Below are 71,441 nucleotides of genomic sequence, written 5' to 3'. Positions count from 1 at the left end.
CCAATTTTATTCATGGGGTCAAACTAATGCTGCGATTATAGGGTTTCCAGTAAACGGGGTTGATGACAGGAGTTATCTCCACTCCTACTCAAAATTCCACTAGAACAATGGAGTGAGAATTTGAAAAAGGTATAAACACATAAAGACGGAGAGAAGAGGAAGAGAAAGGAACAATGGTGGCTGCAGACAGACCTATAGCACAAGGATTTCACAGGGGAGTCGCCGGGTGAGCTAGAGCTGGGGCAGCCAGAGAGGCTGGGCTGCAGGCAGAGGAGGGCGGAGGGAGGGCGGCCAAGGACAGTTCCCAGGGTCGGGGGTCCTCACACCAGCCGGCCATTGGAGGGGCCCGTGTCTCCCACGGACTATCTTGCCTTAGCTGCCCTCTCCCGCTCAGCCCCGGGGCGGGGAGCAGCCCCTGGGAGGCCCAGCTGCACAAGTGTGGTCGTGGATCTCAGAGCAGAGTAGCTGGGACCCGGGTCAGCTGCGCTCCCTGTGGATGAGGCATGGGGGGTGATGGGAGGTGTGAGGGCGGGTGGAGGCGGGGGGTTGGAGGCCGGGGGGACAGGTGAGGGTGCATTCCCGTGACCCCACGATTCTCAACAACAAAGATGAAGGCGAAACTCAGCGGGAAAAGCCTTAGGAAGCCAGAGGGAAAATGACTTCCCACCTGGAGCCCCGGTCAAATCATCAGTTGGATATGAGGGTGGAGTAAAGGTATTTTTAGTTTTACGTGGTCTCAAAAAGGGTCTCCACGGCACGCTCTCTCGGGAGCTACTGGGGCTTGTGTTACGTGTAAAGTAGGACGTCGACAAGGAAGGGAGCCCCGAGTCCAGGACCCCACGGACAGGTTCCCTGGCGGTGGTGTGACCGTGTCGGGGAGTGAAGTTCCGTCGGGGACTCTGGGTGTGAGTTCCAGATGGGTATAGAAAACGGAGTGAATGGAAAGCAAGTCAGCCGTCGACAAGGTAGGAGAACCGTGCAGGAAGGGAACGTGATGTCACAAGCTGGGGCTCGGCCGCGAGGAGGGTCTCCGCAGTCACAACATGAGCACTGAACACAGACTTAACGAAAATGCCATCAACCTGCCATCACCGCGCCAGGAGGGCGCGTGCAGCCGTAGGGTCCCCATCTTCCAGAACAGCCGGTCCGGAGAGCCTCACACTGACACTTCAAGCGATAGTGGTACCAGCTGTTATTTAGAAGCGTGGCATCAATTTAAACTCTCTACATGGGCTGCTTTGATCAGCATTAAAAGAACATGTAATATCCAACCCCACGCTCACACACACAGAATAATGCAATATGAGCTCACACACCTGGGTGCAGTCTGAAAAATCAAAGACTGAACCAGGGAAGGTGGTCCCTGCAGCGGATGTTGTGGGTCCCGGGGAAAGAGGACGCAGGCTGCTCCCCTCCCTGCTGGCGCGTGGTGGCGAATCTCAGCGATGCTCCTATTAACACCACCCCTGTTTTTCCACATGTGCTCCAGTGACACTGTGTTTCTGGAAAGGACCATCCCAAGGCATGCAGCTTTGATTGTTTCCAGAGGAAACAGGGAAAACATGCAAAATGCAAATACAACGTTGTGTACGATGGGTTCGCACATTATTTCCCTAGTGTGAGCCGGTTGCACACGCCCTCGGTGCCTCAGGCCACGAGCCGCATATGGTTCCCGACTCCTGTTACAGCTGAGACCAGAACTGAGGTCTGAGGGTCACGGCCTGCTGCAGGGGTGGGGTGGTGATGGTGGGTGAGATGCCTAGTGGGTCGCTGGTGCGGTCGGCCTTGCCTTCCCCGGGTCACGGATCCTGCGGTCCCGTGGCACACAGGATGGTGATGAATGCTGAAAGCGGCCAGCAGTCCGTGGAAAGGGGACCTTTTATGCCAAGCTTTGTTTTCGTGGCTCTTAGTTCAAGGGCAATTGATGGAATGTGAGAGCTGGAAATGCTCTCGGAGTCCCTTTAATAATATCCCCTCCTCTTATGGTGGGGAAGTCGGGTCCCTCAGACTTGTGAACTGCTCCGGACATCGGTTACTTCTCTGTTCAAAAACTCTCTTTCCTGCGCAAGTGCTCGGTGCCGGCGTTCAGTCCTGGGACACGCAGCGCGGGGCTGGCCTGACCCTGGGGGCTCCACTGTCATAGTGCGAGGAGGGAGGGGTGCCGCCCTGGGGGCACCAAAGCTGGGCTCAGACTCAGACCAGAGGGCATGCGTATGCTCAGGGAAGACTTCCTGGGGGAGGTGACGCTTGAATCAAGTCCTGAAGGACCAGGAGCAGCTGGGAAGGACGATCAGCCTCTCTGACCGAGGGGCAGAGGTGCATAGGTCTGAAGAAACACGAAGCATCTGGGAGACTCGAGGTAAGGCACCTGGATGAAATGGCACAGAGAGAGGCAGGTGGGTCCTGTCCTGTAGGAGATTGGGTTTTATCCTCAAGGAAATTCAGGCGTCACTGGTGCTATTGGGGTATTTGGTCCTTGAGTCACCATTAGTTTAGTGTTGTTGACTGCAAAAAAAACCCCATACAATGTGAGAGCCATGAGTTCAGTTTTATCTGGGGACCCACTGAGGACCATAGCCTGGGAGACAGCATCTCAGAGAGCTCTGAGGAACTGCTCTGATGGGGGGGTGTCCGTATATATGCGATTTTGGAGAAGGGGTGCATGCAATCAAGCACACATCTCTGTAGAAGGTTACTGTTAGTCACAAGGAACAGAAACCTCAGTTAATGATTTTAGTGCTTTTCTAAGTATGGGAAGATGCCAGAATCTTGGTTCATGAAGTTTTCTGCTGAAAATGCCCAAGTATCTGAGGGCCTGATCCACCGGTTTTCCCAGAGCACAGAGGACCTCATCCTGATCTCCGCCCTGAACTCCTTTCAGGGTGTTCTGCAGGTCAACCCCTGCAGTGGCTAATGACTTGACTTTTGTGGAACTGGATGGCAGACCGCACTGTTTAGTGGGCAGTATCTTTAGAAAGATCAAGCTGGAGCCCTTTGGAGACGGACTGGAGCGGGGGAGGAGGAGCCTGGCGGATGTACGGTAACAGAGGAGGGAGAACAAGAGGGGGGCTGGGAAGGGTGTGGCCTGTGTCCCCCAAGGAGGACATCTCATCCCTCCCCACTCTCTCCATCCCTCCCCGAGCCTCGGAGGCTCAGTGCTGGTGAACGGAGTGAGATGGGTGTTTGTACGGCCCACTCCTCGCGGGCTGGTACAGGTCACAGGCATCCCTCCACTGAAGATCGAGTTCAACTGTGTTGAAGGTCGCTTTCAATAGCTGTGTTCCCTGCGGCTGTCCTCTCCGAGTTCCAGCTGCCCCTCTGGGCTCAGGGCTGGTCACTTTGCTTTGCTTAAGCCTGGCCAGCCCTTTAATAAGCCCTCCTTGAGTCACCCAGTTGACACCTGCTGTTTGTTTACTGTAGGGACGCTGAGTTACCTGGGTCCAGCTCTGGTGCGGGAGAGACAGGAGCTCAGCAGTGCGGTGACTGCCCGCACACTCGGCTCCCCTGCGACCTCCTCGCTCAGCCCGCGGGCACTGCCCCCCCGGGGCCCGAGTTTCCAGTTGCATCTCCAGTTTCTAGTCTACTCCTGGCCCCGTCTGCACAGGTTCCAGAGTCAACAGGGTTTCACCCAGAAAGTGCAGCCTCAGATTCTCAGTCTCTGGGGTGAATGCATTTCAGAAAGAAAGGAGATGGGGAAGGAGGGGCAGGGGAGAGAGGAGCTGGAGGGAAAGCCCCTTCCTGCCCGTCTCTCCTGCCCAGAGGGGGACCTTACTCCTTGGCTTCTCAGCTGAGTTCATTTTCCAGAACTGTTGCTCCCCGGGGTCCTGCCGAAGTTAAGGACCGTGCTTTCTAGTGGCCAAAGCTTGTGCAGGGGCGGGTGCAGAGGAGAGGTCCCCAGGACACCCCGAGGGGGCTCCCTTCCTGTCCGCACAGGGAGGGGGTCCTGCTGGGGAGCTGCAGGCACGGCCTTGCTCTCTCCTGCCTGCATCAGACTCACGGCCCTGCGGCGCGTGGGCAGGGGGTCGAGCAGGCCCGCCCAGAAGGTTTCCAGTCTAAGTAAAAGAGACAAAACCATTCAGCGAAGGAGAAATATCTGTCCCAGGAAATGAGATGGTGCCTTAAACCTCAGAGCGGGGAGGCCGTTAGCTTTTTCTCTTACTCATTCTTTCTTGCCTTGAGGGTCAACTCAACACTATCTCGCCACAAAATGGCCAGGTAAATGTGAAATGCTATCTTGATACAAGTTGACAGGTTCCAGTTAAGATGGAATGTATTGATTTTAAATGGAAATGACCGCTTGGCCTTGACCCTGGTTTGGACACAGCATGGTGCGGGCTCACAGTGGCTTTCAGGGCAGCGAGGGTGAGTGGGGCAGACCCGGCTTTTCGGGCATCAGCCATCGCCCTTGCTGCCCAGAGCTCATGCCCTGTGCCTCAGAAAACTCCCACACTCCCTCTGTGTTGCCTACTCCAGAAGCGCTTAGGGCAGCACAAGGAGGTTTTAGCCCCAGCAAAGGTGACACCTACAGGATAACACAGGAGGTCCTCTTCCCGGCAGGTGTTACGTGAGAGGGCAGGGGGAGGACAGCCTCTCCAGCTCCAGACACATCCAAGCAGCGCAAGTCCGTCCCCTTCCAGCACACACCGCAGCCCAGGGTAACAAGGGAGCCTTCTCTTCCCATCACCTGTTCATCTGCAGGGCGGTGTGAGTACGTCCCACTCGGCAGGTGGCAATGGGCAAGACAGGGACTGAGGTCTCAAGGAGAGGTCGGTGGATGGGCAGCCTGCGAGCTGTGCCTTTTCATCCAGGCATCCCCAGGACGCAGCACACAGAAGGGGTCCATCACTCCCTGTTGACAGGTTGAAAGGTGGAAGCACCTTGGATAGACACCCCATCTTGGAATGCTAGGACGGGGTCGCTGTTCTGGAGGCTCCGGTTAATGCCATGGCATCCTCGAAAGCCATTTATTAAGTTCAGAAGAAGGGACTCACCTCACATCTAACCCGAACACTGTGATGCTGTTCAAACACAACCAGGACCCTCCAGCCTCACAGCGGCCATGGCAGCTGATCCAAGTCGGGGCTCAGGCTCTTCTGGCTCCTGGGACAGATTGAGGGGGCAGGACAGTGTTTCTCCCAGGCCTTGGTCCCCACCTAGTGCCACGAACTGAGTCCTCAGGCCCCTACTTTGGAAACAGAAGGGGCAATGGCTGTTTAAATGCTAGGGTATCCCTGGCACAAATGATGCTCTGACGTCCAGGTAAATAGTCTGAGATGAAGAGGAGAAGAGGGCAGCCCGCTCAGGACACCGGCCTCTCCACCCGTCCTCAGAGCTGTCCCTCGCCTGCAGCGGGGGAAGCAGTGCAACACACGGAGAAGGGCAGCTCTGGGGATGCTGGGACAGGTCTGTCCTCGTGTGGAGGCCGCCCGTGGCCTTCCTGCTGCTCTTCCGAGAACTTGCCCAGGCGGCTGAAGCAGGATACAACCACAGCAGATTCTGCACAGGACGGCGGGCAAGCCACTCTCCGTGAAGGACAACCGACCAGGGGATGGGGAGGGGGCGGCAGGCGGGGGGCGGAAGTGCGTCAGCAGGTGGGCAAAGTCGGCCACACGAGTCTCACCTGCAGGCAGGACAACTATGACGCCCATTTGACACAGGTGATGGACTCAGGACACACCAGTTTTCACCTGGTGAGTCAGGAACTGAAACGCAAGGCCAGCCCAGCACAATCATCTCTACACTGCTCTGCGGTCATCCCCAGCCAGCTGAATGGCCCCAAGCTCCGTCCAGCTTTGACACCCTGTGATTCCCTACGGTCACAGAAAAACAACCTGCTAAGTGCTTTCCTTCTCTTTTTCTGTTTTGTGCGGCAGAAAAGCCCAGAGGAGAAATGAGGATGCAAAGGGAAGAAGAAGCCCCGTGAGGAGAAGAATCCAGGAAGAGGGCCGCCCAGGGACCGAGTGGGGAGGCTTTTCCAAAGGGCCTGCTTCTCGCCGGCCTGCCCGGCTGTGCTGCTGTTTCCCCAGCTCCTGTGTTGCACGAGGCTTTTCTTTCTATGGTGAAATCAAACACGCCCAAGGCTGGAGTCTCCAGGGTGGGAAATGCAGCTTCTAAGACGTGGAAATCCCCTCCCGACCTGAGCAGCTCTGCCCGGACACCCGTGTCTCGCCAGGTGCGTGCAGTGTTTCTGACTTGGAAGGTTGGAGGTCTGTGTGCTCCAGGCTAGTCAGTGAGATCAGACAGAGGATGAAAGAAAAGGGCTGCCAAGGAGAGCAGCGAAAGTATCAGCCTCTGTCCTCTCCGCGGGGACCAGTCCTCCACGAAGCAACGGTAAAAGATCTTTTTTCTTAAGGTCCATCAGGTGCTCAAAATTCTGCCTCATTTTAGTTTGCTTCAGGTTTAGACCATGCTTTCATGTACAACTATTTTTTTTTCTCCCAGAGTTAAAAATATCTTTCTTTTAATTTCACGTATTTAGCTGTAACTAGGAAGCATACTTTTAAAAAAGAGACAAATGGTTACAGCAAAAACTCATCCCCCTTTTTTGTCCCTATTATGACACCAACTTCAATTCTGACACCAGCCACAGGGCGTTAGGTTCAGACCCCACAGGTTAAGGGCTCCATCCCCCCAAAAGACTTCAGCCACCAGCCACCAGTGGGGTCCCTAGGCCACCCACACTTCTGACAAACTGTCTACAAATCTGGAGGCTCCCATGATGCCCCTCAGGTTTGATAATTCACCAGAATGATCCATAGAACTCAGGAAAGTGCTGGGCTTGTGATCACAGTTTTATCATAAAGGACACAAACTCAGGACCAGCCACGTAGAGAGACAAACGGGGTGAGGTCTGGATGGGTCCCAAACACAGCTCCAGGCCCTTTCTGGGTGGAAACGGGAGGCATCACCCTCCCCGCACAGCAGAGTACATCAGCCGGGAAGCACCACTGAGCTTCAGTGTCCAGAGTTCTTATTGGCGTTTCATTACATAGCAGGACTGATGGCTCACTGGCTACGTCACTGAGCTCCATCTCCATCCCCCTCCCCTCCCTGAGGGTCAGAGGAGGGGCTGAGAGCACCTGGCCCCAAGCCCCCACCCCTAATCAATCTAATGGTTGGTTTTCCAGTGATCAACTCCATCTTGAAGCTCTGGGTCACCTGATTGGCATAAACTCTCAGGGCTCACCTCGAGTCACAATCACACTCCTTGGGAAGTCCCAAGGATGTAGAGGTTGCGTTCTTTATTATTTGAGTCTCCAGCCGCCAGTTTTCCTATCCAGAGGAGACGGATATTAAGAATATCTTAGGGCTTCCCTGGTGGCGCAGTGGTTAAGAATCCGCCTGCCAAGGCAGGGGACACGGGTTCGATCCCTGGTCCAGCAAGATCCCACATGCCACGGAGCACCTAAGCCCATGCGCCACAACTACTGAGCCTGCGCTCTAGAGCCCGCAAGCCACAACTACTGAGCCCATGTGCTGCAACTACTGAAGCCCGCGCACCTAGAGCCCGTGCTCCGCACCAAGAGAAGCCACCGCAATGAGAAGCCTGCGCACTGCAACGAAGAGCAGCCCCCGCTCGCCGCAACTAGAGAAAGCCCACGTGCAGCTACGAAGACCCAACACAGCCAAAAATAAATAAATAAATAAATAAAATTTATTAAAAAAAAAAAAAAAGAATATCTTAGTATCCTTCCAGAAATATTGTATTTTTCCCAAGGGTAGCATTCTATGTTATACACATGGTTTGGAACTTTTTTTTAAACTTAAATGTATATTTTGATTATCCCATAGTTATACTTGAGGAGTTTCTCTTTTTCCTGACATAGCAGTTCATTGCACCTGTGCTATAACTGCATCCTATTGATGGATAGATTGTTTCCAGCCGTGGCTGCTACAATAATGCTGCAATGGATGACTTTATACATGAGTCATTTTGCACCTGTACACGTGTATGTGTGGTCCGAACTCCTGGACTTGGAGTCACTGGGTCACCCCACGTGTGTACTTGTGATTTAAGTGACTATTCGGACATTAGCAGATGCCCTCCGTTGAGTCCTGTCTGTTTCCACTCCCACCAGTGATGTACGAGGCTGAGGTTTCATCACACCATTACCAACCCAGCCTTTTTATTTTGCTAGACTTTTTGTTCAAATACTTACTCAGTTTTTTAAAATTTATTTATTTATTCATTTATTTAATTTTTGGCTGCATTGGGTCTTCGCTGTTGCACGTGGGTTTTCTCTAGTTCCTGAGAGTGTGGGCTACTCTTTGTTGCAGTGCGCAGGCTTCTCGTTGTGGTGGCTTCTCTTGTTGCGGAGCAAGGGCTCTAGGCGCATGTGCTTCAGTAGTTGTGGCACATGGGCTCAGTAGTTGTGGCTCGCAGACTCTAGAGCGCAGGCTCAGTAGTTGTGGCGCACGGGCTGAGTTGCTCCGTGGCATGTGGGGTCTTCCGGGACCAGGGATCGAACCCGTGTCCCCTGCATTGGCAGGCAGATTCCCAACCACTGCGCCACCAGGGAAGCCCCCTTACTCAGTTTTCAATGAGGTTGTTAGATTTAATTTTTTGGTTTCATTTTTAGTAGGCTTTCTTTTTTAGAGCAGTTTTAGGTTCACAGCAATACTGAGAGAATTACATAGATTTCCTGTGTCTCCTCTGCCCCGACAAATGCACAGGCTCCCCCTTATCAACATCCCCACATTTGCTACCTTTGTGTGTTTAGGATATTGTTACAGCTGATGAAAACACATCACACGTCACCATCACCCAAAGTCCACAGTTTACATCAAGGTTCACTCCTGCTGTTGTACATTCCATGGGTTTGGACAAATGTGTAATGACGTCATTATAGTATCATCCAGAGTGGTTTTATGGCCTTAAAAATCCTCTGCTTTCTGCCAATTGATTTTATTTTTTTAAATGATTATAAGGGTGCTTTCTCTCTTGTTTTATGATTTTTTTTTGGTAATAATTAGAAAGGCCTGTCCCATTCTGTAATTATATAATAAATAGTCTCCCATAACTTATTCTAGTATTTTTATGGTTTTGTTTTTTAATCCAGCTGGAGCTTCCCCTGGTGTGAAATACATCCCGAGACCATTTACTGAACAGTCCCTTACTGGAAACATCACCTTCATCATATCCTAAGGCTGGTTTGTGAAAAGCTCTCTCTGGCCACATGCAAAGAACAGGTGGATTGTCCAAAGGGTACAGGCATACCTGTCAGGACTTTCTGTAGCTGGGTGGCTGGAAGGATGTTGCTTGGAGCAGCATGACTTTAAAAATAAAGTCATGGTCCTAAGCATGTAGACAAGTGCACATGAGCAAATGGCTATAAATCTCCCTTAGGCTCAGTTTCGCATCTATAGAATGGCGATACCATGTGAGTGAAAGGGGAATATAATACTAGGCTATTATTTATCAAAACCAAGCCTCATTCCTTGAGCCTAGAGTGCATGACACAGCTGGGGGCCAGGTGATGGGCAGCAAGGCCATGAACACTTAGGGAGACATGCAGGGGATTGAGCAGCAAAGAAACACTTCAAGGGAACCAGGAGCCAAGTTTCTTGCTGTCAGAGGAGGGATTTACTAATACCGGAAAGGGAGAAGGTTAGGAAGAACCTGAGGGGCTGGACTGGGTTGAAGGTATCAGTGTCAACTCACCCATCTAGACACAGCCACGGAGACGTGTGTGCGTCAGGGTGGGTGTGTCTGCAGAGCGCTGTGTACATAGATTTCCTGGTCTTTCTCCCAGAGAACCAGGGAGCAGTGACACCCCAGCAGCAATTAACAGTGAGTACCCCAAACTTGGTTTCCAAATTGTCTTCTCTACTAAAGTGTCCCAGGGCTCCCTAGAGGGAGGGTGAAGAAGTTCTGACCAAAAGAGAGAAGGTCTGGGACTTTCTAGAACTGAGTTTCGAACTTCTTTTTGGCAACAGATCCTTCTCTTCAAATGAAAATTGTGTGCCCAGAAACACAATACGAAAAGCGGATAACACGGGGCTAGCTGGCCTCTCCAGGGTCTCTGGACCCAGGTGTGCCCTGCAGGGCGTGCCTGGGAAGAAGGTGAGGAGCCCCCGAGGTCTGGCCTGCAGATGTCAGTTAGTGCTTCTGTTTGGGTTTGTTGTATCTCAAGACTATACGTGGTGTATAAATGTGTTTTAGAACACATGTACGACATTTTAAATAGACGTATATGGGGAGTAGTCAACATTTTTAACTTACTGATGAGTTTCGAACACACTAGCCATGAGGCTTGGGTGCCAGATGGGTGCAAAAGCGAAAGCACAGAGAACGGACGCACCAGGATAGTGAGGGACCCTCCCACCAGGCCAGCGCAGCTCCCCTGGGGAACCCCTCCTCTCTCAGGGTTTTGTCTCTTTTCTCTCTCTTTCTGTGTTGCTCTTTTAAAATCTCTTTCAGTGTTTCCTTCCATTTGAAGCCAACTCATTCAGGGAAACCTGGGAGGGAGGGGAGGCCCCCTGCGTTTGGTTGAATCTCCGTCTCTCTCACACAGACGGCCCTGAACCCTGACACTGGATGTGACGGGGCTGCTCGCGTCCAGAAGGAATTCTCCCAATTCTGTCTCCCAAAGACTAGAATCCAGGACACTTTACTCTGGGGCGGGGGGCGGGGGGGTTGGCAAGCCGGCTGCCTTCCCTCTAAGGAGTCAGATCAACAGTAAAATGCCCGAAAGCCTCCACCTTGGCCACCTTCCCAGTCGTCATGGTCATCTCTGCCGAGGAGAGGCTGTTTTCAGACCAGACACTTCCCCTTGTGGGGGAGAGGCCAACAGGATGGACATGGGAGGTCGCAGCTGACTTCCGTGTCTGGCATCCATCGCACATGTGAGGGGTCTTGCACGGATGGCCTCACTCAGGCCTCTGCAGCCCTCTGAGGGGGTGGGACCACCCACCTGTGGGTGCCCTGTCCATCCCTGCGACCTCACCTGGCCCCCTCGACATAGAGAACAAGCAAACAATCGGACATGTCTGTGTTCCAATAAAGCTTTATTTATAACACCAGGCGGAGGGCCGGGTTTGGTCCATACACTGCAGTTGCCCAGCCCTACTCAGCATAGGCTCCACAGCCCTCAAACGACTGAACCGCACCTGCCGCTTCCGTGCAACTTCTTTGCTCACCTCTCTACGCTCCTTCCCACTCCTTTGTTTTGGGGGAACTCAACCTATGACAGGTAGATAGAATGATTACCATCATTTGACAGATGAGGAAACTGAAGCAAAATTGTAGTTTTTCACCTGGGGTTGTTCAGCCAGTGAGCAGCAGTTCCAGGCCCACCCGTGCAGCCCGGCTCTGCAGTCTGGATTCCCGCCCTGCTGTCTTGCATCTCTAAATGATTCCGGCAGCCAATGAACATCTGTATCTTTGAACCCCTCTAGGGGCAATGGGAAGAGAGATTGTGCATTGTTGGGGAAGAAGCTGTAGAGAAAACAAGGTGCGCTAACAGCGCCGAGTGTCAGAGGAGGGGAGGGGATGCCCACGATGGAATTCAGAGGAGGGATGAATCCATGCCCACCCCCGACTTCCACAGCAGAGTGGGCCCTCTGGACCTCTGCTCTCCTGGCTTTCTCGGCAGCACTTCTTCACCTCCTTTGCTGCCCCCCCCCCCACGTCTGGATGCTGGGGGCTCAAGCTTACCCGGTGGTGAGCCTCTTGGTTCCCACTATCCTGGTCCAAAGCCCTGGTTACATCGTTCCCCTCCTGGTGCCTCTGGGAGCAGAAGCCTGACCCCTCTTTACCAGCCAGCCCCCTGGAGCAGTCGAAGCCTTCGAAACGAGCTGATGCAATTTTACTGCAATAGGACAGCGTGAGGCTCGCGCGTGTATTTTTAAATAATTGCTGCTTAATTTTTGGCTGCGATGCCCTAACCCCTGAATGTCGGGCCACTGTCCATGAGCTTGGGGAGCCTGACCCAAAACATCTGTTCACCCTGGATGGGTAGGCTGTCAGTTCTGTTGTCTGGCCACTCAGGACAAAAGGCAGACACCCAGCTGGCCCCATGGTGGGTGGGCGTCGGTGGTGCCGATGGCTTCTGTCTGGCACAGCCTGAGGCCACAGGACCTGCGCGGTCAGCCCTGCTGAGCTGACCCTGCCAGGAAGGTGCCGCCTCTCCATTCCCCTTTCTGAGGCTGTCAGTACAACTCCTCCCAGCCTCCCTCATCACCAGCAAGGCTGAACCCTGCTTAGAGTAGCAAGAAACTCTAATCCTTAATCCCCTTCCTCCCTGGGGGGGTCAACCCCCCCCTTCCCTGCCAGGCCCAGGCAGGAACAGAGGCCACAGAACGTTTGCCATGTCTTACCCATCCTCCACAAGCATGTGTCTACAGGTAGAGAGCCCTCACCTGGAGGATAAAGACCCGCTCTGCTCTTTATGGAACCAGGAAGCCCGTTTTTCATTGGAGAAATCCATCACGGGACTTCCCTGGTGGTCCAGTGGTTAAGACTCCGCACTTCCACTGCAGGGGACCCGGGTTCCATCCCTTGTCGGGGAACTAAGATCCCACACGCTGTGGGGCAGCTAAGCCCACGCACCCTAGAGCCTGTGCGCCACAACTAGAGAGCCTGCATGCTGCAGCTACTGAGCCCGCGTGCTCTGGAGCCTGTGTGCCACAACTAGAGATCCCGCATGCTGTGTGGCTTGGCCAAAATAAGAGAAAAGAAGCCTCTACTTATTCACTCTGGGTGATCCAGCCAGGTTCTTGCGTTACTCATCACTTACATCCAACCCAGTCCTAGAGTCCTGTGTGCACCCGCCCACGGTACCCACTGGAAGTCTACGAGCATCTCAACCATCGTGCGTCCGAAACGGACCTTGCCCTATGCTGCTGCCCAGGCTTCCCACCCTGCTGCGTGGCTCCACCTTCCACTCAGCGGCAGGAGCAAAGTCCTGGGCTCTGTCTTTGAGTCCTTCCTCTCCTTGCCCTCCAAGGCCGCCCCATCACCGAGTCCTGATGGCTCCACTGCAAGGCTACCTGAAGCCATCCACTCCCCGCTGCCACCCAAGCAGTGCAGCCGCAGTCACCTCGTGCCTGGTTTGTTCCTAAGGGGCCCCACGTCCCTCTCTGCACCCTCCAACCCGTTCTCAATGCAAAGCCAGCGTCTGTTTTATTTTAGTCCCTTTCTTAAAGTCTTCAGTGTCTCCCTATCGCTCTTGGAATAAAATCCAAGTCCTTGCTATGGCCTGTAAGACCCTTGGTGACCTCGCCCCTCTGCCGTTTCGACCCCACCTCCCAGACCTCTGCTCCAAGGCCCTGCCCTGGCTGGCTGCTGCCCAGCTCATGCCCGTAGCTGCCTTTGCTCCGGTCCTCTTCTAGAATGTTCTCTTGGGGCCCACTCTCATCCTTTGGGTCTTTGTTCAGACGTCACCTCCTCAGATAGGCTTTTGAAGCAGAGGCTTCTGATCGCTGGTCACTCTTCTCGTCATCATTTGAACAACCCAGGTGCGCCAGGATGCATGGCCGTCCCGCTGAAGGCTGCTCTCCCCAGCCTCCCGTGTGTTCGTGCTGTGTGGTTGCCATGGGAAATGATACCTGCTCGCCTTCCTTCCCGGTTCTCCCCCCGCCCCCTGCCCCGGAGCCTCCTTGGACCTGGAGAGGGAAGCCCCGTGTTGAATGGCAGAGCCCCCTGCCAGCCCTGAACCTCTAGCCTCTGAACCCTGACCCCCCTGGAACACGCTTCATCTTATCTCAGTCATTCCGTCTGGGGTTTTGTTGCTGCTGCTTAGCAGTGCCTTCAGTAATAGAAATGTACCGTCCACCATCTCTAAGGGAGGTTTCCCCAGTCACCGCCTATCTCAAAACCTGGTTCATGCAGAGCAGTGGCTGTGACGTGCGACTTCTTCCTGTGCTAGTCAGTTGTCACCTCCCCACTTGAACAAAAGCTCTGTGTGCGCGTGAACTTTGCTGTGCTCACCTTGAAAGCAGAGCAGGTGGAAGGCTCCAGGTAAGTCCTGCTGGATGCACGAACGAAGGAAGTGACCCAAGGAGGCTGTGAGGCTGGAGCCCCCAACCTGGAGCTTCACAAGGCTCCTTTGTGAGAGTCGGGCAGATCAGAATGGCTCCTGCCATAGGTGTTGCGAATTTTCTTTTAGCTTTTCTTTATCATGAATTTGTCCATGACTTTTTTCCTACAAATTTTAATGTAGTCAAATTGATTAATATTTTTCCTTATGACTTTTTGCTTTCATCCCATGCTTATAAGGTCTTAGCTCACTTGAAGATTATTTTCAAAAATCATACTGAGGGCTTTCCTGGTGGCAGAGTGGTTAAGAATCCGCCTGCCAATGCAGGGGACACGGGTTCAAGCCCTGGTCCGGGAAGATCCCACATGCCGTGGAGCAAATAAGCCCGTGTGCCACAACTACTGAGCCTGCGCTCTAGAGCCCACGAGCCGCAACTACTGAGCCCATGTGCCACAACTACTGAAGCCCGTGCGCCTAGAGCAACGAGAGAAGCCACCACGACAAGAGGCCCGCACACCGCAACGAAGAGTAGCCCCCGCTCACCGCAACTAGAGAAAGCCCGCACGCAGCAATGAAGACCCGACGCAGCCAAAAATAAATACATTTTTAAAAAATCATATTGAATCCACTTAAAATTAATTTTGCTGTAAAGAGTTAGTAAAGATCAAGGCTCGTGAGCTGACCTTTGGCCCATAACATGCTCAGTAAGTGTTGCTTATTCTCATTATTTTAAATATTATCTTCTAATCAATTCCCATATGTATTAGGGTCTATTTCCAGACTGCTGGGTTTTTTTAAAATAATTTATCTAGTTCTGTACTAGTATCATTTTATTTTACTTATCATAGCTTTATAGTATATTTCAATATCCCGTATTACTCATATTTTCTATTAGCTTTTCAATTATTTTAGAAAGGTCAGGGAAAATCCTGTTCTTATTTTGATTGCAATCTCATTGAATATACGTAGATCAGCTTACAGAGAATTTACATCTTTACAACACTAACCTTTAGCCAAGAACAAGCTCCTTTATTCAAGTCTTTTTACTATCTCCCAGTCAAGTTAAAAGTTTTCTTGATATAGATCAGGCACGTTTTGGGGGAATAGATTTTATTTTGTAGAGCGGTTTTCGGTTCACGGCACGATTGTGGGGAAGGCGCAGATCTTTCCCATTTACCCCCAGCCCTCGACGTGCACGGCCTTCCCCACTATCAACCTCCCCACCAGAGAGGGATGTCTGTTACATTGATGAACCTGCACTGCCATTTCACCATCACCAGCGTCCAGAGATGACCTTGGAGCTCACGCTTGGTGTCCTACGTGCTGTGGATTTGGGCAAGTGTATGAGGTCACGGATCCACCCCTGTAGACCATACAGAGTAGTTTCACTGCCCTAAAACACCCTTGTTTTTAGGTTTATTTCTAGCTACTTTGTCTCTTTTATTATTGCTAGTGTTAATGAGAATTTTTCCTCCTTCGTGTTTTCTATTGGTTATATTTGTATATAAGATGTTTATTATTTTTGCATATAAATTTTGTAAGCAAGACTTTGCTGAACTCTGAAGTGTTCTGATATTCTTTCAGTGGATTCGTTTGCATTTTCCAGGCATCATCTACAAATAAAGACCAATTTGCCTATGTCTTGCCAATAGTTACACCTTTCTAGTTCATTCTGCTTCTCCAATGGACCTTTTCCCACTCTGTCATGGACCCTAGACTTTCACACTCTCATCTACCCGTTTCTACTGGGCCTGGAGCTACTGGTTCCCTGGGTCACCCACAGACGCCCTCCTGGCCACGCTCCGGCCCAACAGTGTGGCACAGTGAACTCGTTTCTGCCCAGGTACCGCCCATGGAGGCGCGTGCGTGTGCGTGTGCACGCTTTTACGGTGTAGTTATGGTTACAACTCTCCCGGATACATCGTTGAACTGAATAACCTATTCTTGTCTTCCTAGACCAATTCCCCTTTCTCTTAGTCACGGACCCCTCTTAGAAAGCTGAAAAATGTGCTGCTTCTGGACCCAGTCTGAGCGTTCCTAACCCCGTTCTTCCCGGTGATGTGTTAGCTGTTGCCAGGAGCCCTGGCCCCTGGAGAGCAGACCCCACAACCCCCGGCTTTCCATCAGTGCTATTCCCAGGGCTTGCCTTGGGCTCCTGCCACAGGATCTATTTCTGCCCTCTCTCTCACCGACCCTTTCTTTGCTCTGTGGGCTCATTTGGAGAAGAGATAAAGGTGGAACGAGACGGGAGACTCCTGCAGGGTGTGCATGCTGCTGTGGTCCAGCTGCACAAGAATCCGTGCGGAGCGCTGGTCCTGACCTCTCTCCACTGCTGCCTGCTGTTCTCGGGGCGCCTGTGGCATCCAGACCATTGCCTCTTTCCCCTCCTCTTGTGCTTCGACCTGCAGACAGAGCAGAGTTTCCCTCTCCTGCCCCTCCTTCCCCGCGCCACCTTCTTACTACGTGGAGGGCGCTCTGCAGCCCCACGATTGTTCACAGACCTTCACACGTGTGTGTCAGCCGTCAGTGTGATACGCCAAACGGGCTATTGATTTAGTGACAAGCATCGCTGCGAGGAATTGATCTAATGTTTTCATTACGCTAAAAATGCTTTAACAAGTTCATTCGGAATTAGGCAATGGCAAAGATCCGCTTGGTTCCCATCATGTTCCCAGGAGGAGGTGACTTGTAGGGGACCTTGAGGGACAAAAGCCACCACTCTACCCGGTGACGCTCAGCCCGGTGCTGTGGGACGTGCCTTCCCCACAGAGACCAGAGCCCTCGGTGTCCCCACCAGGCCTTCGGCTTGGAAATACTCAGTGTGGCTTGCCTGGCTTCCCCGAGTCCCTGTCCTCGGGGCCCGGGCTCTTTCTCCATACGCCCACCCCCCCAGCAAGTGGCCCTGTGGTCCTCGTCCTCCGAAGGCCTCGGCATCCTCTGTCTGCACGGGGGAGGTCAGTATGTTCCACCTGGCTTCCCCGCCCTTCCGGCCCAGGCTTTTCCTGCGTGCCGACCTCAGTTTGAGCCCTCGCTGCTTCCTGCTCATGGGACCCCGTGCCTCGGGTGTCCACACGTAACTGTGGGTAGCGCCACTCGTTCTTAGGGAGGTGGTGGGTCTTCAGTGCAGTGACGGGAGCCCAGCACGGGTGCGGGGGGAGGAGGAGAGTACTCAGGGAAGCAATCTCCCCACAGGGCCCATTGTCTAGGGTGCTGGGGCCGTCCCCTGGCCGGCGGGGTCCAGCTCTCTGACAGCAGAGCCTTGGCTCCCGCCTCAGCCCGGCCTTGGTGCCCACCTCCTCCCGAGCCCAGGTCCCAGCCTGGCACAGAGGGCTGGCCTTCCGCTCTGACCCCTGTTCTGAGCCAGCAGTCCGCTGTTGGTCACTTAGTTCCCCCAGGACGTGTTGGTCACTTAGTTCCCCCAGGACCGTCTGTGCAATTTGTGAGGCCCAGCAGAAATGCCGATGCAGAGCCCCTGTTCACAAATCAGGGTTTCAGGATGGTGACGGCAGAGCACAGGTGGCCCTGCCCCATCAGGCTGCGTCCCAGGAACCAGGGTCAGAGATGCAGACGGTCTGCGCGTCTGGACTTGAGGGGGCCACCTGCCCACAAGCCCGAACGATACGCTGCTTCTTGGCCCCTTATGGTTTCCACTGGGGTCCCTTCCGGTGGGCAGGCCTGAAGCCAGCCCCGGAGGCCCACGCCGGCTGAACCCATGCGGTTGTCATGGCCGAGGGCAGAGAGCCCTGGAGGGTCCTGGCCAGAGCTCGGATGTGTGGACACAGCCGTGATTCCAGCACTTCTGCCCACTTGGCTTCGCGTGAAGCTGGGGGAGCCCGCGCGCTGCCCCCCGTACGCCTGGGAGATGAGCCAGCTGTTCACCTAGCGGCGTCGCCGGTGCCATGTTCCTGAAGCTAAGCCAGGCCTGAGCACAGCTCCGCGACACCACTGTGATTAATGACGTTGCTGTGGGCAGCACCCTAGAGGCGCCCTCATTTAGTCAAAGCAAATAAAACCATCTTGGGGTTTTTCTGCACGCGCATCTTCCCTGTGTTGTTACATAGGCTACTTGATCTGAAAAAAACAAAAACACCCAAGCTAGCATCTAGCATCCACCCCCAGCCTCTAAGTTCTAAATTCTTAATTGATTTGGACGTGCACTGTCAGCCAGCTACTGCCGCGTAACAAAGCAAGTCTTAGGGGCGTTTTCCCTGCAAGTCTGCTGGTTGATGGGTGGCCAGCTGTCTAGACCAGGCTCAGCAGGCAGCTCTACAGGGTAGGATGGGTCCAGGTCTGTCCCTTATGTGACTCCTCGCCCTCTGACCCGGGGGCTGGTTGGGACGTGCTCTTCTCTGGCCAGGTTATGGACGCAAGAGGGTGAGAGGAACTGTGTGACACCGCAGGAGGCCTGCACTCAGAACTGGCCACTCCACCTCAGTCCCCTGGGGTCAGACGGCTGAGCCCCACGTCCGGGGTGGGCCGGGAAGAACTACAAATTTATGCTGCAGGGCCAGTGTCACCACCAGAGTGGGGTTTTCTCCCTTCTACAGGTGGGTCTGTGTCTGCAGAGGGAACTGAGCTTGTGCCTTCTCAGCGCAGTTTATATCACTGCTCTGGAAATGCCAGCTTCTTAACCAGCCAGGTAACCGTGCTTCCTCACCTCTGAGTGGGAATAGCTGACGAGATGCTCCCCGGCTTCCTCGGTGGGAGCCAGGGCCCCCCTGCCACGCACACGCCACAGGCAAGACAGCCGTGGTCTTGTTGGCACCGACGTGGGCATCTTTGGACACTTTATTGGGAAAGTGTTTTCTTTCTTCCTGGGAGGTGCAGGTGTCTACGTCCACTGTGGGGCAAGCGTCCTTTTGGCGGGACTGGAGGGGCCCCTGGTGATGGCAGCGCGCAGCAACTCGGGCTGGGTGCACCGCGCTCAGGATGAAGCCAGCCTGGGCTATTTCTTAACTGGCTTGTTAGAATTCATGAGAGTTTTGCATTTAAGAGTCTTCCTGTGACCAAACCTCTTAGGATGGAGATAACGGGGCCCGTGACAGTCTCTACGGAGCCCGCACAAGATGATTTGGTTGTGTGAGCCGCTCTCCCCACTGTCCTTGACGGCCCTACCTGCCAGCTCTCACCATCACTGGATTGCTTTAACGCCTCTCTACGCGGAGGGCATTTGGGTGGAACCATGGTGGGTTCTGGAGATGCACCTGCTTTTGAATCTCGGCCCTGCAGCCCTGTGTGCTTACCTGCTCAAGTCTCAGTGTCCGCATCTGTGAAATGGGACGACGACCACAGCAGCTGCTCCAGAGTCTGTGTTGGTCTTCAGTGTGATGGCATGTAGAGGGCTCAGCACAGAGTCTGCACACAGCGGGCCTCCACGGGTGGAAGCTACCACCCCCACGTGTGGGTCCCCAGCTCCCCACGGACAGGCCTAGATTCAGTTCCCAGATGGTCTGTTTTTTAATTGAAGTATAGTTGATTTACAATGTTGTGTTAATTTCTGCTGTACAGCAAAGTGATTCAGTTATCCATATATACATTTTTTCATATTCTTGTCCACTGTGATTTATCCCAGGTCATTGAATATAGTTCCCTGTGCTATACAGTGGGACCTTGTTGTTTACCCATCCTATATATAATAGTTTGCAACCCTGATGATCTTTAATCACATCAAGGTGGTTTTAACAGACAGGGACCTGAGGGCTGGAAGCCCCACTCAAATAGCTCTGACTACGCCTTGTGAAAATAGAACATGACAAATAGCCTGTTTTATGCTTTACCCAGACTTTTCTTAATATTACCAAGTCTCAGAGAAATTTAGTACTCAAGACATGCAGAATAAAAACTTTCAAAGTGTAATCAAGTGACGACCTTCCCTGGAGGCACAGTGGTTAAGAATACACCTGCCAATGCAGGGGACACTGGTTCAAGCCCTGGTCTGGGAAGATCCTATATGCCGCGGAGCAACTAAGCCCGTGCGCCACAACTACTGAAGCCCGCGCGCCACAACTGCTGAGCCTGTGCACCTAGAGCCTGTGCTCCACAACAAGGGAAGTCACTGCAGTGAGAAGCCCGCGCACTGCAACAAAGAATAGCCCCTGCTTGCCACAACTAGAGAAAGCCCGTGTGCAGCAACGAAGACCCAACGCAGTCAAAAACGAACAAACAAATAAATAAATAAATAAATTTATTTTTTTAAAAAAAAGAGTAATCAAGTGAGAATGACCTGAATGAAAGATAGAAATTATAAGTGAGATTTAAGTGGTGTTTTGGTTGGTTGCATTTCTGGTCTCCTGAAGGCCGACAGAGACCCTTGTATTGTTAGAACCGGAAATCTTCCAACTCTGCATCTGCCCACATCCTCCCAGAGTAAACAGCATCTGCTGATGATAATCACCTCTTCCCTTGGTGACTGAAGGCCGTTATCCTGAACATCAGGGGTGATTAAGATGGGAGGTAAATAGAATTATAGTGAAACTAGAATGTTCCCTGGAAAACAAACACTACCACCGATGAATCCTAATATCGCTTCTTTTTCTTAAAAGAATGTAGGAGGAAAATGCCTGTCGTTTGGGTTCTGAGTAACTAGGGTTTGCCTGTTTGATTAAAAAATATTGTTTATCAGATTTTCCTTTTCTGCCACCCATCTCTATCTTTGAGCATCTTCAAGTTGTTAAAATGACTTCTCACAGTGCCTCTGTTTTTAGATCTGGAAAATATAATTTGGGTTAAAACTCGATGGGGAGTCGCTCAGGCGGATGGGTTGCCGTGGTGACGTGCGGGGAGGGGAGATGTATGGCCGGAGGTATTTGCAAGAGCCTCTGGGTTGGGCTTTGTCTTTGCACCGGCTGGTGGACCTCCTCTTTCCAGGCCTTGCCTCCACCTGCTGCCTTCCTGAATCACTGCCCGGTACTGAGTTGACCATGGGGTCCCAGGGCCAGGCGCATTCTTGCTGGCAGAACCCTGATTTTGTTCAGCTACAGAGCGGCCAAGTGCCTCCTAGGACAAGTTGCACCCTTTCTAGTCCCAGAGGGTGGATCTCAATTGGTCTAAACTAAACATCATAATTTTATTTCCATGCCAGTGACCGGGTTGGGCCAGGTCATAGGACAGTTCTGGCCAATGACACTGAGAGTGTGCCAGGGGTGTCTGGGAACTTTCCTTACGAATAGAAGTTCACAGGTGAGGAAACACCTGTCTAGGACTCTAGATGTCAGGTCTGAGGATTTGAAGCTTAGAACCACAGGTGACATCTCTCACCTGTGCAGGAAAGTCAAGAGGGTTGCAAAGAAGCAGAACCAGAGTTGGGGCGTCACTGAGGCAGAGTTAATCAACCTGGGGACGTTCTGATGTCCCAAAATAAACTTTTTATTCCCGAATTGTGTTCCCCCAAATTCATATGTTGAAGCCCTACTCCCCTCGTACCTCTGGATGTAATCGTATTTGTAGGTAAGGTCTTTAAAGAGATAATTAAACTAAAATGAGGTCTTTATAGACCCTAACTCTAGTGAGGCTTCGGGTTATAATCAATAACCAATGAATTATAATCGGTAACTGTTGGAGGATGGAGGGAACGAAAAGTGCCCACTGAACCAGAAAATGACGTGGGCAGCTCTGTTATACTCAGTGGGTCAGTTTATTATAGGGTGGGGTCTGGTGGACATCAGTCTGGAAGCGTTCGAAGCTGTAAGGCATGCTGCCGAGGGCAACTTTATAGCTAACTTAGGGTATGGGGGTATGTGTTTGGAAACAGGATGAGCCTTCCTAAGTCAAGATTTATCAATGGGTAACTAGTCTCTTGGGCGCCAGGAAGACGTCAGCGAAGGTCTTTGTGATTGTTCAGAGGCTAACAGCGCATGGAGGCCACCTGGACCTAACAATCATTACACAATACCTCTCAACCACAACAGAGAAGAGATTCACTGAACAGTACAGGCCTGGGTGGGGTCAGCAGGACAGGTGAGACTATACGGGCCCAAGATGGCACCAGTTATGCTAACAGACTTACAGTCACTCATAATCCAACTTGACTGGTCTGTTATAAGAAGAGGGATTTTGATGCAGACATATGCACACACGGCGGAAAGACCACGTGAAGACACAGGGAGAAGACAGCCACATACATGCCACGGAGAGAGGCCTCAGGATGAAACCAACATTCCAGCACCTTCATCTTGGACGACTGCCCTCCAGAATTGTAAGAAAATAAATCTCTGTTGTTTCCTCTCTGTTTGCCCCCTCCATGGTACTTCGTCATGGCAGCCCTAGGACACTGAACCATCACCGAAGCCAATACGGGCTTTGGAAGCAAGTGGCATCACCCCCAACTCCAAATGGCTTCAGTAATAAGGAGAAAATGGACTAAATCACATCCAAGAAGTCAAGCAGTAAAGCAGCCCATGGTAGTCTCAGCAATGCCATCAGAGACCCGGGCTCCTCCATCTTCCTGCCCACTCGGCATGTTGGCCTGACCCTTAGGCGGGCTCCTCGAGGTGCCAGGATGGCCGCCATGTATCCAGCTGCCTCCTGCAGGTGACGCTGTGCAGGGGCAGGAATGAGGTGCTGGAATGTTCCTACACGTCTGTTTTGTGAAGGGAAGAAAGCCCTCTCCTCCTGTCTCATTGGCCAGAACTACAACCCTTGCCCATGGCTGGCCATGGGCACAGAATTACTGTGGTGGGAATGAACCAGGAAGAAGCCAGTTGTCTGTCACATGTGGCTGCCAGTGATGGGACGTGAGTGGTGCTTTATTAATACATTAGAAGAAAGTGGAACAGAAATGGTGGTTGGGTTGCAACCAGCAGGGTCTTCTCCCCACCTGCGCAAACAGTCATCACCAATCCTGTTGATTTATCTCCCAAAGAGCTCTTGAATTCATTGACTTTTCTGTATCCCCTCTTCCATCACTGTAATCCAAGCTCCAATGATCTGTTACTGGGACCACTGCAGTAGCCTGTCAGCCTGCCTGAACACACCCTGATCCCCTCTCGTCTCTTCTAACTGTAGCCTAATGACCTCTGAAAAATGCAGATGTCATCAAGTCTCACCCTACTTGAAATACTGCAGTGGTTCCATGCGGCTTAGAATAAGACATACTTCCTTACCTCTGCCTGCAAGGCTCTGCCTAGTCTGGCCTCTCCCCACCCCACAGCCTCATCGAATGCCACACTCTTCCCACCCACTCCTCCTCAGGCATGTGGGCTGTTGTTCTCACTGTCCCTCAAACACATTGTGATTTCACTCTTGTGTTTAGCATGTGCCGGTCCCTCTCTCCAGGACCTTGTACACTCCTCACCTGGTAGATACCTCACCTGGCACTTATCCCTCAGGGCTTACACATCTCTTTCTAGGGAAACCTGCTGTCTTTCCTGACAAGGTCCAGCCAACCTGATCCAGCCCACCTGCATCCACCTGTGTGTAACCCTCCCACTCTCAGAAGCCTGCATGTGAGCTAATCATTCTCGCAGGTCGGGAGCGGGCTGGCGCTCTCCTGGTCCCACCTGCGTTCGCTTGTGCAGCCTGAGTCCTGCAGTGGCTCCCCTGGCTGGAGGGTCTGGGGCCGGGGCGCTGGCTCTCAGCTTGTGCCCATTCCCACGTGACCTCTCAGTCAGCCGTCCTTCTGGGCTCTGAACGTGGCGGCCAGACCATTCCAAGAGGGCAACGGTGAAAGCCGCAAGGCCCCTTGAGGCCTGGCCCTAGAACTTGCACACATCACTCACTTCACTTCTACTGGTCAAAGCTGACCATAGGCCTGCCCAGCAGCGTGGGGAGACGGAAGGATGGCGAAATACTGCCTTTTCTAATCTCCACTCGTCATGTGGGTCTCAGAGCACATGAGGCTCTTCTTTCTGGATATGATCAACACTCCTCTGTCCTCTGCAAACTCCTGAGCAGCTGTGGCCAGGACAGTGGTCTTCTTACCCCCATTATAACTCCTGCGCCCTGTACAGCGCCCAGAAGAGAGTCGGGGCTTTAATATTTATTGGATGACCGAATGAATGAGATACAATTATGCACCAGGTTAATTCAAAAAGGCCACTATATTGCAAATGAGGATCATTTGTGAGCCTAAATTATCCATTAAACATTTAAACATCTGAAACAACTTAACATGCACAGATAGAAGAGTTAAGGAGATTATGGCACATCTACCTAATGGGATATTATGCACAACTTTTATGATAGTCACCATTATGCCACAAGTTGAGAACACACTTATGATATAAAATTGAATAAGAAAAATGACAGAGGGACTTCCCTGGCAGTCCAGTGGTTAAGAATCCGCCTTCCAATGCAGGGGACGTGGGTTCGATCCCCGGTCGGGGAACTAGATCCCACATGCCTCGGGGCAACTAAGCCTCCGTGCAGCAACTACTGAGCCCTCACACCCTAGAGCCTGCGTGCCACAACTACAGAGAAGCCCGTGCGCCGCAATGAAGATCCCACGGGCCGCAACCAAGACCCAACACAGCCAAATAAATAAATAAATATTTTTTTTAAAAAGGAAAAAATGAGACAAAGAAGACAAGACTTTATAATAATGTCGCTCCATCCCTCGCGTACATCTTTCCCCGGCTCACCTCCTCCGGCTGGTGGGCACGCCTCTTCCTGGAACCTGTCTCTGTGGGTCCCAGCGTGGCCGTCTCCTGCTTGTCCTTGGAGCTCTGGTTCACATGTCAGGCCTCAGGGAGGCTCTCTGAGGCCCCACGCAGATACATCCCTGTAAGTCTCCCTGCCCCTCCCCCGTCGTCTGCCTTACCTGGGGCTATGTCACCTGGCACAGTGTCAGCACAGGTGAGATGTGGTGCCTGGGGGTGCCTGGGGGGCTTAAACAATAGAAATTTATTTCCTCATGGTTTTTGAGGCCAGAAGTCTGACATCGAGGTGTCAGCAGGGCCACATTCCTTCTGAAACCTCTAGAGGAGGGTCCTCTCTTGCCCCTTCCGATGTAGAGTGGCGGCTGGCGACCCTCGGCTTGTGGACGTGTTGCCTGATCTCTGCATCTGCTGTCCTGTGGCTCCCCCCACCCTCCTGAGTCTGTATATGCTCTTCCTCTCTGGGTTTCTCCTCTCCTTATATGTACTCTAGTCAGATTGCATCAGGGTCCACCATAGTGACCTCATCTTAACTTGACCGTCTGCCAAGACCCTGTCTCTAGATAAGGTCACCTTCACGGGTACCAGGGGTGAGGACGGGCACGTAGCCTTGGGGATACTGTTCCACCCACAGCAACGGGGGAGGGAGGGAGGAAGTGACAAGATGTGGGTGCTGTGAAGCTGAGATTTGCTCCCCAAGCCCGGGAGGCTTCCTGCATGGCTGGCACTCACATCTCCACTGGGGGCTCTGGGCTACTGCATCACAGGCCCTGGAGGGGACGCCAGGCCCCGGATCTCAGTTCCAACCGGGTAGCTCGTCTCTGGGCCTCTTGGCGTGTGGCCCACCTGCCCCTCTTAGCACCGTGCGGCGCCCACCACACTCCCACCACGCTTTCTGGTGTCTCGTGGACAAAATTTTCAAGAAAGACTCGAGCATCGGCCACTTCCGCTTGCGGGAGACTGAGAGTTCCTTGATGGGAGGGGTGTGGGGTCGTGTCGCCCTCTCCAGGACACCCCCTGCCACGGGGCAGGGCTTTGTCTTCCCCCAAAGGAGCTTCGGTCCCACTAAGCCGAGGCAGGTACTTTGGTGGCGGGAAGAGTGTGGGCCTTTGAGCGGCCGTCCCCCAGTCACAGGTGCAAAGCGACTTTGTCGCGAGTTAAGGACACAGGCGGAACCTGGGTCTCACCCCGAGCGCTGACCGGCATCCTCCCAGGCTGGACCTGGATCCGTGTCTTAGCATCTGCCCAGGTGTGTCTGCTGGTCACCTGCACTGGCACCTGGGACCGACTGCTGCGGGTGGCTCCGCGTGGCTCAGGTGTGCTCTCTCGCCACGCTGGCCCAGGCGAGGTGTCTGCAGGTGTCCCCTCCACCCCCGATCCACTGCACCGGTTCCTGGGCCATCGGCCAGCTCGATGACCTCCAGGCAAATGCGAGCTTCTCGAGGGCCTGTCTGTGACCTGCTCCCCACGACTCCCTCGTACCTTGTGCCACCTTGAAGACAGCAGGTGCGAAACGCTGGTTGAAGACGCCTGTGGGGTGTGTGCCGAGGAGGGTGTGGGTGGGAGAGGAGCCTCTGCCGTGGGGTTAGGCTTTCTCCCCGTGGAGGTGCTTTCGCCATGACAGGGCCGGCAGGTGTCAGGCTTCCTGTGTGCTGTCCCTGCCCGCAACCTGCCCTCTGCAGCCCGCCCACGCGCTCCAGCGCCCTGCCCCCAGGGACCAGCCCAGCTGCCCTGACACCCACTGCCACCTCCTCCCCAAACTCACTCCCAGAAAGAGAGAAAGGGTGGGAGAGGGGAGAGGGGAGGAAGCCGGCAGCCGGAGGAGGCTGGCGGGCCCAGCTGGGAGGAGGGCTCGCCCTCTGGCAGGCAACGTGACCCCCCAGGAGGCCCCATGGCCCCGCCTGCTCTAATAAACTCGAAACTCCAGTGACTTAAGTGAAGATTTCAGATTAACATTTAAATTAACGCCGGACTAGAAATCTGGAGGCCCAGGTCGCTGGTGTGACTGTGTTAACTTGTTCTGTGACCTGGGGCGAAAATTTAAAATGATCTTTTCTGATCGAGCCGCCCCTTCCCTCCGTGGGGAGGTCAGGATGTGGACCTGGAGGACCTCCGCCCCTCCCGGGCTGTCCTGGAAGCCGGGCCTTCTGTGTGGGTGGGGCTCACCTTTGCCCCTGAGTCGCTCTGCTTGACCAGTGAGTGTGGACCCTCCTGGCCCCTGGAGGCTGGGATCCAGGCAGCTGGTGCCAGAGAAGAGAAAGGCAGGGCCGTGGGCTTGGGGACCATCAGTGACACTGCCATCAACTCAGTCACTGCAGGGGGACCTCTTTTAGGAGCTTTCCTTTACATGGCCTGTCTTGGTGCTCCCCAAACTTGGGGCCTGAGGTGAAAGGAACAGGGCATTAACATGACCAATAGCCCCGGGGGTGGGCACGTCTGCCAGATCCAGCCCAGTGGGCTCCAGAGAGCCAAGAACATCCCAGATCTGCCAGGGTCTGAAACCCCGGTCTGCAGACACAGAGCAGAGAGCCGAGCGGGATCCGGGATCCCAGGAGGGTAACCAGGTCCAGCTGGGGGGTTCCAAGAATCTGGACTCTTCCAGAGGGGCGGGGAAGGGGCCAGCCCTGGCTGAGTGGATGCGTGTGCTACGTGCCTTATAGACTACTCCCCATCCTCCGATGAAGAGAGAACCAAAAGTGAAGCAGGCTGAGTGAAGCAGGCACAGGTGGGCAGGATCTGAAGCCAGGTGCTGTTGACAGGGCCCCTGCCGCCCTCCGGATGGGCACCTGTATCAGGAAGGGCGGGGGGCCCTGCCAGAGCACGGAGCCACCTGGACCCCCGGGGCCCTGCTCCGCTCGCCCTGCTCTGCGGGACCCTTCACACCAGCCTGCCGTATCCCTCTCAGACAGCGATGCTGCTCCCCCAAGAAGCTGCCTCCTGGCCCAGTGGCCAGACCAGCCACTGCTCCTTCACACTGGCCGTTTCCTTCCCTGCCGCCAAGAGACTGGCTCCCACCGTCTTCCCTCTCCTGGGAGCAAGGAGTAAAGGATGTCAGGAACCTCTAGGAAATCCCTTCTTCTCCACTCTTGTCTGTCCGCAGGGATCCTAATGGCCCTCAGCCTGCAATGGTCGCCCTCGCTTTCTTCCCAAGAGGCCTCCCGGCAGAGCCTGCCGGGCCATCTGTCACCTGGGAGTCCTGGGAGGTGTGGCCCTGTGCCCTCCCAGTCAGCCCCTGCTCCCACGAGTGTGTTCGCACGGCTGGTCAGGGTCCCCGCTGGAGACCCCTGCCCTGGAGGGAGAGTAGTGAACTCGAAATAGCAGTGGCTGAGGCATCTCACAGAGGATGGAGAATCGCCATCCAGGTGGGCGGGAGATCTGTCCTGCAGTGCGCAGGGCCCTGGTCCTGACGGCCCGAGCTCCGTCCAGGCTCCAGTGGGACAGGAGGGCAACACCGGGCCAAGGGCCTTCAGGAAGGTTCTGGAATGCATGGTTCTGGAGGCAAGTCACATGGCCACAGGAGCTGGGAAGGACACCTGTGGCTACAGGTTCCTTTCCTGGGAAGAAGGAACACACTGCAGGAAGTGCTGGGTCCTCCCGGCCTCTGGTGTTGGGCCCACAGACCTTCCAGCCCTTGCTGTCACCTTGGACAGACAGGCTGTTCCTGGGGACCTGGGGAAGGAGAAGGACTGGGTACCACTCAGTGGGCTTGTAGTTGCATAATTGGCAACCCTAATGATCAAGGACAGCTCACACTGCCCGAGGGTCACCTGGCCAGTAAGGGGCGGGGTCAGGATGGCAGCTGGGCTTGTGCGATCCCACGGCCTGGCTCTCAATCAGCTGACCTGCCCGGACACACTCACAGACGTGCACCGGGTGACCCGGGAAGTGGAACTGGGGAAAGTTCCCCAATCTCTCTAAGCCTCGCCGTGAAATGGGGATACAGTAGTCCTCGGGTCGCTCTCATAGGCTGTGACAAGCGTTGAGTGCGTGGCACGTGGAGAACGACACGTGGAAGGCGGGAAGTGTCCGTAGCGATGGCGTCGTCGTGACTGTGGTTGGTCTTTGCTGCCATGGATGCAGGCTGAGCCCTCGGCCATCCCATTCTGATGGACAACCAGGAAACAGCACAAAAAACGGGGTCGGGTCGGCCGTGCCAGCACTCAGATTTAAAAGTTATGCTGTTCTCCCAAAAACACCCTGAAATGCAGTGCTCGACTAGGACAGATAACGTCTTCACGCCTCGTTGAACGCCAGGTGAGCGGTCGTGACCAACCGAGGCTTTGCCAGGCTCCTCCAGCATCCTCGGCCACAGTTGGGGCGAAGACAGCACGTTCAAAACCAGTTTCCTGTTGAGCAAATGAGGCTGACGTTAGAGGCACCACTTCATTTGCTTTTTCTTGGTGAGGATTCTCAGCTGGGCAGCCCTGCCTGAGAAGAAGGGGCAGAATCAGCTGTGTAGCCCATTCGAGGTAAGTTGCAGAGGCTCCCTGAGGTTTTAAATCCAGCCAAAACGTGTCTTCGGGAGCAGGGCCCAGTTTTGGACAAAACTTTTCCATTTGCAAAGGTTCCTTGGGTGTAATTAAAGCGACCCAGTGGGGCTTGAGGTCTCTGATGGTCTCAGAGCATGGGTCTCCTTAATCTTTAAAAAAGCATGTTTTAAATGGAAAAAGTAAAATGTATGTGGTTTATAAAAACACGAGTACAAAAGGGCATGCAAAGAAAACTAGTCTCAGTTCGGCTGTCTTTGAAAACTCTGCACATTCCTGCCTTCGAAGAAGCAGCCAAAGGACAAGAGCCCGTCCCAGCCCCCAGGGACCGTGGGTTTGCTGACTCTCCAGCTGGAGAACGGCCCACAGGAGCCTCACTCCCCTTCCAGAGGTAACACATGCTTTGTGCTTGTTTAGCGTGCAGGGCCCTGATGGACGAGGTAGAGTACGACGTTACCAAGGCTCGGCAGAAGAAGACCAAGGTGGGCTCCTTCCGAATAAATCCTGACGGGTCGCAGGAGAGGAGAAAGGTAGCGGAAAAGAAATTATGTGCCAGTGTATAATTGCGGATATGGGCAATTACCAGCCATTTATCCAAACAGCAGTTGGTCTTAATCTTCTAACCTTTCTCTTGTTCAGGGTATCAGCTCTAAATTGCTTCTGAGTCCTGGGGGACCCAAAGTAATCTTTAAGCTTGAAATTGAAGTCTCCCTCCCAGCACCTAAATTTTGTGTCTTGTCAAGTCAGAAGACATTTCTGCACTATTGCTCATCAGGATAAAAATAGCGCTTCCATGGTTCTTGGGCAAGGCCAGCAGGGGACCCAGAACGGCTGCAGGGGCTGCCCAGAGACCTCAAAGGCTGGGTACCCTCCCCCAGGCTCCCCACCCTCGCCTCCGAGATCCACAGAAGTTTCTAGTGTGCGTAAGGATGCAAGACCCATCTCCGGGACAGACTCAGGCACCTGTCTGAGCGGAAAGATGGATGTTCTTCCACCACGGAGACCATGCGGAGAGAGGCCCAGCCCTTGGCATCCGATGGCAGGGGTCTGAGAAGTCAGGAGGGACGGGGCCACGGCGAACTCAGGCTCCCGTGTCCTCCCCCAACCCCGCACTCAGGTGGTAAGCGCTCAGAACAATAAGCCAATTTCACTGTCATCCTAAGCGAACCATAACAGGAGAAGGTGTTCCATAACGTCATCCGACTCGCTCGGAGCTGAACAGAAGTTGGTTTTGGATTTCCTGTTGGTTTGGCCGAGCACACGGTGCCCTGTTTTAGAGCAAATGACTGAGGTGGGCCGTCTGCTTTTTCCACCTCTTTCTGGAATTGTGTGCCCATCCAAGAGCCTGGGAGTAGGGCAGGACAAGACCCACCAGGGGAGTCTGTAGGGTATTGAACGTGTCTTTAAGGGAGGCCTAAGTGTGTATTGAGCTAGGAGGCCCCCTCTAAGAAGGGCAGGACAATCTTCCCCACAGAAGCCCATCTCCCATAATTTCACCAGGTAATTCACCAGAATTATCAGATATTTCTGATAACTCAGGTACTTTCCCGGGAAGGAATGTGATACCTCGCATCACTGCTCATCCACAGGCTTCGTTCCCTGCGACCAGGTGGCCCCATTGGTCCCAGCGACCTGCAGGGGAGGAGCAGCCTTGGTCCCTGACACCGGCTGCAGAGGATTCTCACAGTCAGGCAGCGCCAGGAAAGGCGTGTGTGCCCGGGGCCATGGCAGCTTCGAAAATAAATGGAGGGTCACTATTGTAAGAGGTTAAAATGTGGGTTACCTGACCCATTGTTGGTGCACCTGGGCCAGGAGAGAGGAAGGCGTCTTTCTCTAAAAGGTAAAAGGGCAAAAGAGGGAGACCCTGGAGGGTCAGGGAAGGAGCGGGGGCACAGGTAGGGACGCGGGTCAGTGAGGGAGGCCTGGGGAAGCTGGCGGTTCTTTATCGAGGACCTGCCATGACAGCCTTTAAGTGATTCCTAGTCCTGACAGCAACCTGCAAAATAGGTATGTTTTCTGTTGAGAACACGCAGAGCGGGTTAGCGGTGTCCCGGGGTCCCTCGGTGACTGGCATTGCACACATAGGCCCTCCATCCTCCGAGCTCTCCTGTTGTGTCCTTGGGGATCTTTCCCGGGGTCCGTGCTGAGGATCCCTGAGCGCCCCCTGACATGGACTCACCTTTACCGGAAACCGGCCTGCTCGCCCTTCCCTATCGTCTTCTGCTGTGAGACAATCGAGTTGAAATCACGGTTTCAGCGTTGCTACAAACACTCCATCTGCTGAGCCGTTTGAAAGCCATCATTCTGCCGCGTTCATCAGTCAGACCAGAGTGACCTCAAAGTCCCGGCGACGGTGAGCAGGGCTGTTCTGGACCACGTCCTGCTCGGAGCTGCTGCCTGGCGGTCGTGGGGCGAGCAGCCCCCGGGAGCTTCTCCCCAGCCGTCGGCACTGGAGCCGGACTCTCCTGGCAGACACGTGGAGGGTACGCGGTGCCCGGAGAGGCTGGTCTTTAAGGCCCCGTGTTTTGGAGCCGGGTGGCTTTGGGGTTGAGGGGTGGAGGTCAGGTTTCCTGCCTGCGGTCAACGTGAAGCTAGTGATCACAGCAGCTCCCATGCTTTACAGAACCCAGCAGTCCTCCCTCCCTCTCCGAAAACTCTCCTCTGCTTCAAAGCCCCGCGGTTGTCTCCTCGGCCAGCGGGCTGCTTGGCCAAACTTGAAACGCAGCGGCCTCTCGGCGTGAAGTCGGGGCCTCACCCGCCGCCGGGGATGCAGGCCAGCTGTTCTTGCCGGGGGTGCTGATGTGGAGGCATCTCTGTCCTTCTGCGGGGGGCGCGCAGCCTGCGTGTGTTCAGCTTAGTGTTCAAGAAACACACAAAAAGCACAAAAGAAGCGCCTGGCAGGATCAGGCCAGCGCCCTGGCTGGGAGAGGTCTCAGATTCAGGGCGCTTCCTGGGTCCCTGACATGCCGGCCAAGGGCGACACGACCCATCTCCTGCCCTGTCCTGTCTTTTCTTTTCCTTTTCCATTCTGTTTCTCCAAGGATGGAAGGAAACACTGACCCGTGGGCCGCGTCCTCCAAGCTGAGGGTCCGGGAGAGCCCAGCCTTCCTCAGAGGGAGATGGGGAGCACCCCCGAGGGCCCATGTGCTGAGACGCAGGGGCCCGAGTTGGCCTTTCAAGTGCAGTGTGGACAGTTGACGCACAGCCTGGCTGGTGTCGATGCAGGCTGGTCGCTCGTGTGCAGCCTGGTGCTGGGGCGGCTCTGGGGAGGGCGGCGTGGGGGGAGGGCCGTGGACAGCTGCTCTGGGCTGGGTCGCGCTGGGCGAGAAGGTGCCAGGTGGCTACTGTGGCACATTCTGCCCCCGGACGACAGCCGGGGAGGGAGCTGACCCGTGTGACCGCTGCGGACCGCCACTGCCCCGTCGCGCTCTGTCCCCGTGGACGTGGGCGCAGAGGACACAGCGAGGGCGGGGCAGGCGCCCAAGGAGCCACGTGTCCTCCAAACAGCCAGTTCTGCTGCCCCGTTGCTGAAGCAGCCCCGAGGACCTGGGGCCCTCGCACCGCCGCGACCCTCCCAGGAGCGCCCGCCGCACTCTCGCTGCCTGGCCTGGCGACGTTCTCTGTCCGGCCTTTTCTCCAGCCTCCACTCTGCATTGCTGCCCCGTGGCCTGCACAGAAATCAGCCCGCCCTCTTCTGTCCCAGGACTCCTTCCACGTGCATCCCAGCTGTGAAGTCCCAGTCTCTGGTCCAGAAGCCAGGGTGGCTCGGCTGGGGCTCTCGGGGACCCTGGGAAGCGCTGGCCTCGGGCCATGCCCGGACTGCAGGAGTCAGGCCCAGGCCACGGTCAGTGAGGCCCCCCTGGCCCCTGCCCACCTGCTGGCCCCACTTTGCTCTGGCTCGGCCACGTGGTCGCGTGTCCCCCCGGGTCCCGAGCCAGCCTTGCCTAGAGCCCTGTTCCCCTCTTTCCTCCCTCGGCTCCGTACACACATGAGCAGGGCTGCCTGCCCCTGAGGCCGCTTGTGGGGCCACAGACTCCCAGACGTGGCCCCCGACATGGCCACCTGCAGGATGCTGGCCCTCGGAGGACGGGGTGGGACTGGGTGGGGTGGGGTCAGGGTTGGGGTCAGGGTTGGGGTCAGGGTTAGGTGGGGTCAGGTTTGAGGTCAGGTTCGGGGTCAGGGTTGGGGTGAGTGTTGGGTGAGGGATGGGGTCGAGGTTGGAGGAGGTGGGGTCAGGTTTGAGGTCAGGTTCGGGGTCAGGGTTGGGGTCAGTGTTGGGTGAGGGGTGGGGTTGAGGTTGGAGGAGGTGGGGTCAGGTTTGAGGTCAGGATCGGGGTCAGTGTTGGGGTCAGTGTTGGATGAGGGGTAGGGTCGAGGTTGGATGGGGTGGGGTCAGGGTTGGCATCAGGGTTAGCTGAGGTCAGGTTCAGGGTCAGGGTTGGGGTCAGGGTTGGGTGAGGGGTGGGGTTGAGGTTGGAGGAGGTGGGGGTCAGGTTTGAGGTCAGGTTCGGGGTCAGGGTTGGGGTCAGGGTTGGGTGAGGGGTGGGGTTGAGATTGGAGGAGGTGGGGTCAGGTTCGGGGTCAGGATCGGGGTCAGGGTTGGGGTCAGTGTTGGGTGAGGGGTGGGGTTGAGGTTGGAGGAGGTGGGGTCAGGTTTGAGGTCAGGGTTGGGGTCAGGGTTGGGGTCAGGGTTAGGTGAGGGGTGGGGTTGAGGTTGGAGGAGGTGGGGTCAGGTTTGAGGTCAGGTTCGGGGTCAGGGTTGGGGTCAGTGTTGGGTGAGGGGTGGGGTCGAGGTTGGAGGAGGTGGGGTCAGGTTTGAGGTCAGGTTCGGGGTCAGGGTTGGGGTCAGGGTTGGGTGAGGGGTGGGGTCGAGGTTGGAGGAGGTGGGGTCAGGTTCGGGGTCAGGTTCGGGGTCAGGGTTGGGGTCAGGGTTGGGTGAGGGGTGGGGTCGAGGTTGGAGGAGGTGGGGTCAGGTTTGAGGTCAGGATCGGGGTCAGGGTTGGGGTCGGGGGAGCCGTGGTGGATGCAGCGGCTCCATTTCTCCCACTGACTCTGGGAGGCGTGTTCTCTCCGTCTGACAGTTTTCTCCGGTGAGCAGGAAGGGGATGGATTGGGGGTGGAGCAGCTCAGGGAACGGGGTCTGACACTCCTCAGTGGGGGGACCTCTGAGGTGTCCTCTGCTTGGCTCTGGAACGTCCCCAGTGGAATGGGGCCCCAGCCGCCCCCCGGGGGCCGCCCCCCGGGGATACACTTTACCGTCTGCCCCCTCTTCCGCCAGAACCGCCCCCTCCCCTCCCATGTTTGGAGAACCCCCCAGTGAAAACCCAGCCGAGATAGTCGCTGTAAAGCCCCCCCACGCAAACTGCCCCACTGGCACCCCTCCTCCCCTGGAGGGACCCGGGAACCACCACCAGCTCCCCACCTGGCAGCGGTGGGCGGGGAGACCTTTAGGGAGAAGCGCTGTTTTCTTGGAGTTGTCACCCAGCAAAGCCTACGACAGGTGCACCACAGCCTCAGTGGACGGCGGGGCTTAGGGCCTCAAAGCCAGGCTCAGGCTCCTGACCTGGGTGGGCTAGAGGGAGGGACATGCGGTGCGGGGGTGTGAGAAAGTAAGTCTTGTTTGCTTGAATTGACCCCATCGTCGAGGCATCGTGCAGGCCTGCTATGAACGTCAAGTTCAAATAGAGAAAGTATCGTCAATAATAGTGACGATGAGACCAATATCTCCTTACACTAGACTCTAATGCTGTTTTTGTTAAATTCTTTCAACAACTTTGGGAGGTAAATGAGGCCACTTTAATTAGCTTCGTGTTAGAAATACAGAAGATGAGGCTCAGAGAGCGTCAGTGACTCAATTTTGACAAATTGGTATCAACTTAACCTGCTGGTAAGTCAATTTAGCTCTTGACAGAGCTGCCCCATCCTGTTGCATACTGCACAACATCAGGTTGCTGTGGTGTCCTGGGGCCGTGCAGTACACAACCTGCACAACTGTACATGGGACCCTGTTTGCTAATAAGACGAGAGAGGTGGGCTATTGTAACAGGACAGCTAAGAGGCAGAGGGGAATTCAGTCCACCAGCAACCTTCAGACTGCAGGCTGCCACCCACTAGTGGGCCATAAATCAGTATAGTGGGGTGAAACTGGCATAGAAAAATATACATAAAATATCAGAGTGCATCTTACAGAAAAGGAAACTATTATCTCATGACACTTTTTGTAATGAGTTGCAATGTAAAAAGTGGGTCATGTCCAAAAAATTGAAAGCCACCATAGCAGATGGCCGTTCTCAGCATGGGACAGTAGCCTAAAGACACTTCATTTGGGAAGATTATTCATACCCAAACAATGCCACAGTAATGCCTGATTCCCCATGCGGAAACAATCAGAACTTCTCCTCTGAGACCAGGTATTACGGCAGAAATAGCATTGGGTTTGGTGGTCTATACAGTCTGTAGACCAGGGAACCAGGGCGCCACGAGCACCACTGATGTCTTCCCAGCCCAGCGGTGGCCCCAGCGGCCTGGCTCCCGGCTCACGGCTGCTGAAGCTCAGAAGTTGTGCTCTGGCACCGTGACTGCCCTCAGTCAACGCACCACGTATGCGTTCAGCCCACGCTGAGTGCGGTGTAGAGAAGGAATTCTCACCCCGAAGGAGGTAGCACTCTGACCCAGAGGTCTCAGAAGGAACCACTGTGAGCCCCGCACGCGGCGACAATGAGGAATGGATTTGGTCTTTGTCCCAGTTCCTGGCACTAGAGCTTTATAACGTGACCACTACTCGTTTCAAAAATGTTGCCATGGGAAGCTCTCAGCTTCAAAGAACAGACAAACCAGCTAAAAGCAGTTTGGCCAGAAGAGCATTTCCCATCCTACACAATAAAAAGTCTGAGTACAGGTGGTTTTGGGGTGGCGGAGGCGAGTTCAGTGGCCCAGGGACACCACGAGTGACCTCATTCCTTTCTGTCTTTCTTTTCTGCCGCTCTTGGCAATAAGAGAGAGCTCGGCCTCATAGGCTCGTTCTCTTCATGGCCCCCAAACGGCTGTCCATCTCCAGGTGTCACATGTAGACAACGTTCAGAGCAGAAGAGGGAAAAGTTTTGCATTCCGTTCTTTTTTAACAAGTGGGGAATTTGTCCAAAAAACCCCCGACATCCCCTCCCCACGAGCCTCCTGCTTGTATCTCACGGTCAGGAGATCACTGGGCAAGGGAATGGGCCCACCTTGAGGGTCCCCATCAGTCGAGGCCCAACCCCGGGGCTGAGGGGTGCCTGCCTGAGCAGAGGAGGGGCAACATAAGAGGGTCTGTCAGCCTGAGGGTAGGGGGGTGGCTTTGCAGCAGGTGACCGCCAGGCTGCCCACACTTCAGCCACGTGCTGTGAGCGTGAGGGCCCAGGAGACAGCAGGACCAGTGGCTGGAGACCCCAGTGTGGTGATGGGTCTGAAATGGGGTCGGGGGACTGTCCTGAGTTCTTTCTTGCATTTTCCTGTAAGCAAAAGAAAGAGCTGGTGTGCGCGTGGGTTGCAGGGCTGGAAGCTACACCTAGCAAACAGGAATTGGGGGACCACCCCTATGTTGTTTTATGGACATTGTCAGCCCATGGTTAACACCTTAATAAATATATTACTTGGAGAACAATTGTGAATAAAATTACGTTCACAGGAACCCGCGAGGCAGCGTGTAAAAAAAATCAGAAAGGTGTTTTCCAGTTTTTAAGTCCAAAAAAGAGGTAACTAATCAATGTATATAGACGACCCTCGTGTGTGAGTATCTCTTCTTGGGGTGAAGGGGCACAGAATACACACTGCGGTGGTGACGGGGTCATCTCTGGCCTTACCTGAGCTGCTTTCCTTTTTGCTCATCTTTCAAATGTTTTTCCATAATGAACAGATTATTACTGGGACATTAAAAAATAGTTTGGGTTATTTTTTTGAGAAATCAAAAGAATTCCATGTCATTTCAGGAGTTCCAATTCTCAAAAGTAGCCTTGTTCTTAGTGAGATGGAAACCACACACAGATACGTGATACTCTGATACAAAACACTTAGCAGGAAGCAGCGAAGCGGCCACCCCCGGGTTTGTGCAGCCTCCATTCCTGGTTCCTGGTGGTCCTGGTTCTGTCCTGTCCTTTGAGGTTTGGACAGTCCCGGGAAGGTGGGGCTCGTGAAGGGTGGCTGTCACTTTGTCTCTGGTTGACTCTTCTTCCCGTGACCAGAGGGGGCCCAGGACCTAGGGTCTGAGATAAGTTGATCTCATGTTTCTCAACCGTCTACAGGGAAACGAGCAGAGTTAGTGTGTTCAGTTATCGACAGCCTGACTGCTTTCCTTCCACTCTCCATTTTCCTTTCCTCTTAAAGAAGAATGAGTGACTTTTCTAGTCCTCAAGACAATATACTTGGGTTCTTTGCACCTTTATCATTAATTTTTTTTTGGTGGCTTTTATTGTGTATCATCTTCTCTTTTACTTCTTTTCTTTCTTTCATTTTTTAAAAAGAGAAATACTCCTGCTGTAGCGTTGATTTATGATGCTGCATGCATCTTTATCGCTCATGAAGAGAGGAGAGGCCTCCCACGATGAGAGCTGGCCTCCTGCCCACGTTGGGTCCAGTGCGGGTTGGAAGAGGAGGCCACTCCACTTGGTCACTCAGAGACCCAGACTCCTCGTATCCAGTCCTCAGTGTTCTCTGCATTCCTGGGAGGATGGGGCAGATGGGGCAGAGGGCTCCTCGGGAAGGTTTCATGGGCAGACCTAAAAGTGGGGTGTCTCACTTCTGCCCACATTCAATGGCTGGGACTCTGTCACTCGTGCTCACTTGATTGCAAGAGAGCTGTGTCCAGGAGGAGAAAGAAATGGGATGGTGGGACTTCCCTGGTGGCGCAGTGGTTATGAATCCTCCTGCCAATGCAGGGGACCTGGGTTCGAGCCCTGGTCCGGGAAGATCCCACATGCCGCGGAGCAACTAAGTCCGTGCGCCACAACTACTGAGCCTGTGCTCTAGAGCCCGTGAGCCACAACTACTGAAGCCACCGCAATGAGAAGCCCGTGCACTGCAACAAAGAGTAGCCCCTGCTCGCTGCAACTAGAGAAAGCCCGCGTGCAGCAACAAAGACCCAATGCAGCCAAAAATAAATAAAATTTTTTTTTAAATTAAAAAAAAGAAACAGGACGGTGACCATTCAGCAGTTTCTGCCATGCGGCCGCTGGGGAGAAGCTATGACCCGGGGGCTCCGTGGTGCGCAGGGTGTGCGCCTCAGGTTACCAGGCATCTACCGTGTCACCCGAGTGACGTTGCCTCACACCTATGACTTGGAGCCCCAGCGCAGAGCAGCCCAAAGCCTGTTAATCTCCCGATGTAGCGCAGTCAACAGCCCACCTCGGGCTCGTGGAAGCCTGGCCTTGTTCCACAGACGCTTCGTCCCAGGGGGTCACAGACGACCACTCACGTCGTATTTTGCCACTGCAGGCCTGGGATTAGCGGGGTCCCGCTTTAAATGGAACCCGATCTCAGTGCCTCTACCCAGGTAAGGACAGCGGCCCCAGATCCCCGCCCCAGAGGGCTCGTTGCCTGCAGACACTTCTCGTACCAGACCACACCTCAGGGAGGGCTCTGCTGAGTGTGAGAATCCCTGCAGCGATTTTAAACAGAAAGAGATTGAATGCAGGGTTTAGATGCTCCCACGCAGCCACCAGGGATCTGCTCCCTCTGCTGCCGTCAGGAGGAGGAGACTCAGGAGGCCACGGCCAGGTGGCCACGGGGTTCAGGAAGATTCGGGCTCAGCAAGGGCACCTGTGGCCACTCTGGCCTCGGAGCCGGGACACGCCTGCTGCTTTTGTGCCACAAAAAGGAGACAATGGCATCCCCCCGCCCTCCACCGTTGCCTTTTCCAACCACAGACACCCTCGTCCCTCGCGGGACCCGCGATGGGGTACGGGGAGCCGCTCCAGAACCCCCAGGCCAGCAGAAACCGCGCAAAGATGGGCTCCCCTCACGCCGCCCTCGGGGTCACAGATAAACACAGCGGATCAGCCAGACCTACGTCCCATAAAGAACCCCAGTTGTAAGTGATCCTGGAATTGGGGGTTTGCTGGCTGGCCTCTGCCGTCTGCGGTGGCAGGCGGGGTGGGGAGCCGAGCGCCCACCTGCACACGCCCGTCGTCCAGGAGCCTGGGGGCCGCTCGTGACGATGAAGAGGAGACCCTGGGGGCCGCGGCCTGGGCTCTGTGGGTTCAAGCCTTTCACGTCCTTCTGACGGGTCTTCCTTCTTATTCCTGTGGGTGCCGTAACTTTCTCCCCTTTCTTCTTACACCTGGTGTGTTTTTGTCATTATTGTAACTGAGTGTGACCTAAAGGTGCTGGCTTCTCCCCATCTCTGGGAAACTGTCCCTCCGAGGTCAGGTGCTCCTGGTCTCCCCTCCCGATGGGCTCAAACTCTGGCAGAGAGAAGGGTCTGCCTGAAAACCTCCCCCGATGCAGGGGCGGAGGGGCCTGAGACCCCCAGGGGGCCACGGAGCCGTAACCACAGGGAAGAAAACACGCGTTAGTATCAACTACCATGTCGTGTCCCGGATGCTGGGTCTGTCCCAGAAGCGTCTGCAGGTGCTCGGAGCACAACAGCAGGAACACGTGGTCGTGGAAGGTGGTGAGGGAATCGGGACGGGGCTCTGAGCCTGCTTGCTGGCTCGTCTCTGAGCCGCAGGAGCCCTCTCCTGCCCTCCGCGCGGGGCTGCATGTCCACCGCCTCTCCTGCGTCCACACAGCCCAGACCTCTCCCTCAGGAGCCGGGTCCCCAGCTGCCTTTGCCTCCCTTCCCAGAGAACGTTCCTGACCCAGAGGGTATCAGCCGCCTCGGCCTCTCAACTCCATCCCCCAGGAAGAGGCGACATGCCCCAGCTTCCCCAGCCTGCTGGACACGTGGACAGGGCCGAAGGTTGGACTCCTTAGCCCCATGTGTGAGCGCAAGGGGCTGCCCGGCACTTGCCCACTCAGCGTCCGGCCAGCCTGCCGCTCCCCACCAGAGGGATGGGGCGTCTGGGACCTGCAGGACTGTTGATCTCTTCTTCACCTGAGGCTGGAGTCCCATCTACTTTCCAGACTCCATGCCAGCCCCTTGCTGCTGCTGGAGGGGGGCGAGCTCTCTGAATTGCCCAGGACCTGCCCAGGGCGGCGGTGCCACTGGCCATCGCCCCAGGCTGGAACCGCCCGCAGCCCCCAGATCCTCTTCTCAGCCTGAGCCGCCTCCAGAGAGGCCAGGGTGGAAATGCAAACCCAGAGGATGGGAGCAAGAGTGTGCATGTGTGTGCAAGCACGCGTGTGTGCAATGCACACGTGGGAGAGTGCGTGTGTGTGCGCATGCCTGTGTGAGCACCGCGTGTGGGTCGGGGTGTGAGCGTGCCTGTGCACACGGCACAAACCCATTCGCTCGCAGTCGCCCATCACAGAGCAGGGAGCGGAGACTTGGTCAGCCGAGGGTGGTATAGGGAAGGAGGGAGCTGCCAGCCCGGGCGGGCCTGGGCGGGCCCCACCGAGACGGGGGACTGCTGGTGGCCCCGGGGGCGGGGAGAGGCACATTACCGCGGCCCGGCCATCTGGTGGCCTTCATTCGGTGTGGGCGCTCAGTGCTCTTCCCGGCGAGGCCAGCAGAGGGACCTTTTCCCCAGGGCTTCCTGTCCTGGCTGGCGCCTCAACAAGGGTTAACCAGCCCTCCCCCCAAACCACGGGGATTAAAAATTCACGCTGTCCCCAGGGCATGTGGGGCGGAGGGGGTGACGTAAAATTAAAAGGGAAAGAGAAGATTATTTTTAATCCTCTTGGTGGGTGTTGAAACAATGAAGGGAGAGCAAAGCCGCTAAAAGTTTGTCCCATTAGATTGAGGCACCAAGGACAGACTTTGCCACCAGGAGCAGGTAATTACAAACTGCATATTTTCCTCTTCTAAATAAGAAAATCGCTTTAATCCCATAGAGATTGTTTCTCCGGTCAAAGGTGCTCAGATTTTCACTGTGCTTGACGTTGTGGGCGAGTGGAATTCAGACTTGATGTCAACTTCTGCCTCTCGAGGGGTTTCAAGTCAGATGAGGGGAATTGTGGAAAGCGATCGTCCCGTGCGTCCTAAAGAACGTCCTGACACGGTGTGGGTCAGCCGGGTCTTCTCTGGGGTCTCATTCCGGGGACCCTCTCTACCCTATTACCTGGGTGATCTGCAGTCTCTGCCACCCCCCAACTTGGGCACGTACTTAAAAATAAAAGGAACAAACTTTAACTTTGCTTTGAGAATCTTTTTGGAAATGGCACAAACTTTCCTGTTTTCCCTCTCTCTCTGACTAATGGGCATGTTCCAGGATTGAATATAGAGCAGTTCCTTTTTTTAAAAATTTTATTGATGTAGAGTTGATTTACAATGTTGTGTTAATTTCTGCTGTACAGCAAAGTGATTCAGTCATACATACATATACATTTTTTTCATATTCTTTTCCATTATGGTTTGTCACAGGATATTGAATACAGTTCCCTGTGCTCTACAGTAGGACCTTGTTGTTTATCCATCCTATATATAATAGTTCGCATCTGCTAATCCCAAACTCCCAATCCATCCCTCCCCCACTCCCCTCCCCCTTGGCAACGACAAGTCTGTTTTCTATGTCTGTGGGTCTAGAGCAGTTCCATTTGTTTGCCAACTGAAAACACGTCAAGGTTCTGAACTGCCCAGCACTGGCTTATTCCTCTCTCCTGCCTTCTCTGCCATGGACGGGACGGGAGGCTGAGGAAGAGAGGCACAGACACCTGCTGTCCCGGGTTTAGCGCATTTGGGGATGACTGTGATGGGGCAAAGCCTTTGGAAACGCGGTTCTGCAGTTGTCTGTGCGTGGTTATGCTGATCCCCAAGCCACCACACATGCATTATCTCCGTATGGTTTATTCTTAGCTCCTCTAAGGCATAGACGATCCCCCAGAGATGTCTCGCTATCTTTGATCTGTATGTCAGCAAGCGTGAATGGATAGCCATTGAAGATTTTTTGGTTTTATTGAATGATAAAGGAGAAATTAGTGTATTTTGTTTTCTGACTATAGACTGAGGAGGAGATGGCTGGTAACGTAAAATAAAGCCATGGCATAAAAAGGTGCCCTGGTCCCCAAATGGTCAAAGAATAGTTTAAAAAGACAATGACCCAGAGAAAGAAACAGCCCTCAGGGCTGCGCATGGATCGATCGGCAAGCAGAGAAGACGGAACCGTCTTTGTTATAAATCAGCCATTAAAGAAAATCGGGCTGAACTTTCAGAACCAATTTTTTTCCCTCTCTAAATTTCAGTCTCATTTTCGCTTATGGAGTGTCCTACCAGACGCTGATCTAAGTAAACTCCTATTTACGATTTTGAACAGATGTTGACACACATTCTGTTTTACCTGCTCAAGCTGTTATCTGAGATCCAAGCTGACTTGGTTCTCACACTTTCACCAAAAATTTGGGTGATTTGCTGTGAGGGGGACTCGTTTTCCCAGGTCTGTCTGATGCATCCTAGGACATCAGGGGCTCAAGGCTCAGCCCTCCAGGGAACCGAGGAGGCAACGTCCCCCTTTCCCCCACGGACGAGGCATTTCCCTGGATCTCTGTCCCTTTAGCCATCACCCACTCATGCCCACATTTTGCCTGGATGTCCGATTGCCGTCTGCCCGCTGGATTGTGAGGTGCTGAAATCAGCCAGAGTTCCTGAAGTCTCAGCCAAGGAGCTCTTAGGAAACAGACAAATCAGGAATGATCCCATGTCCGAACGCAGCTGTGCATCACCAGCACACCGCCCCTGACAAGGAAGAGCTCGTATCCCAACCCGCAGAGGGAGAGGAGGAGAAAGGCAGGATAGAGCAGCCTGATGAAATCAGGGTCAGCCAGCCGAAGGCGGACAGCACACCAATATCTGGCCGTGCACTCAGCAAGTCCTCGGTCTGAGGCTTGAGGACCTCTCCTACTGTCCAAACACGTTTTTAACCTTCTAAATGTTATCTAAACCTCCCAAGTTCAAATGTCACGACTACTCTAATGACCTACACGCAAGTTCACACAATTTTGAGGGAAAGGAAATCTTTAATTTAGCCTAGTGTTAAGCGACAGAGGCCAGTGCCAAATATGGACACTATTCCTTAAATTTCAATTTAAAAAAAAAAGTGAGTGTAGAAGGCAGAGAAGATTGATTGTCAAGAATTTTGGCCTAGTATGACCCAATTTTTTTCTTTATAAGGGTCTATGTACGAGGAGAAGCCTATTCCCAAATAAAGTGTACATGGTCACCCATTTTGCAGCACCCGCTCTCAGAGGCCTGGAGGCCGGCGTGCTCACCTGCGGGGCGAGGCAAGGGGGGTCGGGCTGGACTTGTTCGGCCGAGGATGCTATGATGTGCTGCACAGGGGTCAGCCCCGACACAGCTGCGAGGAAGACCAGGGCGGCCAGACAGCCAGGTGGGCGGGCAGAGCAATTTTTCCCACCAGAATGCCTCAGCAGAGGTTTACACCTGGGAAACTGGTTGGGCAGCAGTGGTTCTACGCTGGGGGTGACACTGGGCAACGTCTGGAGACGTGCTTGGTTTTCACAACCGGGGGGAGGGGGCGCTACTGGCATCTGCGGGTGGAGGCCAGGGGCGTTGTAAGTGCAGGACAACCTCCATGACAAAGGATTATCTGGTCTTAAATGTCAACAGCACCGAATTCGAGAAGCCCTGTTCTGCGGAAATCAGGAATTTTCTTTCCTTAGATCCGGAATTCCGGTGTTTGGAGAAAGTTGTGGCTGTAACTTTACAAAGAACGGCCCCCCTGGAGTTGTGTTGCCATCCTATGATTGAAACCCTTGGCTGCTGGTGTTGGACCTCGGCTGTGGTCAGATCCAGTTCAGAGAGAGTGACACACCAGCAGGACATAAAGGAGGGAAGGGGCATGAAAAAAAATCACATGCAACTCTGGTGAGGCGGTACGCTGAATAGAGTAGCGCTCTACCCGCCCTCCCGCCCCCACCCCACCCCACCCCCGGCAATGCACGTCCACCCAAAGCCTCAGATTGTGACCTTATTTGAAAATAGGATCTTTGCATATGTTTGTAGTTAAGATGAGGCCATCTTGGATAAAGATGGGCCCTGATCCAGTGACTGGAGTCCTTGCAGGGAGGCCAGCAGACACGGAGATGCTCAGAGGGAGATGCAGGCAGGACACCCAGGATGGCCAAGGGCACCCGAGGTTGGAGCGAGGCTGGGAGAGCACGGCCTGCCGAGCCAGCCGCAGACTGCAGCCGCCTGGCAGGTTCTCCCTCCTGTGGTCTCCCAGGCTCCAAAGCCCAGTGTTCACTGCTGGGGGGCAGTCATTTCCCTGGCAGGTGCAGAATCTTTGTCTGTAACCAGGTCTGTAACAAAGGAGAGACCCTTAAAAGACAGAGATGACAGTGCGCGGAGGGAGGGGGCCGCGTGTTGCTCTGGAGGGGCGTGAAGACCACCTGCTCTCCCGCAGGGCTCGGCTCTGGATGGGGAAGCTGCCTCAGCCTACACGGCCTGCCCGGGGGGCTCCGACGCGTGGTTTTCAAGGGCTGGACTTGAACGTCCCTTCTCTCCGGCTCCAAGTGAACTCCACGATGGGGTCAGTCCCCGAGTCCCCCGGCCGAGCTTCATGTGGGACGGAGAAGGAAAAGTCGGGGGCCCTGCACACGATAAGATGAATTGAGAGGATGAACAGAAGTGTTGGAGTGGACAAAGGTTCAACTGAGAGGCTTTAACATTTATATTATGAGAAGTCTTATTCCCCAGCCCACCGTTTAAGTCAAGTGAAAAAATAATTAGGCTCTTTGGGCTGTTCTCATGCCCTTCCTCCTGAACTTTCTGGAAACATCAGAGAGAAGGAGGCCTCTCCGGCCACTTGAATGGTCTGAGTTTGGTCTGTCTGGAGAGCTCTATGTAAAAATGTGGGATGTAGAGTAGCCTTTAATATTTCAGAGGCTGCTGGGTCCGCTAATAAGATCACCTGTTTAGCCAGACAGCTCTGTGGGCAGCTGTCCCGGTGTTTCAGGGAAGGAGCCGAGTTCTTGTGGGAGGGTCAGGCCATGCCGCCCAGAGGCTGGGTTTCCGGGGGCTTCTGGGGGTCCCTAGACGGCGGGGAGCAGTGGGCTGGGAGCCCCTGATGGGTTTTTGAGCAGTTTTCAGGTGGTACCTAAATCGAACTAGAGGACATGCCTGTCTGGTGACTCTACTTTGGGTTTTCAAATTTTTCTTCATTAAAAAACTTACATTACAGAAGTAACACGGTAATTTTAACTAGAGATACACAGAAAAAAAAGTTTGTAACAGACCCTTCCCCCCACTCCCCAGTGGCTTCCCACCCGTTCAGATAATCCAGGGTGAGAGCCCTTCCTTCCTAGCATCCTCCACACCCACTCAAACCTGCACAAACATACCCATTTGATATGTTTTAGTTTTTGTCTTTTTGTCATTTAAAAATAATAGTGGGACTTCCCTGGTCATCTAGCGGTTAAGACTCTGCGCTCCCAATGCAGGGGGCCCGGGTTCGACCCCTGGTCAGGGAAGTAAGATCCAACATGCCGTGTGGCACGGCCAAAAAATAAAATAAAATAGTAAAATCATGCTACATATATTCCTCTGAAGAGTGTGGAAATGTTCAATGAATTTTTTTTATAATTTTTTTTTTTTTTGGCTGCTCCGTGCAGCATGTGGGATCTTGGTTCCCCAACCAGGGATCAAACCCGCATCCCCTGCAGTGGAAGCGCAGAGTCTTAACCACTGGACCGCCAGGGAAGTCCTCAATGAATTTAAATGTTAAGTTTGAATGCTCTCCTTACACTATAGACTGGATTGTTGCTCTCCCCATTCACATGCTGAAGCCCTAACCCGCTCCCACACCATGTGACCGTGTTGGATGGAGATGGGGTCTTTGAGGAGGCGATTCGGGTTAAATGAGGTCATAAGGTGGGGTCTCAATCTGACAGGACTGATGTCCTTATAAGAAGAGAAAGAGATGCCAAAGCTCTCTCTCTCTGCCATGTAAGGTCACAGAGAGAAGGTGGCCATGGGCAAACCAGGGAGCGGGTCCTCACCAGACACCGAATCAGCCGGCACCTTGATCTTGGACATCCAGCCTCCCGAACTGTGATAAAAATTTTCTACTGGTCAATCCACCAAATTTGTGGTGTTTTGTTATGGTGGCCCAAGCTAAGACGCTCACTTAATGAAAATATGTCATGGACCCCCTCCAGGTCAGTGGATGGAGATCTAGCCTGGCCAATGAGACGGTTCTCCTGTAGATGGACACGCAGGTTGTTTCCAGTTTGTTGCTACTACAGCAGCATAGGCAACAAGCCTCCTTGATTACACGTCCCCATGTCTGGTGCATGTGATTTCTGCAGGACAGACTCTCCAGAGGGCAGGGGTCAAAGAGTAGGTACATCTTCACTAGAATCCATGTCACCAGGTTACTTTCCCCAAAGGTTGCCGCATTTTATGTCCCTACTGGCCATGCATGAGATCTTTCTTGCATTTTTGCACCAGATAATATAATTGTTTAATTTCTGGTAATCTAAGACATGAAAGATGGCATTTCATTTTCGTCTTAATTTCCCTTTCAGTGGCTCCTAAGTTGTTAAGCAGATCTCCTGTGCTTCGAGTTGCTTATTTTTATCCTTTACCCATTTTCTGTTGGGTTGTTGTCTTTTACGTTATTTCCCAAGTCACTGTGTAAGGACAGGCAGCTCCATGCTGCCCACGCGTGTTCTTGGTTGGGATTTGTCTGTGGCTTTGCACACTTTGCCCCACAGACAGTATCTTTTCATGACGCCTTTGGGTGTCTCATCTTGTTCAAGAACACATCCCCCCCATTTGTCATACTAATAGTTTTCTGAATTTTCTTCCAATAGTTTGTGCTTTTATGTTTCAACATTGAGTCTGTACAGAACGCAGTTTTTGGATATGGTATGAGGTATGATCCAGCTTTCTTTTCTTCCAGCTGAAAGCAAGTCATATGTGTTAGCACCATTGATTAAACGAACCGTACTCCCCTCCCTGTTGCATTAGAAGGACACTTCATTAGCTTTTCTCAAAGATAAATTTGTCAGAAACTGAAATACAGACGTTCCCTCACACGTTCTGGACATTCAAGTATTTTTGTAGCTCTTTTAGAGCATTTGTTAAATCCTGCATTTTATGCTAGTTATTTGTGTGCTGTCCTACATCTCTACCCTGAAGGACACATTTTATCTTGTATCTCCCCACTCCCTACACCACATAGCACAATACTTTGCTCATAGTGTGTTCTCAATTTCTGTGAAATAAGAGAATAGGTGTTTGCTTGATAGGTGTGTCACTTCTTCTCCTTGGGTTCTGTGAGCTGTCTGGGGACTATTTCCACTATTTTGTGAAGCCCCTGGGAAAATGATAGAATGTCAAGGAAAAAAGAGGATTCATCACCTGTAACCTCCTGGGTATTTAATTAGATGATGTTATAAGTGTCTGTGGTATCAGGCTTGTGCTGATCAAGCCCAGGATGACATAAAAGGAGCCTATGATACCAGAGTTGGAGTTTCTAGACTTGGCAAGGCTGCCCTGTGCCCTCAGCCCTGTTCACCCAGAGCAGGCTCGCACACAGCCAGCCCCCAGCCCTGGGTCTCTAGCACCTTCCTCCTCGGTTCCCACACACTCTGCTGTTACTGGTGCTAGTGGACAGTATACAAGACACGGACAGAGGCAAAGTGGCCTGACTAAGCAAATGTTCTGGCTAAGCGAGAAAACACTGACGTTAGCATTTGGGCATATAGAAAGATTAAGTGCCATGTTATCCTCAGGGAGAGGAAATAAAACAGATGATTCAATACCCCTGAACCGATAAAAATAATAATTATCAGAGGGCATAAAGTGATGGGAGAGAATTAAAGATTACAGTGGCTTAGCACAGAATTAAGGTTAATTAACCAAACCCTGGCCATGCATGCGTTTCAATGGATCAATACAAACAAAAGCCATGATAGAATGCACCAGGAGCTGATGGTGCCAGCTAGCGGCCTGCTGGCTGCTCCCTCCCTGACCTGAATCCTCCCAGGGACCCTGAAGAGGATGGAAACGCCCCCTTTCCCACTCAGATCCCGGAGGGAAATGAATCTACTCCCCAGCGTGGGAGTGTGGTTTCCCCAGCTTCTCCGTCTACAGCTCCACCTCCTGCTCCCGGGTGTCTGGGCCACTGGACTCATTTGTCAGTTCTTCATTTCTAAACCCAGACTTGTGCCACAAAGTACCACAAACCAGGTGCTTGAACAGAGATGGATCGTCTCACAGTTCAGGAGCCAGAAGTCCAAAACCAAGGTGTTGGCAGTTGGTCCTTTCTTGGGGACCCAGGGAAAATGGGTTCCCTGCCTCTCTTAGCTTCTGGTGGGGGCTGGCGCTCCTTGGCGCTCCTTGGCTTGGAGATGTGACCTCCACAGTCTCTGCATCCATCAGCACGTGGCCCTCCCCTCTCTGGGTGTCCGTGTCTCTTCTTCCATTCCTATGAGGACATCAGTCACATTGGATTAGAACCCATCCTCACTGAATATGACCTCATCTTATCTACCTACATCTGCAAAGACCCTACTGCGTTCACAGGCACCGGGTGTGTGGACGTGAGCTTATCTTTTAGGGTGACACAATTCGATCCATGCAGGCTTTAGAGTTGGCGACCCCGGGGCCTCCCAGTTCTGTCTTGCTGATTCCATAAGGCTCAGTGCGTTTGTGTTCCCATCTTGCCCTCCTGCTGGGCGTTCTCAGCCGATGGGGGTGCTGGAGGGTGGGTAGGGAGCCCTCTGCAGCCCCTCTTCCTGTTCGCTGGCTGCTACGGTTGAGGGCCGCCCAGTTGGGGCTGGCACGTCCCGCCCCACGTAGCATGGTGGCCGGCAGCGGCCTCTCCCTCCAGATCAACAATAAACATGTTAGGGAAACAAACCCTAACATTGACCTCCACGGCCCTCATGCAATGCAACCCCCTTCCTGGCCTCCATCTGGGCATGCAGCTGAGTGCCCTGTATCCTTTGTCTCTGATCTTTGCCTTCGTTTCCGGTACCTGAGACTGCTCTCATCCAGGCTGGTTAAGACCATTTGGCAAGAATAATTTCACGAGCCTGGTATTAGACGCTGCACAAAAGTCTAAATACATAATGCATTTTGTAATTCTGTCACACTCAAAACAAGCTGTCAAAACTGTCTGGCATGACTTATCCTTAATAAATCCCTCATCCCGTTAATTGCTCCTTAGTCCACAGAATCAGAATTGTTTGAATCCACAAATCGGGAGGAACGGAGGGATAAAGGGGATGCATTTAGAGGACTGCACTGTTTCCCCAGCACAAAAGGAGCCAGGCCTGGCGGTGGGCGCCACGCAGCCCTCGGTGAGGGAGCTGGGTTGAACGCACTGCAGCTTGGCATCTGGTGGTTTCGAACGATTCTTTCCTTGGAAACTTTGGAGGGAAAGCAACGCACTGATTGTCTTTGAGAAAGATGACTGAGGTGAGAGACTGAGTTCCGTGACACTGATTGTTCTAGAAACAGTAGCTTTGGGGCCCCTCCTCGGTGCCAGAGGTGACAGGTGTCTGTCCAGGGCTGTGCGTGGCAGTGCACACGCCATGAAGGCAGGGGAAGGGTCACTCCCTCTGGCCCCCCACACTCAGAGAAAGGCTTTGGCATCACATGGACCTGATTAGCTTCCGGCTTAGCATATACACGAGTTCTGTGACCTGGAGCAAGAGACCTGCATCTCGGGGGCTGCATCTGGTGAAGTGGGATGGACAGGACAGGGACGGGGCCCCTGCGGCAGGCCTCGTGGATGGAGAGAAGGGGGTTTCACTGGGAGAGGCCCCGGGCAGCAGGCCTGGAGTACAGACAGGAGGCCACGGAGGCCACAGACATTTGCCGTGTCCACTGTGGGGCTGGCTATGTGGTGCCGGGGGGAGATGCAGGCCTAGGGCATCTGTCCCATCCCAGGCCTCCCTGAAATCACTATGTGAATTTCTTGAGGCCTCAGTTTCCTGGCCTGCAGCATGAGATACCAATTCCCACCCCATCGGGGGGTGGGGTCCTGGACCAAGGCATGTGTGCGAAGCTTCACTATTGTAGTGACTGTGGTGTCACCGCGTACAGGTAGGTAAAGGCAGGGCCTGGGTAGAAGCATCTCTACGCCCCATTGGGGACGATGCGTCTCACTCAGTGTCTGTGCATGCATGTGTGTCTACGTGTGTGCATGCGTGTGTATGTCGACAAATCTGGAAGAACTACTGTTGGGTCCTCCAAGAGAGAGGTGCTATTGGCATCCAGAGAAGGGAAGATGCTGGGGAGGTGGGAGCCATGGAGACGGGACTGCGTCACTCGGCAGGCGGGGCTGAGTGAGGATGGAACAGCTGTCACTAGCCCACCTGGGCAAAGGAGCTTGGCTCGCCAGAGTGGGGCTGGGCAAGAGTCTTCTGGAAAGACCTAGACAACTTTATTGTGGACACTGAAATTTGAATTTCATATCATTTTCCCGTGTCACAAGATATTCTTCTTTTGATTGTTTCAGCCATTTGTAAATGTAAAAACCAGTCATGGCTCACAACACAAAACAGGTGGTGGCCTGGGGGACACCGAGGCCAACATGGCCCCTGTGTGATTTCAGGTAGGGGCCCAGACCACAGGTTCTGGGAGGACAGGGAGCACCATAATTTTGTTCCCTGCTGTCTCCTCGCATCTACCCCAACACCTGGCACCTAGCAGGTGCTCAATAAACATCGGTCAAGTGATTGATTTCACCGCTTAGGTCTGTGACTCGTGCCAGACTCTCTCGGCTGTGGGTGTCTCCTTGTGCACCGTTCTCGGGGCTCCCGCACCGGGAGGGACCTTGCCCTGCCCGTTGGAACAGCCCACTCTTTCTCACATCCCAGCACCGCTCTCGGTGAGTGGAGTTTAGCGGATGCCCATGGCCTCTGTGATCGCGGAGCCCTGAGGCAAAGTCCCTGAAAGCCTCACTCCACCCACAGCCCAGGCTCCCCGGACCTGGCAGAACGATGGGCAGGGATTCTTTCCCTTTGGGAGCATTAGGGAGAGTGTTTCTTACTCCCGATTTAGAAGTGTAACCCTTTTCCAAGATCTGGGTGTTAACGAGCAGAAAGATAATGTTTATCCAAATGCACAGAGAATCAGGAAGGAAGAGATTTCATGTTACTTCTTGGGACTGTTAATTTTTAAATAGTGATAAAGAAAACTCAGCTCAAATGGAACAAAATGATCTCAGGTCCATCTCCTTTTGGAAACATTAGCAGGGGGCAAAGTGGTAACACGTGAAGGAATGAAGAGGGACGGGTGGGCGTTTCCGGGAGCTGAGAGATGCCTCCAGGCTGCGTGATAAACCCAAACTGTTCCTCCTTCCATGAGCCGCTCTCTACTTGGAGCAGGTTTCTGAGGAATCCCCAGCACACGGGCCTCGAGGGAGCCGTTCCTCTTTAGGGAAACCGCTGAGGAACTTCACCGTGACTTGGTTCGTAGTTTATTTTCATAGATGTCTCTCTATTAGCCGGATTGGGTTTCGTACCCCGACCAGAAGTATCAGCAGATAAAACCAATCACGACTTAGTTACCCCACGTTTAGGAACACGACCTGAGGAAATAATCCAACAGGAGAAAGAAAAAGCACTTCATCTACGGAAGTGCTCAGAGCGGAGTTATTCATCATGTTTTAAATGTGGGCAACCCCCTACATGTCCCAAAGCGAAGGAGCTTTGAGACGGGCCGTAGATTCTCAGAGGCGCTGCCCCCCGGATGATCACAGGGCCGGGTGCCCCCGGAAAGGCCTGTGACGGGGCCGGGGGCGGTGGGGATGCACGGTCCCACGTGGACGAAGGATGGGAAGGGCCAGGGCCTGGGTGTAGGGATGCTGAGACGGCGGGTAGATCTCCCCCCTCGCGTCTGTGTCCCGTTGTCTGAGTGAAGCAGCATCTCACTGCACGCTTAGCTTGTCGGCGGCGCGTTGACTTGGGGGGAGTCGCGGTCACTAGCGGCCCCGAACACTGACAATGAAACCAAACAAAAAAAAACGTTCTCTTGCATAAGAACAAAGCTGACTTGTTAACAGTCTCTCTGTCTTCCTTGGAGAGAGGTTGGGCGGGGTCTCAATCAGGGCCAAATGTTGTGCCCATTCTTTTGAGGCTTTAAGAGATGCGACAGAACTGGAATCCAAGAAGGCGCAGCACAGCAGACACCGACAACCCTCCCCTCTGGCCCTGAGGTGTGGCAGCCCCCCAACACTTCAAGAGTTTACCAATGACCTGCCCCCTTTGCACCTGAAGCTATAGCATGTCTGGTCACCACCCTAGGACTGACTGGCTCTTTTTTCTTTTCTTTTTTTTTTTTTTTTTTTTGGTGTGGACCATTTTTTAAAAGTCTTTACTGAATTTATTACAATATTGCTTCTGTTTTATGTTTTGGTTTTTTGGCCATGAGGCATGTGGGATCTCAGCTCCCCGACCAGGGATCGAACCCACACCCACTGCATTGGAAGGCGAAGTCTTAAGCACTGGACCATCAGGGAAGTCCCAAAACTGGGTGTTCCTGAGACAAAGGGACTTCCAAGCCAGGTGGATGTGCAGGATCTTCAATGTGGTGTTAAAGCCATTTCCAAGCTGCTTGCCTTGGGTGACCTGAGTTTGGTGCATCAGAGAAACCACTATCCCTTCTCTTCTTACCGCTTCTTACTAGAAGGGCTGTGGCCCGCGGGGCCTAGTGCAGAAGGGGTGGGTCCTTACACGGGCACCCAGCCCAGAGAGCTCCTCCTGGCACTAGGACGTCCTAGCAAATTCACACTTGGGACAGCACCCCTGCCTGGCATGGGTCTGGAGAAGAGAGGGAAGGTCAGAGATGCGTGAGAGAAAAACAATGCCATGAGAATGAGCTAAATATTTTTTAGAAAATGTTCAGCCCTGTAATATAACAGATCTGACTCTCAAGATGGGTGCCTGGGAACGGCTATGATGTCCCTCACCGTCCTCTCGGCCCCTCTCAGTTTTCTCTGTGTGTCGATGAAAGATCTCTTTCCTGGCACTGCGTCTGCTCACTCGCGATCCGCCGTCTCTCCCAGTTTAGCGCTCAGCATGGTAACAGGAGCGTGAGGTCCTCCCAGAGGTGCTACCTGAGTGCTGTTGGGTCTGAGGACGGAGGCCTCTTTCCAGGTTATCCCACACGTGTTTCTAAGGACAAGCCTCTCACTTGGTCTCTCTATATGAAATGGTCCTCCTCCAGTTTCTCCTCTTTCTAGGCAGAGCCCAGAAGCAGAAAATAGAAAAGTCAGCGCAGGTACCACCCGCTCGCCATGGCCACCCTGACCGCCATCAGCGGGATTCTAAGCAGCGCTGCTCTGTCCTGGGCACGCAGCTGCCTGAGGGTCTCGGGAACAGGCAGTCTGATGCAGCAGGTGGTAGTGACCACACTTTGAGTGCCGTGGGTCTGGATGCCCATGCTGACAGCTCTCGGATTCTGAGAGGATGGGAAGGGGAGAAAATGACAAGAGGTCCTCAGGCTAACTTTCCAAGGCACTGCCTCGGAGTCACCGGACCATCCTACTAGCCTACCGGTAAGGAGAGTGCAAAAATCAGTCTATGCTCAAGTCGGCATCACTTTTAAGGCATTTACAAACTAAAACAGTCAGCATCCATCAGAGGGAAAGTAATCATAACCCTTTACGTTTACTTGTCGCGTCAAACTCTCGAAAGATTTTCCTACCAGTTACTTGACCTGATCAGATACGTTAGAACAGGTGTTGTTTTCGTCCCAGGTTTACCGGCAAGGACTCTGGCGGAGCAAGGAGGCCAGCGTCTGGTCCAGCCCTCAGCAGGTTGTAGGTGGTGCCAGACCAGGATGGAGGCACTTGGGGGCCTGTGCCAAGTCCTGCCGCCGGCTCCGACGGGATCACAGCACCCGTGCACCAAGGCAGACCAGCATGCGTCTCGTGTCGCTCCGTGTCCCCTCGTCATGGCAGGCGCTTGAGCAGCCCCCAGTCACCTCTTGGGCTTGGGCTGCACTAGCCAGACTTCAGGTGGGGGCTCCATGGTCTGGGACTGTATTAGGATCTCGGGCGGCTTAAACAGCAGAAACGTGCTGTCTCCCAGCCCTGGAGGCTGGAAGTCCCAGATCCAGGTGAGGGCAGGGCCAGATCCTCCTGAGGCCTCTCTCCTTGGCGTGTAGACACTGTCTTCTCCCCGTGTCCTCACGTGGCCATCCCTCTGTGTGTGTCTGTGTCCCGATCTCTTCTTATAAGGACCAGTCAAATGGGATGAGGGCCTACCCATACAACCTCATTTTACCTTCATCGCCTCTTTAAAGGCCCCATCGCCAAATAAGGTCACATCCTGAGGTCCTGGGGGTTAGGGCGTCACCTAGGAATTTGGGGAGTGGCCGCACCTGGTCGCTTGGTGGAGGGCAGCAGTGTGTACTGACTAGAGCAGCTGGCTTCCAACGCTGGCTCTGCCAGGTGGTGCTCAGGTAAGTCGCTCCTGTCTGAGCCTCAGTCTCCCCACCTGAAAAGTGGGGGGTTTACTGTGGGATCTCCAAGGTCTTCCCGGCCGCTGTGTCTGCGTTGCTGTGTCCTCAGGTGCAAGACCTGGAGGGCGTGGAGAGCAATGACCTTGCAGCATCACGGTCGGTCGGGGAAGGAAGTCCCTGGGGCCTGGGGGTCCTCACCCAGGAAAGGGGGTTAAAAACGCTGGCCCCTTCCCTCTCAAAACCATTGTTTCAGGAGAGAATAAGCTAAGCTATATCCCCAAACAGATTTTTAACAAATATTCCAGAGATTCTGCCATAGCTCACGTGGGCGGGAGCTCCCCTTTTGAACCTGCCCTTGGGATGTAGGGCATCTTTGAATCTAAATGGGTTTAAGTTCTGATGCCCCCATAGTAAGTGTGCCTTCATCCAGTGACCGTCAGGAGACGGTCCTCAGCCTCCCGGACGTGACTGAACTCTCTTATCCCCCAGTGAGAAAGACAGGGGGTGTGCTGTGCTCGGATCTCATAAAAAGAGGAGGAGGGACACTCACAAGTGCACACATGGACACACTCACACATGGACACATATGCACATGGACACACACACGGACACACATGCATACACGCCTACATGCACACATAGATACACATGGACACACAGGCACACGTGCATACAGACACACATGCAAACACGGACACACACGTACATGCACACACACATTCATTACACACTCATAGAGGTGCACTTAGAATGTTTCTGGGGGAAGGAGAGCTGGGCTTTAGGGTCTGGGGGAGCATCAGCCTTACTTTTTATTCTATTCTTTTGTTCCTTCTGGATTAAAAAAATCAAGTGAATGTGTAACTTTTTCTATTTAAAAATGTCTTTAAAGAAAGAGGGACTTCCCTGGCAGTGGTTAAAAGACTCTTGGCTTCCACTGCAGGGGGCGTGGGTTCAATCCTGGTCAGGGAACTAAGATCCTGAATGCCCATGGCGTGGCCAAAAAAAAAAAAAAGAGAGAGTGCCTTCTTTGCAGCCAGCGGGAACTGGTGTGTGCACTTGTGTTTCCACAACTGTGGAGACGGAACACCCGGAGCTTCTTAACTTATCCCATTCTTTCGTCCTTTTCCTCTGAGACCTCTAAGGTTTTCCAGGGAAGTCTCACCATTTGCCCACAAGTACACAGATGATGAAACTGGGAAATGCCACAACAGGTTCCCCAAACGTGACTTTTCGCCTCTTCTATTCTGAGAAAGTGTTTTGCAGAGGTGGTTAGAAAGGGATAACTGTTGTGTTTTCAGTAGCAAGATGGTGAAAGACACGCAGATGGGGGGGACAGAAATTGTCAAATAAGGACACAGATATTGTATTGATGTGATCTTTATATTATCATCAACTAGGATTTATTGACTCTCTTCCAGGCAGTCTTTTTCGAGTATTTCTTTTCATTTTTATTCAGAATCACGGAAGAGTCCCCTTTAAAAAGTCCGAATTAGAGAGATATGTTTGTCTGACACGGAGGTGGAGTTGAATAAATATTGTTGAGCGAATGAACAAATTCACATCACCTCTATTACTGTTGCAGTCTTACGGCCTTTGCCCTTTTAAGCACTGTCACTTTCTTCTATTACTTTCTTTTTTAATCTGCAAAATCCTTCCGGGGTAAGCCAGCAGAGGTCAAAGCTCAGAAACAGCATGAAAAGGTCGTTCTAAATCCTCGCTTAGAGTGATTTTTAACAAAGGTTGAAAAATTGTAACATTTTTCACGTGGTTAACTGTATTCAGTTCACCTAAAATGTTTGAAAATTAGTTTTTTTAAAGACTAATAGAATAGTTTTTAAGATGAGAAATCTAATGGCAGTGCCAATTTTGTATTTAATAATGAAAAGAAAGTATGTTTTTTTAACTTTAGGAAAAAGTCAAATTGACTTAGATGACCCCCATTTGGAGTTCATTAATGATGATCCATCATGCGATTTTTCTATACTTTCAAGTTTTCTATACTGTTAAGTTGAAAACAGGCTCCAGAATAAGAAAATGTGATTGAAACTTTAATAGTTTTGAATTCTGGGGAAAATTTCCCCCCAAATCACGTTGTTCTTATTTTATTATTTCTATTTTTCTCACAACCTGAGAGTATACTTTATGTAGACATAATATCTCCACGAATAAGAATAGGAAACACTTGCAAAATACTTCATTTCAAATAATAAGAATGCCTTTTTCCAGTATTCAGATTAAAGGGGGCAGAATTTTGAGGTTACTTTCATAAATTTACTGTGTCATTTGTGGTAAATTGTGCTGCAATCTTTGTATTTTTGCCCCCAAGGTTTTATTGATTGCACAAATTCACCTGTTTTAACATCGAATTTATGGAAAAACTAATATTAATTCTGTTGTTTGGCTCTCTGAACAAAGGCTACTTAAAATCTCTCTTATTGATGAAGTCCAAATGGGATTCATTTTTTCTGATATACAGAACACTGGAAAATGTATCAACCTTTATTATTCCTCATCGAAATGAGCTTCTTTAGGTTTCTAATTATATTGTTTAATAAAACTGAACAGTCAATGCTATTTGCATATTATATGAAGAAGTGTCACACAACAAACTCATAGCAGTCAATTTACGTAAAAGCTAATTATAGATCTCATCAACTTAGAAGAGTTTCTGAATTCTTGCTTTCCCTGCTGTAGCCTAGAGCAAAGAAGGTTTGAATTTTCACTTCTAAATATTGACTTTTAACTAATATCAGAAGTGATTTCAGTATTTTTATGGATGAAAAGTTAGTGATTAAACTAGATGTAACATTTGATGTAACGCAATTAAAATGTTTACATTAACTAAACCTCTAGAAAGAAAATCTTTGCAACAATGTGAAACTAACTATCAGTCACTAAGCAGGTTAAGTACTGGTTTCCTATCTGAGGGACACTCCAAAATTGTCAGACTGTTATGAAAAAGACAGTGTACACAAGGACAGTTTCCACACCAGACTGTGCACTGTAACATAATTGTGATAGCTATCAAGCAAGAAATTTGCTACAAGATTAACAGAGACACAGTAATGAACGAACGTGGGAGGCACCCTGTAATTGACTGTTATTGAAGTGTTGTCAGAGTGCTCTGGAAGAGATCCCTAACTCCAGTTTTCTCAAGAAACCAAAGCCAAAACTTTCAACTACCTTTTTCCGTTTTCAAGTTGGGATCTGAGTACCTCCTCCCACTCCCATGTCATTGCTCACACAATAAGCACATGGTCAGAAGAGGCCTAAAGGAAAAATAAATAAATAAACACAACATATACTAAGTATGATTTAGAGTTGTAGCTAGATTCCAAAATGGCAAAAGTTAGGATTTACTTTGATGAGGGTGTGCTAAGATAGCAATGAAATTGTAACAGATCGTTTTTGTACTTATAACGTATACCAAATGAGTCTGTGTGTAAAAGTAATGGCTGATAAGAAAACCGTGCCAGTGAATCGGTTTTCTCCTGATACAATGATGGCGGCCTTTTTCATTCATATTTTAATGAGGTTAGTATCTCTGAGACCCTCCTTCCAGGGTGGAGGAAATGCTCCCCTAAGATTACAATAGGAGTTGCTTTATTGACAAGTACTATTCAGAATCTTCATAGTATAGGAAGAAAGACTTAGTTTTATTCCACTTGTCTCAATACTTATTGCACTCTTATAATCAAAACACTTTGAGGGGAGAAAAAGGCTCAATTATTCCCTGAACAGTCTTTAAGTTTAGTGAATGTAGTTCAGCTAAGTGGAATCATTTTAAACCCGAATCATGTGCATTTTAATAAGTGTATAAATAGCTGCCATGCATAAGCATCTTTTTCTTTAAAATGTTCTCACAAAATCGGATGCTTTGATTGGCATTTTAGGTCAGTTTTTAAAAAATATTTCTGTAAAACGAACACTACTAGTCTCATGTTGCGTGTTTTCCTTTCTTGCTTTCAGTGAAGATTGTAACGTGGCATTTTCTGAGCTCTCTGCCTGTAACATTTCCTACTCTTTCTACTAAAGAACTTTTACTCAAAAGAGCCAGCAATTACATCAAAAAGCCAGTTAGCCTTCAAAGATGTATGAAATCAGCAAGATTCACGTGTTGATCCCTAGGTATAACATATTTGCGTTAAAATAGGCACAATACTACTATATTCAAATATGTAAAATTCCACTTTCAAAACAAGGAAAACAATCCCGTTTGGTGGAAAGTTATCATGTGGCGACTGTTTTTTAAAAAGCGTCAACGCAGGAAATAAATAATACAGCTCTCAAAAGTAAGTTGTGGAAGGTCTCGCATATTGACATCCTGATTTGCTCAAATCTCATACACTCAGGATTTTTGCACGCAGCTCAGAACGTCAGGTCAGTTTTAAAAAAAAAAAAACAGTTTCGAGAGTGGTCTCATCTCAACGGGAAATACTGTGGTGTGTAAGGACGGCATCCAGGGTTCCAAAAGCGCCCTACCAATGCTCAGACCCTCTCCATTCAGTGATAGCATCGCCCCTCGGTGTTTACAGTTTGATTGGGGAAGGAGAGGGTTAGGGAGGGGGAGAGAGAGAATGGATTCTTGATTACAGTTAGATTTTTTTAAATGAAAGAGCCAACTCTTCACTTTGAGGTTAAAATGTTGCTTTGTGGACCTGCAGAAAGTGCTACGAGCCTATTCATATGGACCAGACAAGGAAATATACTAAAGCACACGCAGGGCAGGAAAAAAGCCATAATCATTCTGTTAATGATCTGCTTGGTAAATTGTCATTTAAGAATTTACCTCTGTTTTCTAGCTTTTACGTCCCAATACATATTTAATCTTTCGTTTCTGAAACAGATTTTCAATTTATTTGTTAACCTATGTTTTTGGTTTTATTTACAACTTACGATGCTTCAGTGGCACCATTAAAGGTGTAAATAAAAACGTAACTTGTGTTTTGACTGTGCGCTTTGAGCTACTTTCTTTAGGGTCTTTTGACCGTAGACATTTAAAAAAATTAAAACACTCAGTTTTTTAACTTGATATTTTAGCGAATAAAGAATGCTGCGGTACACTCCAGTTTAATGAACGACTTAATTGCAGAGTTGACGGCATGGGCCTTGAAAGCAGTTCGTAATCAATCTCAAATGGAGTTTTGCGGGCAGAAGGAGGGATATTTTATCACGGCGCACGTGGTGGTGGTAATGGAAAGTTCATTAGTGCCGTTTTTCTTTGGCTCTTTCCTTTTCTACAGAGTTCGTTCCTTGCCGAGCCTGGGGGGTGACGGGAGAGATGCTGGAGTGGTTTTGGCTGGAAGCAGGGTTAAGCGCAGAGGCGCGCCGCACGGCCCGCCCCGAGCCCCGCGGCCAGATGGCAGGGAGGGGCGCGGGGAGCCTTTGTGCGCCCGGAGCGCGCATGTGAATGCCGCGCGGTCGCCGGCACCGGAAGGGTTCACACTGCGTCTGAAAGGGGACAATGGAGGCTGGATATATCAACATCGGCGAAATCGAGTTCATTTGTGATTCAGCCCCTTTCACCATGGTTGTCATGCAAACTTCCTACTTTGATCAGCAGAGGGTGGAGAGGGAGAAAGCCCGCAGAGGCCGGGGCGGCGGCGCGTCCGCGGCGCCCTTGGCGGGTCCCCGCCCCCTTCCGGAAGGAGCCGCGGGGACGCAGCATCCTGCACCTTGACCTGTCTAGACGGCCCCCGAGTTTTTGTCCCGGTTACCAAGGCCGAGGGGTGCTCTTTGACCCCCGCGCGGGGCGGAGGTGGTGGCCAAAGGGTCCTCCGAATCCTCGCTGGATTCCGGAGGGAGAGGGGCGCGCGGAGACGGGCACCAGCTGTTCCAAAGACAGCGCAGCCGCGCCTGCGGGACGGGCGATTGGGTCAGCCCGGCTTTTCCCTGCCCCGCGGCCGCCGCCCCTGCCCCCGGGCCCGAGCGGCCGCCGAGGGGCCACGGCGCGCAGGGCCGCGGCTGCGGAGCGCGAGGCCCGGCCTTCGCCCAGCTCGGGATGCGCTGGAGGAGAGACCCGAGCGCTCTCTCTGGCTCTGTCTGTCTGTCTGTCTGTCTCTTGCAAGTAGATAGATAATAACAGCCATTACCTGTGTTTAATGCCTTATTCTGCATGTTCCATGACTTTCCAAAATTATCACCTGTAGAAGTATAGTTTCTAGCTTGAATAGAAGTTTTTTCTTCTGTCCGCTTTCGAACACAGGCACTTTTTAAAAACCAGAATGTAGGCTAACCCCTTAAATTATGTAAATAATAGAACTGTGCACATGTTGTATCAGGGCAGGAATACTGTTTGGGGGATGGGGTGTGCTACCACGTGCATTCCGGGGAAGGTCTTTTAAATCATATCAACGTTAAGACGAGTTTCCTCCCTTTTTTGGCTTTTCTCCACAGGTTCCCTTAGCCCAGTCGGAGACATTCCTCACAGACCTCTTGGATAAAGTGTGTGAGCGAATGAATGACTACAAGCTCGAAGAAGACCCCGTGACTAAGGAGAAGACTTTCAAGAGATTTGCTCCAAGGAAAGGAGACAAAATATACAAAGAATTTTAAAATTCTATTTTTATTCTGATGCTTACAGACATTTGAAATTCGCGGTAAGCTATCTTCTTCGCAGAGGAATTCCGTACTCCATGCACATGTTTTGGTACCTTTTTTTTTTTTTTTTTTTTTTTGCTGTTTGTTTGGGTTTTTGTTGAGTTTCAAGACATGCCCATTAAAATGTTATCTATTAGCTTTGCTGTCCTGCTGCTTTCTCAGTGTTAACCGAGCACTTAGTGACTTGCCTTTTGAGACACCTAGGGACTGTGGTATTTCATCTCCGTGGAGACAGTTAAGTGATATTTTCCAGAAAGTGCGTTACAAATCCCAGTGACTTGGAGGCACAGTTTGCATGTTGCTTTGCTCCTGGGGACGGTTGGGAAGAGGACTTAGTCCATCCCCGTGCCCGGGCAGGTCTCTTACAAGTTCCCACGTCAGGAATCAGGGATTGTGGTTCCGAGGTTAAAATCCAAATTAAAATGAATGTCGTTTTCAAATATTTATAGCCACATGATGGAGGGAGAGTGACACACATCACTTTTTTTTCCCCAAGGCTTCACAGAAGAGAGAGAATTTTTTTTTTCCTGAGTTCATTCAAGTATTTTAGCACAAACTCAGTTAAACAAAGGCTTAGTATGATAGTTGGCTTTATGCCACATTGCCTCCCATCATAATGTTTATTTCACGTGAATGCTGGCCTCTGGCTCTCTAGAATGTGCCTGGCAAAATATACAGCAAGAGATTTCACTTTACTTAATGCTATTGAGTCAGACCAAGTGATGGGAAAGCCTGTTTGAGAAATGTCTTTGGTTCACACGTTGGCCAAAACGTCAGACATGCTGAACCCCTGGTATAAGGGCTGCACCTGACTTTTGAAGATTTCATTTTAATTAAAAAGTCAAGGCAATAATTCAGGGCTAAAAGTACTGTAGAATGGGAATCGCAGTGAGGAAGTGTGTTTGTATCTCACAGGTCTTCCCTAAACATGTAATAGTGGAATTTAAATACTTTTAAATGCCATTTAAAAAATTTTAGCTTCTCCCTGAATGAACTCGGGAAATGAGTTACTAGTCTCCAGTGAACACTCTTTACCATCACAGTTCCTAAGCGTGTGCTTCTCCAACGCAGACACACGCTCCAGTCAGAATTTAAGATTTTTGGGTGCGTGGGTACATTTGAGCTCCCTCTTCTCTGAAATGTCAGATTTGGGGTGGGAGGAAGCGAAGTGAAATTATGGCTGGATCTCTTCAGTGGTGTGAAGAGACACTTTCCTGGGTAACTGAAAAGCCCCGTTATCCCGAGTGCAATTGAAGATGCACTTGTGTTTCGATTGCTGAGAAAGCTTATTTTCACACTTCAGACCCTGTTTTAAAACCACAAAATGGAGTATTACGTTAAATCTAAAGGAAACTGGTTTAACCATTTCAAGGAGCCGTGTTCTCTAAAGTTTCAAAACAAACAAACAAACAAACAAAAATGAAGACTTTCAGCTCCGTAAATAGGAACTCCATCCCTCCTGTTCCTTTCCATTCCAGTTTGAGGAAGAGGAACAAATACAAAGAACCATTTTCCTGCCTCACCCTTGTCTTTCAACACGACTAATCAGTTAGCCAAGTCTCAGGAAAATGATGCAATTAGCATTCTGGGAAGAGGGTTAATCCAATGCAGTGATGTCTTAAACCAAAAGGGCTAATAAAAATGGACCACCTTGGTAACATGATTTTATATTTTTAGCTAATAAAACTGTGACAAGTCCTTCCTAACAAGATGTCCTGTGAGTGCATATCTATCCACATATGTTGTTATTCTGTTTCTACAGTGTGAAACTAGAATGGAAGAGTACGAGGATGAAATATTCTCACTTATCGCCCAGGAGGCACACTACCTCGCTGACAAGCTGTGCAGTGAAAAATCAGGTACTGTGTCTGATGTAGCATGCGCCCTCTCCCTGGCCCACCCCTCTCTTGAGCTCAGCACTGCAGCATCTTTTTTTTTTTTCAAACCAAGCCTCGCTGTCTCCCTGCCACTGACGGGGTCTCCACTGAATCAGAAACGACGCCATGTGAGAGAAAGCAAACAAACAAACCTCAGGGCTATGAGGCCTTGCTGGCTGCACTTCTTCTCCTCGACATTTTAAATGAATTTTAAAATGCTTGATTTCCAATTGGGAAGGACCACAATTGCACGAATCCAAGAATCCAAAGCGTTTCTCTTTTTAAACTTTTAGAGCTGGGTTCTCCATCCTGGACCAGGGAAGGAGAATCCCTTTATGACTTGTGTACTTACCTCCACCAACAGAAAGTGGGATCTTTCTTTAGGAAGAAATCTCAAACGTTTTTCTGTTTGTTTATTTGGTGCTGGATTTTTTTTCAAGTTCCTTTCCCAGCATACCTACTTCTTAAAAATTTTTTTCTGGTAGAGGGTGGAAAATAATACTTGATTCGTATTCTTAAACACACACATGCATACGTACAATAAGAAGCTAGAAAACACTGCCAGAAGTTTCTTTTCTATATACAGAGTTGAAACACAGGACCACCCTGACCCGACCCTCCATTTGGTTGAACACACACCTTTTAGTCTGTATCATGTTGATCCTTTTAAAATACATTTACAAGAATGTAGTACAAGTGGTACATTCTTTTCAGATATCTTTGAAAAAATGAATGTGATATATGAAGACACTGATTGAAAGCTGGGGGAAATACTTTGATGCAATTATGGAAGCTTGAGATGTTTAGCATTCGGCAATTGTTTATAATAAAGTATAATATACCTGCAGCCATAGGATCAAATTTAGTGCTGAAGCCCTTAAAATAACAGTTACTGCGATTAGAAGATAAATATTTGTCATCCAAAGTTACTGAACAAGAAAGTAACAAATTTCCATGAACATGATGACGTTTTCTTACTCTGAGTAGATAATGGGGTTGTTCTCTGTTTAAAAGCCAGTTTAGTTGGGAATCTGAAGAAGAGTACGGTGAAATGATGTAGTCAGGATATAGCCAGGAATTCAAGAGCTTTTTCCATTGATTTTGATATGTACTGTTGTAACTTGTTAAATTCACGTAAATAAGTGCATAGTCACAATTTCCCAGAGAAATTATTTTGGAAGGTTTTCAAGCTATTCAGAGGTGAATGTGTGCGTTAAGATGTAAGCAAAAATGTAACGATGTTGAGAATATTTGTTTTCCTATTTTTTCCTCATAAAGGATTTGGGCTTGTCATAATCATCTATGGTAAATGCAAATCATTTGCTGTATGAACACCTGCTCAAATATTACAAAAGTCTCAAGAAAGTTTCACCAACTCTTTATGGCAGTAGTTGCCTCAGATAATAAGATTCTGAGGAAAGACTCTGTTCCCAAGTGCTGCAATTTGGCTTAATTTCGATAATATTAACTATCTCTTTTCATTCCTTCTGCATATTTATAATTAGAAATAAAAATTAATATTATCCTAAAGAAAATACAAGCATAAAGCATAAACTTAGGATATGTGCAATATTACTAGTGTAAAATAAAACATGATCAAATAATTCTTAATAGCATCGATTTAAAAAAAACTGATTAAGTGCTTACACTGTAAACATAAGTATCAGTGCCCCAGAACTATTGAGAACACAAGGTAACCACTCCAAAGAGTAAACCACCACATGGCTGCTACATAGTAAAGTAGAGTGAGTTTTTTCAGGTTGTTTCTCTGTGAAACATACTTATGTATGTTCTAAACCACTTATAAATTAAAAACTAGGAATACAGTAATCCTAAAAAGAGATAAGAATCCCTGCCCTCCTAAACCCCCCCTATTATTGAAGTAAGTAAACCACATGACAAGATAAAGAGTTTTTCAAACTTAAAAATTATTGCCAGGAAAAAATTAAAGTGACACAGCAATGAGAATAATTCCAATTAATGACTGCAGCAACAAAGATGTAATACGTTTTAACATATTGGGATGCTTTCGGAAATTTGTGTAAAAGGTGAGACTCTCGTATTGTAGAAAAAGTCCAGAAGCTTTTAAACATAATCTAATACAAGTACAGTAAGTTTCCTACGATAGCATGACATTCACCCTCTGTTTTGTAAAGGTGATGCTTTATTTTGTGCTGTTGTACCACAGTTTTGCTATGATCCCTCTGCATGATTTAAATGATGTTTTAAAAATATGACTCTGTGTGTGTGTGTGTGTGTGTGTGTGTGTGTGTGTGTGTTTATTGGAGGCTATGAAAACTACATTAACCAGTAACTCTGTATCTAGTATAGACTATGAGCAGACACTGTACTGAGAGCTCGTAAAATGTCCACATTGCTTTTAGGGAGATAAATAATCTTTTCAAAGATAGATATTTCTAGGACTAGAGGTTTGAGTGGAAGTTTAGTCCCTTTATATGCTTTATATGCACCTTATATGTGTATGTGTGAATTTTGCTTTTTTCTATTTCATGTAGACCTTTTCACTTTATTTTTAACAATTATATGGGAGCAGATGAGGGCACATTCACAGACTTTAACATTTCAGCTGTAGAGGTATAATTGACCTAGAAAATTGTAAGGTATTTAAAGTGTACATCCTGGTGATTTGATATGTGTGTACATTGTGAAAGGATTCCCCCCATCTAGTTAATTAACACATGTATGATTCTTTAAAATATTAATATTCTAAGGCTCACCCCCTACACAAAATAAATGGGAATAATGGAGGAAACATATCTTATGTTAAACTTAAAATGACTGTGTTTGGCTTTAAAGATAACAAAGTGAGATTTTCATAAACATGTGTCATCCTTGCAACGAATGAAAAACGTCTCAGTGAAAGACTATGGGTCTGCAGATGGGTCTGCAGATGCCACTATAGCTTTATTCACTGGATAGAAGAAAAGTTATCAAATACACCGTGTTTGGGGGGCATGAGACAGTAATAGTGGTAGCAGGTTATTTCTCTTTTTCTTTCCCAGGCATGAAATAAAAGTGAGTTCATTAGATTTTCCTGGTTGAATGTTTTGTGGCACATGACTCAGGCTTTTCCAGATTGTCGTTTTAATGTCTTGAAGTAAAAATGGTATTTTAAAATCTTAATAATATATAAGGTCATGATTAAAAAGATAGCTATACTCCACTCAAGGTAGAACATGTCACTCTAGATTATGGATAAATGGATACTCTGGTCTGTGGAGGTTTTCATTAGGTAGAGTGAGGGTATAAACACAAATACATAAATATATTTTGTATACATATCACTTCTGCTTTGATATCAAATCTTAACATTTAAAAACATCAGACTGATGAGAATTTGTGACACGATCATTTTGAATGCCACAGATGGAATAAGGTCTCAGATATCCAGAAATGTTTAGCCTACATTTAAAGTAAAAGCATTTTGACCTTTTTGTATAGATTTCCAAGCACTAACGGGGGTGTTAAATTCTAATATTCAAAATAATTACTTTCAAGGCTAATAAATCATACAAAATAATACGAAGGCTGGCCTATTTCCTATTTTAAATAAATAACGTAGCTAAAATAAACCGTAGCCCAGTCTAAAGAGAGCTGGCATTAATTGCTGCCAGTTGGAAATGTACTGTGTATCCAAGCGTCATTGCCTCTCTGCTCCTTGGATTAAACGCCCAGCGCACTGATTCCCTGTCTCGAGTATTCCTTAAATACTCCCATGACCACGGGCAAGATGATACAACCCCTGGGCTTTGTTTCAGAATACTCCAGGAAAAAATACTGGAGATGGGACAGGAATAGCAGTGGCTGACCAAGCTGCAGGGGAGTAGATTACATTCTTCTTTCTACTCTTGTGTGTATTTGAAAATGACCATAAGAAAGTTTTAAAAAAAAAATGTGCTTCCACAAGCATGTGCTTTTGCAGAAAGTAAATTATGACTTATGGGCTGGTGTTAAATGTGATAGTGATGCCATCTAACTTTTTTTTCCCAGGTCTGTGTGAAACTTCTGCTAATCACACTGAACTCTAGGAACGACGGTGCTACTAGTTAGAGGAGAGACAAGTCACAGCCCCCAAGGTCAATGTCTGCATTTCTGTCTTCATGTTTCTTCATGAGAAGAAACTTTACGTCTCTTGTTCGTACTGCATTGTCTCATGTTTGATATTTTATTGAAAATCTCTTGTTTGGCATCATGACGAGCCCCAATTCTTTCTATAGGTGAAGCTGAGGAGTGCATGAAACTAATTACCTTTGTAGATTTTGATACAAACAGGCTTGGCAGGAAAGCATTTAACTCAGTAATAGGAAAAAAGTGAAGACATTTCATAAATGAAATAAGGATTTAATAACCTGTACTGTGTATTTCATGCACATATACAAGTATAGTGTTCTGTTTGATAAAAATTTGATTTGATTTCATAAATACTTGATTAGTCATGAAATTAAGAAAACATATTGCTGCAAATTCCAGGTTAATTTTTCTGGGCTGTATGGCTATCACTGAAAGAAGCGAACTCACTTTATATCAGGAATGAAATTTAAATTTCTAGAAACCTTAAGTTTAAAAACTTTTTAATTTCTAAAATTTAATTAAATGCGTAAAAAACAGTGAGTACTTTTACAGGGAACAATAACTATATTGGCCTTTCTGATGCATACATCCTGAATTCAAATGATTTAGAAAGTTGATTTATTATTCATGTATTTATTATCATGTAGTCTTAAAGGATGATACCAATGGCCACGTTTTGTTTTGCTGCAAACTCTCCTGTCGTGCCTTTGTTTCTTAAAGAATTTCACCTAACATTTAGCGTGTAGATTTTACTACTAACCAACCTATCATTCTTTCTATGGATGTTTTTGTAGGTGTGGAGATGGAAGGAGAGGTGGGAACTTATGGAAAATTGCCTTTTGACCACGTTAATAACGAGTGTAGTAATAATCTCAGTCTTGGAGATTTCATTGTCTCTGTTAAGTTTACATTCATTGGAATATAACTTTAATCATTTAAAAGGTCAGGACCTATTTTACACTTGTTTTAAAGAAGAAGTTCTCATTGTTGTCTCTGAGAGTTTACTAGGTAGGATGCTTATACTTTGTTATGTGGATTACTATTTGCTAAGAATAAGCCAAGACCAATGAATCCATTTCACTGAGGAGTGGAGAGTGGAATAGAGCAAAGTCCCCAAAGCAAAAACTATTTGCCATATGTTACCTGATGGCCTAGAAAGCACATTACTTAAGCCACTCAACTGACTCGTCAGGAGGAAACAATTCTTACATTTAGAAAAATTTGCCAAAATGAAGAGAAAGAGGTTTCCATTCTTCTCCTTTTCCCACCTCAACTCTTATTAAAAGTTAGATTTTTAAAGTTAACTTCATTTATTTGGGAAAACTGAGAAGGTTTGTGATTTTTTGATATGTCTGTAGCTGGCTAAGTAGTATAGATCCTACATATTATAACCCAACGAGGCTGCACTGCATACAACTGATAAAAAATGGAAATAGGATTTAAGAATAATTAGCATCATTTTTCAGTAGGGTAGTAAAATTGTGACTTAAAACATAGTCCCTATAACTTTAGTAAACTTAGCTATTTAAGTTTAATTTAGCATTTCAAAAAATGAGTCATAAACATTTTCCTAACTTAGGCTTCCTTGGTAAATGCACTCAACTGTTTCTTCACGGGAACATGTAGAGACACTGGCACAAAGTTCCCTCGAAAACCATAACATTTGTGATTGTAGAAGTGTTGGCTGCGGTCCTTCCATACCCTCAATGGTAAATCTGACAAATTCTCACATCTAGACAGTACTAATGCTAATCGTAGAATTTAAGAGATTTTGGGCTTTTGTTTCCCACCTAAAGGACCGTGGGGAGGTGTGCCTTCCCTCCACTGATGGCTGTTTCTCATGGGTACTGAGGCTTCTGCTTTGACTGGAGAGAACCAAACATCTTGCCTCTGATGGGGAATATCTTAAGGTTTTGCTAAATAGGGCTTTTCCATTTTTTCTTACTTCCCAGTAAAAATAATCTTGTCTCTTGCAAGATTTTCAATATCTCATGACTTAGATAATTGTTTTCTTTCCAGATCGAACTTGTTAAACGCATGTACATGTTTGTAGTTACTGAGTAACACTACATTTGAGTGAGCCACTGCATTTCTTATGGCTGCGATGACTCTTCAGTTTCCCTCTGGGTGTGGTGAGGCTGTGCTGCTTTTAAATGAACAATAATGAGAGAGTAGCTGACTGCTGGCTTTGCCAGGCCTCCAAACACATTCCTGCCTTTTAATGACTTTTATTGACCAAAAACAAAGCAAAAGCAAAAAGCCAGAAAAAAAAAAAAAAAAAGGAAGAAAAAGAAACAAAACAACACCTAGGGTGTGACAGAAAAGTTTCTTAGAGCCCATGGAAAGCACCTAATTCTGGGTCAGAAGAGAATCTCGGAGAAAAGGTAGGGAGAGATTTATAATGCTTATTAAAATAATGTGGAGAGAAGACGTGTTTCAGGTGGATGATTTCAAATCGTACTTTTATGAGATGGTTTTTTTGGGTCTCCATGGAAGACTTCTGTGAGCCTCTTCTCATAAAGAAAAGACCAAATTGGCTGAGATGAACAGCTTATATTTTGTTATGTGGATTACGATTTGCTAAGAATAAGCCAAGACCGATGAATCCATTTCACTGAGGAGTGGAGAGTGGAATAGAGCAAAGTCCCAAATGGGAGAGATCAATACTTGATTTACTAAAGCAAGCCCTAAAAAAAAAAGTCAATAACTGGTTATATTTTTTTATACCTATTTCTCTGCTTGGCTGATATTTATTCATATATGTAATAGCACTATCTAAATAAATATTTTAAACTATATATCAATCTTAAAATTCACATTGTAATGGAATATGAGAAAAAGCCAGTCTTTGATGTGATCGTGTAGCCTGTTTTAAAATCTCATACAAATCTATGAGCTAATCTTAAATCTTGAAACCCATTCAATGGCATATTTCATAGTTTTATACCAAAATGCAATTAACAATGATATTATACTGTTACAATAAAAGGTATACCCATTAGATATGTGTGTTTTTATTATGATTTTTAACCTATAATTTAATTTCCCTTTATAAGTTTCTTAAATTCCTCAGGTTATTTGCTTTTAGAGCAAGGAACTAAATAAATAAAAGGTCAAATGCAATGAATGAAATTGAAATATGAAAGTCATTGCCCTTATATTACCTAGGGAAAGAGGCAGGAAATGGCATGGTTCTCTCTGGGAGTCATACTTGCTGCCCCTTGCCCTAAACATGTATTTGCTGAGGAAGCAGGATCCACTCTTCTTGTCCGTTTTCAGGACCTGCCCTGCTCAAAGGAGATGGTGATTAAATTTAATATAATATTGGCTCATTTGTCTGTAGGGCCATCACCTGAAACATCAGGCTTTGCTTCCTAAGGACAGTTTGTGGAAGTGGAGTCTAAAACGTCAGATACAGCTCTGTGCCCTTCCCGATTCTCGGGGGACTCTGGATATGGATGGGTAGATAGAAACATAGGTACGTAGATGCAGCCTACAAACCTACATACATAGATATGAATAAAGTCAGGACACAGGTCCGCTAAAGCTTTGACTGCTCCAGGGTGATCCCAGAAAAAAAGTGTCTAGAAATTTCTTTAATTCCTTAAAGGAAAAAATTATTCCTATATTCCCATCTTGATTTTCAAGATTTTCGAGAAAGAAAAAATATACCCTACATCATAACACACATAGAAACACAACAGCAAAATATTTATGAAACATATATTCATTAAGAAGTTACTGGAAAACAAAAAATGCTCTGAGGTTACATGGGAAATGTATTAGAATGTTATTCCAATATGGCTTATTATTGTGGAGCTCAGATTTCAAGGAACTGTGGGTCAAAATTGTATCCCCCCCACCAAACATAATAGTGCAAAGTAACCCAATACATAATAGCCGAATACAATGATGTAAGCAATTAAATATGTAGAATAGAGTTGTATTCCATTGAACCACAGTGTCGGACAAAGTTCCTGAACTGCCGACTTGGTTGATCTATGATACAAGTCAGAGGCATACATGCCTTGCTTTAGAGCAGACAAAGATTCTAGTAACTTCTTTCTCCTTTCGGGATTGTTAATAAACCAACATCTAAGGAATGTAAGTTACATAATGGAACGTTGGAAGCCCAATGTCAGCTAATTAAGTGTGGCTACGACTCGGAAAGATCCTGTAAGTGATAAGTTAAAATATTAATACCAATTTCAAACTTCTTGAATAGAGAGGTTGGCACCTGAAAAGTTAGAATGTATCCTGACATTTTATATTAAAGGTTTGCCTCAAAGCTGCTTTCTGAACAAGTG

General features: G+C 50.3%; 1 protein-coding gene across 1 annotated transcript; it reads left to right on the top strand.

Annotated features, from left to right (window-relative positions):
• The first annotated feature begins 29,489 nt into the window (after positions 1-29,489).
• On the top strand, positions 29,490-67,091 carry CNPY1 (canopy FGF signaling regulator 1). Its single transcript, XM_061198215.1, is given in 5 exon segments — positions 29,490-29,588; positions 60,962-61,115; positions 61,118-61,164; positions 62,928-63,024; positions 67,054-67,091. Coding segments are annotated over 5 exon segments (435 nt in total).
• Positions 67,092-71,441: the final 4,350 nt, after the last annotated feature.

This window comes from Eubalaena glacialis, chromosome 8 (genome assembly GCF_028564815.1).
Source record: "Eubalaena glacialis isolate mEubGla1 chromosome 8, mEubGla1.1.hap2.+ XY, whole genome shotgun sequence".
Classification (NCBI taxonomy): Eukaryota; Metazoa; Chordata; class Mammalia; order Artiodactyla; family Balaenidae; genus Eubalaena; species Eubalaena glacialis.
The sequence above is the reverse complement of the archived record's forward strand: the minus strand, read 5'-3'. Positions and strand labels throughout refer to the sequence as shown.